This window comes from Phodopus roborovskii, unplaced genomic scaffold, assembly GCF_943737965.1.
Source record: "Phodopus roborovskii unplaced genomic scaffold, PHOROB, whole genome shotgun sequence".
Classification (NCBI taxonomy): Eukaryota; Metazoa; Chordata; class Mammalia; order Rodentia; family Cricetidae; genus Phodopus; species Phodopus roborovskii.
Window position 1 is genome coordinate 31,034,601 of NW_026126434.1, and position 70,694 is coordinate 31,105,294.

General features: G+C 44.8%; 4 protein-coding genes across 6 annotated transcripts; 1 reads left to right on the top strand and 3 right to left on the bottom strand.

Annotated features, from left to right (window-relative positions):
• The first annotated feature begins 12,892 nt into the window (after positions 1-12,892).
• Positions 12,893-40,797, top strand: Gabbr1 (gamma-aminobutyric acid type B receptor subunit 1). 3 transcript variants are annotated; one of them, XM_051187406.1, is made up of 23 exons: positions 12,893-13,146; positions 13,400-13,640; positions 14,299-14,502; positions 15,259-15,444; positions 16,766-16,786; positions 17,982-18,142; positions 20,898-21,032; positions 21,450-21,620; positions 22,518-22,619; positions 22,893-22,958; positions 23,411-23,602; positions 29,281-29,523; positions 30,164-30,227; positions 31,401-31,478; positions 34,022-34,172; positions 34,514-34,646; positions 35,758-35,874; positions 35,957-36,064; positions 36,631-36,724; positions 37,281-37,408; positions 38,845-38,973; positions 39,139-39,282; positions 39,854-40,797. In XM_051187406.1, exons 2-23 carry the CDS (start codon positions 13,559-13,561, stop codon positions 40,025-40,027), a joined length of 2,883 nt encoding a protein of 960 aa, XP_051043363.1. In that variant the 5' UTR covers positions 12,893-13,146; positions 13,400-13,558; the 3' UTR covers positions 40,028-40,797. The 3 variants fall into 3 exon arrangements, with proteins under 3 accessions (XP_051043363.1, XP_051043364.1, XP_051043365.1); XM_051187407.1 differs by lacking the exon at positions 15,259-15,444 and having other exon boundaries at positions 12,896-13,146; XM_051187408.1 differs by lacking the exons at positions 15,259-15,444; positions 16,766-16,786 and having other exon boundaries at positions 12,896-13,146.
• A 7,515-nt stretch (positions 40,798-48,312) lies between these two features.
• On the bottom strand, positions 48,313-49,302 carry LOC127224395 (olfactory receptor 2H2). Its single transcript, XM_051187436.1, has one exon. The coding sequence runs from the start codon at positions 49,243-49,245 to the stop codon at positions 48,313-48,315; it is 933 nt and encodes a 310-aa protein (XP_051043393.1). The 5' UTR covers positions 49,246-49,302.
• Positions 49,303-57,253: 7,951 nt separating this feature from the next.
• LOC127224393 (olfactory receptor 2H1) lies at positions 57,254-58,301 on the bottom strand. The gene has a single exon (XM_051187434.1). It carries the CDS (start codon positions 58,190-58,192, stop codon positions 57,254-57,256), a length of 939 nt encoding a protein of 312 aa, XP_051043391.1. The 5' UTR covers positions 58,193-58,301.
• A 7,531-nt stretch (positions 58,302-65,832) lies between these two features.
• On the bottom strand, positions 65,833-66,815 carry LOC127224392 (olfactory receptor 2H2). Its single transcript, XM_051187433.1, has one exon. It carries the CDS (start codon positions 66,769-66,771, stop codon positions 65,833-65,835), a length of 939 nt encoding a protein of 312 aa, XP_051043390.1. The 5' UTR covers positions 66,772-66,815.
• Between the last annotated feature and the right edge of the window lie 3,879 nt (positions 66,816-70,694).

Genomic DNA, 70,694 nt, shown 5'->3' on the forward strand with positions numbered 1-70,694 from the left:
AGTCCTGTACCCCACGTGGAGTATGGCTGCGGACCCCAGTGCACTGGAATATAAAAAAACCTCATGCTTTTGCATCAAGACCCTTCTCGTGAGTGATTTGGGGGGGGGGGGTCCTTTCCTGAGTCGGGGCGTGAGGGTCCATGCCCTCCGCGGGTCTTACACCTTAGAGTGTACATGAATAAAAAAGCTCACTTTAACTAATTGCTTGCTTTAATTTAGGCATGATGATTTGGATCACTGATCTTTCTCCTTTCATCTTTGGGGTTAACACTATACCATGCACTTCATGAGACAGAGGGGTCTGTGCATGCATAAAGTGTTAAGCTGGTTCTCAGAGAAACAAAGTTATGCTACTATTCAGAACCTGTGCAACAGAATGCTAGCCTACCAGGAAAAGATTTTCCCCTGGATACTAACCCCACCCCATTCTCTCTTTCTGGGCATATAATAGTGAGAGACATGTAACAGAATAAGTTTTTGAAAAGAATGAACAGAACACCCCACACTTTCTTTACATACTCAACCTTAATAAACTTGAAAAAAGAATGAGTGAGGAGTGTAGAAAGTGGATCTGGGAGGAGTCTGGGTATGAACATGATCAAAATACATTGTATGTATGTATGAGATTCTCAACGAATTAATAAAAATATATTTAAAAGAATGATTGACAGGAAGCTGGAGCTGTAGTTCACTGGGGGCTGGGACGTCTAGTAGCTCACTTGGTAGCGTGCAGAAAGTCCTAGTTCTGCTTATCAATGCAAGGTCAGCCTTAGAGGGTTGAGGCCAGCCTGGGCTAAGTAAGTTTATTTCTCAAGTAGATAAACAAACAAACTGATAGATAAACCAAGGGCAAAATTTCTATCATCTCATCTCCAATTTCCACATTCAATTCTTTTCAGTCAGTGATGTAACAGCCATGAACATAGTTATTGGCAGATGTTCAGGGTAGAAGAGCTCGTAGTACATACCAGTGAAAATTTCATCAATAACTGTGGGGGTCCAGATTTAGCAACACTGCCCTGTGCATATGCTTGCAATACACACACACACACACACACACACACACACACTGCACTCATCCATGGTAGCTACAGGTTAGGAGGTTGAGGGTGACAGAAGCAAATACAGTCCCAGTTACTGTTCCCAACTAGCTAATACTCCAGTTAAGTAAGATTCTTAATATACTTCACGACACTGGTGACTTAGTTATGAACTTATACCACAAAAGTTAAGCCAGCTTAGTCTGCTGACTGAAGGAAGCAGGGGAGCAATAAAGAGTCTAGAACTTTAACTCCAGTTGATAGAGCTGAATGATAATATAGTAGGGAATAGGGTTGATGTGGCCACAGTGATTTTTGAATTACTGTTTACCCTGTTAGTAACATTCTGAACAAAATAGGCATTTCAAATATCCTAGTATACCCCCCAAACTTCTCTGTAGGGTCTAATGTAGCCTAGGTGGCCTTAAACTAGGTATAGAGCTGAAGCTCACTATGAACTTTGATCTTCCTGCCTTTGCTTCTCATATATTGGGATTACATGTATTTGTCATCATGCCCAATTTTCAGAGCTCCGCTAAAATGATCTAACTAGGAGTTTATACCTATAAAATTTAAATCAGAGCCAGAAGCTGTCTTGAAGCTTACCAGAAATGAGAAATTTATTTTTTTATTTCATTTAATGTTTTTTGATATATTTTCACAGTGAACATATGGACTTTATAATAATGATTTTTGAAAAAAGATGTTAGACAACAAACAAAACTGAAAAAGCACTTGCTCTTTAGACTTGCTCCATTTCATTCAGAGTTGCCTTGTAACTAATGCCATCTAATGGGCTAATTAAGTAATTGAGCTGTGCGTGGAGGGTATGTACTTGTAATTTCAGCATTCTGGTGGTTGAGGCAGAAGGGTTGCCTACAGTTTGCAACTTGTTTGTTCTATATAGTAAGAACTTATCTTAAAGGCACACACACACACACACACACACACACACACACACACACACACACTTCTTGCTTTTAGTTGTACAAGAGCACTGTGAAGATGCAGGATACAAAGGAGACACTAAAGCAGTCACTAAAGTTGTACAGAGTTCATACTTAATGAGATATTAGGCCATCAAATAACAGTAAAATATACTAACATCTGCATACCGCTCAGTAGAGGAACTATTAATCGCTAACATATGTCAGATTTTTAGAGCCTTAGACCATTTTTAATGTTTATTTTTCACAACAGTATATATAATGACAGGTAAGCTAATTTATTCTAAAATAGAGGCCAGAGGGATTGGGAGGAATCGTACATCAGATTATTCTTGTCCTTATAAGATCTAGGATCCTAGACTTTAGGTCACCAAATGCAAAGTGTTTCTCTACAGAATCATCCCTTCCATATTCACTGTGAATATTTGAACTGAGACCCGGGAAAGAGGGCTTAAAATGTTCTCTATCACATAATGTGACAAACATGGAGGAATACTGCTGGTTCCCAACTTGTTTTACCCCTACTGACTAGCATTCATGGTGCTAGAAGGGACTCTGCATGCTTGCTGTCAGAGGAGAAAAGTAATCATCACTGTCACCCAGCTATAAATTTCATGACCTACAACAGCAACCTGTCTGCAAAACAGACTAGTGCAATAGTGGTCCTGAATGTTATGAGAGTAACTGTGTTGGTCTGAATGAGAATGAGCTCATAGGCTCATATATTTGAATGCTTGGTCACTAGTTAGAGGAAATGTTTGGAAAGGATCAGGAAGTGTGCCTTGTTGGAGTAGTTATGACCTTGTTGGGGTGAGCTTTGAGGTTTCAAAAGCCCACTCTAAGCCTAGTCTTGCTTTCTCCACCTGCTTCGTGCAAACCAGGATGGAAAGCTCTCAGCTACTGTCCCAGTGCCATGCTTATCTGCCTCCTTCCATGATGATTATACGGGATTTGTTTTGTGTGTCAAGTTGACACAAGCTAGAGTCAGAGAGGAAGGAGCCTCCATTGAGGAAACATCTCTGTGAGATCCAGCTGTAAGCCATTTTCTCAGTTAGTGATCAATAGAAGAGGGCCCAGCCCATGGTGGGTGGTGCTATTCCTGTGTTGCTGGTCTTGGGGTCTGTAAGTAAGCAGGGGAGCAAGCCAGGGGGAGCAAGTCAATAAGTAGCTCCCCTCCATGGCCTCTGCATCAATCAGCCCCTGCCTCCAGATTCCAGACCTGCTTGAGTTTCTGTTCTGACTTCCTCCAATGATGGACTATGAACTGGAAGTGTAAGTCAAATAAATCCTTTCCTCCCCAGATTGCTTCTTGGTTCATGGTGTTTGGCACAGCAATAGAAACTATAACACAATGACCATGGACTAAATCTTAAAAACTGTATGTAAGCCCCTAGTGTCTCTTTACAGCACTAGAATAGTAACTAAGACAGTAATAAACCACTTTTTTTTTTCTTGGATTTAAGGTACACTCCATAAGATGGAACCCATACCTGACTGAAAAAGTGGCCCAGAACCTGAAATACATGGATCACAGGCCCTTGGAGAAAATCTACAATTATTAATTCTGCTAAAAGAATGGAGCAGTAAAATGAATTAACACAGAGACAAAACAAAACAAAACAAAAAAACAAAAACTGGACTGTGTGTGGAGAATGAGAGACTTTGGAGCACTTAGCCCTAAATAAGATCTCATTATCAAAATCCTGTCCTTAAGGATAAGGTATTTACACAGAAGAGGAGGCAGAGAAACTGTAACAGCCAGAGGTGGTGGACAACTCCAAAGAAACAGTGTCTTCTAGACACAACAGGTCCGATTCGAATATGAACTTACAGAGATTGTGATTGTACACACAGACCTCAGGAGCAGACCAGACAAAATCCCAGTACTAAGAAGGGGATATGGACACAAAGTCCCAAACCTAACCAAAAAGCTATTTGCAATCCATGTCTGCTGTGAAAGGGAAAGCCAGTTTTCCCCAATGGAGTGTCCTTGGGTATATCAGCCACACTCCAGGGCAGTCTCTTGCCCAGAAGTAGTTGGTGAACACAAAACAGACTCCATTTTGTGTGTGTGTGTGTGTGTGTGTGTGTGTGCGTGCACTTTTTGTTTTGTTTTTGTTATTTTTATCTTATTGGGTTTGTTGTTTTGATTTTTTTTATCTAGAGAGAGGCTGAAACACAGAGAGAGAAAAAAGAAAATGAAATTCTGTGGGTAGTGAGGTAGAAAGGACCTGGGAAGAATCGGGGGAGGGTAAACAATATGATCAAAATATATTGTATGAAAAAGTAATGAAAAGGTTTATATATAAAGAAAGAAAATATATATGTGTATATGAGATTTGTGCACTTACATGTAATGCTAGAAGAGCATATTGGATCCCGTAGAGCTGGAATTCCAAGGGGAGTGTGAGCTTCCCACGTAACTTCTGGGAAACAAACCCTGGTCCTCCCTAAAAGCAGTATGTCTAGCTCATCTTCTCATCTCTCTCTCACACATTAACCAGCACTGACTCTGTGCGGTTGGCTTCTAGACTTCTAGAGTTAGGGACAACAATAGCCCTAACTTCTTTAGGAAAATGGGAAGACGATGACACAGGGTCACTTGGGTAGTACATACCTCCTGCCATTTTGGCAGGCTGCTCATCTAGGGTCTGTCAGCCAAGGTCTTCCTCTTTTCCAGCAATCCCTTATCCTCTGGAAATGCTTATCCACAGAGAATGAAAGTTGGACCCTGGCACAGGTGAAAGTTCACCACCATGTTTCTGATTTTGGAGCAGGAGTTGGGATAGACTCAAGGACCATGACTCTTTGACAGACATTTCCAGAGAGCAAGCAGAGTGATGATAGCCAGACACAGTGGTGGACACCTATAATCCTGGCACACAGGAAGCTGAGGAAGGAGGATCTATAGTGGGAGGTCATTCTGGGCCACATTAGACCCTCAAAACCAAAACAAAAGTGGAGGGAGAGGAGAGAACAGGAGAAGGAAGTGGGAGGAGGAAAAACAGGGCCCAGAACAGGAGGAAGATTGTTTAGGCCCTCTTCTTGGTAAGTGATGTCTCACTGGACTAGTAATCTGACTTGGGCCACAGTTAGCAGAGCTGTGTGGAGTAGAGCTTGTGTATGTACCATAGATCACACCATGTGGTCAGGGGACACATAGGTGGTTCTGGATCCAGAGATTCTGCCATTTCCAATGCTGGGAAGAAGCTTAAGTTTCCTAAAAGCAAGAGCTGCTGAGCAGGAAGTCAGGTATCTGATGGGACAGCACCCTGGATAATAGCATCTACAAACAAGGCAAATAAAAAAGGCATGCAAGTAAACAGGAAAGGAATCTGCTGGAGAAGGACTCTGCCTAGAGCCCAGATTCACTGCTGGCAGCTCTACAGAAAGATGCATCTACTCCCAGAAGAACTGTTATCCAGGTAACCATGACCCCAGTGGATTTATATACAGCAGCACTACAGGTACACAGAGAAGTCTCAGGAAGACAGATAGGAGCCTTGGTGATGTTTCCTAGGCTGCACCTCAGGTCAAGTAGGGTCTTTGGAGCAGTGTTTTCATTTCCTTATGACACATGCATCTCAGTTTTAGTTTCTTATGAACAGAAATAGTATCTACATCAGTTTTTTTTTCCTGTGTCAGGTATGGGGCTACACTTAGATTGGAGTAGTTCTCACAATTACCTTCTGTAGTCAGTCTCTCTAGTATATTTAATTAATCCATTCATTTGTTCATTTTCACATATTTATTTGTGTGTGTGTGTGTGTGTGTGTGTGTGTGTGTGTGTGTACAAGCATGTAGTGGTCAGAAGAAAACGTGCTGGTGTTGCTTCTCTACTACAAACACGTGCATCCTTGTTATCAGGTCTTCAGGCTGGTGACAGGTGACTTAGCCTGCTAAACTGTCTCACAGGCCCTATTTAAAATTTCTGAGCTCCAGTTTTCTCATCTGACATGTGGAGGTATTATTACAAAGAAACAAAAGAACAGGTTAGAAGGGGTTGTGGAATGTGGCTCATTGCCAGAGTTCTTGGCTATAATTACAAAGCCCTGGGTTCTGTTTCCAGGAAAACACACATTCACATGAACACACACACACACACACACACACACACACACACACACACACACACACGAGAGAGAGAGAGAGAGAGGGTGAGAGAGAGAGAGAGAGAGAGAGAGAGAGAGAGAGAGAGAGAGAGGGGAGAGACTAAGGATGATCTAGAAGAGAACATAATGTAAATTATGCACCATTAAGGTATTCTGTTTTCTGCACAGATTCAAGTGCAACAAATACCGAGAGCATCTGAAGGTGTGTATGAGTCATACTGTTGTTCCAGAGTGATGGTTTGGAAAGACAGGCAAGGAGAGTAAACCCAACAGGTGTTTGTTTACTCTCAATTGCTAAAGCAGAGCTAGTGGCACACCTGTTCCTGGCTTTCTCCGCCACCAAGATCCCGATGCTTATGTGGTTCTTCGGATCTGGGTAGTACCTGTCTTCTTTGCTAATGACAGGCTGGATCGCCAGTGTGGACTTAGTTAACTTCAAAGACAAGGCCTGTGTGGGATCCCTGCTAGAAGTTTTATGCTGTTTCCATGAATAGAATTTTTAGTTTCTTGCCTCAGCTTTCTTCATTTGACTCCTAAAATATCCATTTTCAAACAACTTCTCATATTTATAAGCTTAGTTTCACATGTAGTTTTCTGCATTTACAAACTTGCCAATACCCTAAAAACTGAAGTTTTGTTTCTCACTTACTTGGTGGTAAAATCTAGCCAGAATTACACTTATTTTGTGTTAAAATCAGGTATGAAGCTATTTACTGACTCTACCCAAAGTGAAGAGTCTTATATTCGATACAGAAATATAATTGTACATGTTATTGGCTTCAGATTTGGACATATGTGCTTGTTTGTTTAGTTATTATTTTATTTTTTGGAGACAGTGAGTACTATGTAGACCAGGCTGAACTCACAGAGATAAGCCTACCTCTAGCTTAAGGAGTGCTGTGATTAGAGGTGTGTGCCACCATGTCCAGCTGTTTTAATTATGTACATGAGTGTATGTATGTGTGTAGGTACATGTATGTGTATGCAGTTGTCCTTGAAGACTAAGAAAGTGCCTCATATCTCCTAGAACTAGAGTTACATGCAGTTGTGAGCTGCCTGCCTGACATGGGTTCTAGAAACCAATTCAGGTCCTCTACAAATGCTCTTAATCATCGAGTCTCTCTCTCTCTCTCTCTCTCTCTCTCTCTCTCTCTCTCTCTCTCTCTCTCTCTCTAGCCTCCTTAAAAGAGGATTCCTCCACCACCATTCTGTAAGTTTTTAATAGAAAATTCTAATAGGGGGCAGATAAAGCACTTCTATACATAATATGAGAGCATACTTTATACTGTAGTACAAACTTTTTAAGTTGGAAGGGTTACCTAAGGACAATGCAAGGCTCAGTGGCTCTGGGAGTATGCAGATGCACTGCACAGAGTGGCAAGATAATGAGCAGAGAGTATATGAATTTCAGAGACAGGCCAACCACCTGACCATATGGACCAGACTCAATTTTGGGATAATCGGTTTGTCTTTGTTCCTATTATCTATCAAGTCTGCTATCTGGAGAGGAGGTCTAAGATGGCACTTTAGCACACCAGTCTTCAGTTTTCCCATACTATCTACTCCCTGGATAGAGCTCAGCTTAAAGATTCAGTGCCTGTCTCTGTCCATTGGCGTTGGTGGTAACAAGTATTGGGAACTTTCGTATATCTCAGTTATACACTGAGGTGGACGATGGTCTCTCTAGCCAGGTACATTCTCGGAGACCCATGAGAGAGTGCATTGTTGTACAGTGGAGCTTTTGGACATTTTCTAGCCTCATCCTTTGAGACCCACTTCACACTAATAAACTGTTCATCTTCCACAATTAGAAAAAAAGAAATAGGGATCAATAGAGTACTTTTTTTTTTTTTTACTCTTACCCCAAGTACTCTAAGTATTATTAGTCTGGTGTGTTTTTTGTTTGATTTTATTTACATTTTAATTATATATTTAATTTCTCCCCCTGCACCTTCCCCCGTGTGTGTGTGTGCATGTGTGCATATGTGCTTGCTTGCCTGCCTGCCTGCTCAGAGGACAACTTTTGAGATTCATTTCTCTCCTACTATATAGAATCTGGGAACTGAACTCAAGTTGTCAAGTTTGGCAGCAAATACCTTTACTCATGGAACTATATCTTCTGGCCTTAACTATGTAGTGTGTGTGTGTGTGTGTGTGTGTGTGTGTGTGTGTGTAATTCTTAGTTTATTTTGAAATTTAAAAAAACTTGATAATTTCACAGTTCTGGGAGTATAAATGCTCACTAAATTTGAATTTGTATTGGTAAAAACTGAGCCTGGTTTAGGCCAGTTATCCTACACTAGTCTATAAAGATGAACTTCACAGATTTATTATTGCTTTGGTTACTCTAACATTTAATTACATTGTGCTCATTCACTTATTACATAAGAGCTTATTTGTGGAGACATTTACATTTATAGAGACAATTCACACTGGCAACCTGTTAACCTGGTTATTGGCTCTAAGTGCCCCAGAGACAGGGAGATATGAGCTAGAGAAAGGGTTTCATGGTGTGGTTCTCTTATTTCACTGAAGTTTTGTGAATTCTAGACTAGGCTCACTTGTGTATGGCTGCGAAGGCACAACATCAGTAGCTAATCTTCCTATGTCCTATAGTGGAGCAAAGCAAAGGCTAGAAGTTCCAAGGACACACACTTGCTGTGGTCTGAATGTTTGCATCCCCTGCTTCCCCAGGTTACATGTTGAGACTAATGCACACAGTGTGGTAGTATTCAGAGGTGGGCCATTTTGCAAAGTGATTAGTGTTTTCATAGAGAAAGCCCACGTGGGCTGGGGATTTGGCTCAGTGAGAGACTGACTGCCTTGCACACACAAGGCCTGGGCTGGATTCCTCAGTATGGGGGGAGGTGTAGGTGAGGAGCTTGTGTGTCTCTCACAAGCACACTGTAGGGTGTAACTAGAAAGGTATCATCTGTGAGGAAGCAGTGGGGGCCTCAATTTTATGCTTTCAGCTTCTACATTCAACAGCAATACATTTCTGGATTTTTTTTGTGTGTGTGTGGGGGTAGGGGTGAGAGACAGTGTTTCACACTAAAGTCCAGCAACCTGGCCTGGACTCACTATGTAGCCCAGGCTGGCCTCAAACTCATACCATCTCTCTGGCCTCAAGCCTCCCAAGTTCTGAGATATAGGCACTACTCACCACAAACCTCTCTGCAAGTGTTTAATACACACATGCAGGAGGCAGTGATGCCCAGGGTGTAAAAAAGACCAATGTCTAATTTTAAAGTCTTACTCTCTACATATTTCTAAACAGCACAAGTTGTATGGGACAGAAAACTCCCTGAAGACAGGTCCTTCACCTTATAGTTGTGGCCAGCTTGTCCTTTATATGCTTCCTATTCTTCATCAGGCAAGGAAACAGAACAGAAGGACTGCATTTTAGCCCTTGAAGAATGCTGTGGCAGTGAGCTTTGGAGGACAGGAGTACACCAAGACCAAATCAGGGTTTCAGTGTCAGGAGTACATGCCCACAATCCCAGCACTCATGATGTGGTGAAGACTGAGGTTATTCTGAGAGTTTGAGACCAGCCTTGGCTACATACTTAAGTCCTTCTCTGTAAAACAAAAACAAAAAAACAATACTCCAGACAGAGCAACTCAACTATAACCTACCTTCCCTTCTTTCTTCTCTCTCTCTCTCTCTCTCTCTCTCTCTCTCTCTCTCTCTCTTCCTTTCTTTCCCAGCTTGTCCTCAAACTATGTGACAGACTGGCTTTGAACTAGTAGTAATCCTCCAGACTCAACCTCCTAAGTGTTAGGCTTATTGGTATGTACTATGATGCTTGGCAAAACTAAACTTTGAGCTGGGCGGTGGTGGTGCACACCTTTAGTCCCAGCACTCAGGAGGCAGAGGCAGGTGGATCCCTGTGGGTTCAAGGCCAGCCTGGTCTACAAAGCTACACAGAGAAGCTCTGTCTTGAAAAACCAAAAGCCAAAAACAAAACAAAACAAAACAAAAAAACAAAACAAAACAAAACAAAACAAAACAAAAAAAAAAAAACTACATGAAGAATTTAAATCTAGGCATGGTGGTACATGAGTGTAACCTCAGCACTAAAGCAGTTGGAGGATCACCACAACTCAAAAGCTATTCTGTTCTATACAACAAGTTCCAAGTTTCAAGTCAGCAAAGACTAAATTTAATTTGCATGTAGACTAATGAGTTAGAGTTCAAATACTGGCTATGCTGACTTCTAGCTGTGGTAGTCTTGGTTTGCTTTTTACTTCTCTAAAGCAGTTCAATATAAGTGCATAAACATCTACTTTGTGTGGTGGTATGAAGATTAGATGGCTTCTATGGGAAGAGCCCAGCATTTTATAGGTCATCAAATCAGGCTACTTTTGTTACTGTGTTTTCAGGGCTCCTGATACTTTTAAGCTTTATGCTCACTGGGGTGGGCAGGAGAAAGGAAACGATGGAGAAAAGGAACTGGAAGGGGAATATGGGAAATAAAATGAGCAAGAAGATTGGCCATTCTCAGAGAATCAAAGTAGAAACTCCTCAGTTTCCATGGAAAATGGTGAAGGACTGCAAAAGGAGAGTTTTGGGACTGATGCGGCTCTGAGAACAGGCATGGCTTGTAACAGAAGATAGCATTGCCAAGGCACACCTTGTGTAGAAGAGATTGTGCCTGAGGACCTTTCCAGAATTCATATTTGTTGTAGAAGGAAAAGAGGAAGTGGAGGGCTAGAGGTGTAATGGAGCACTTAGCATGTGTGCAGCCTTAAGTTCATCCCCAGAACTGTATCTCCCACTAACCACGTTATCTGTGAGAAGAACAGATCTAAACAGATGTCCTGAGGAATATGTATTGGAGAATAAAAAGGTCTGAAAGGAGAAAATGACAGCTAGAGTATTCTAGAGGTGAGCATATCAGAGTGCCCACACAAGGATTTTGAGAGTAGTATGTGGTCCCTGCAAACAAGTTTGCTCAAATGTTTTTTCAGGGTTCTGCTGTGTCTGAGGAGGGCTCTTGTGGGCTCAGTTTTGCCAGGATCACATGGTAACACCCAAGATAGGTATATGGCCAGACAGATGGACACTGAGTCAGGAAGCTCTTCTTTCTGATAGCCTGAACCTCGCTTGCTAGTGTCTGAAACTTTATTTGGCTAATTTTCTTTGGTTTTGTCCTAGTGGGAGGGCAGGCCACTCAGAGGAGGGTGGTTGTCATTTCGGTGGTCCTCAAGTCTCCCTGTAGGCAATATTTAAAATTTTTGTGGAGTTTCTCTTCTTTCTTTCTTTTTCTTTTTGTATTTAGTGGTGCATATGTGTGGGTGTACTTACTTATGGGCAGAGCAGGTGTAAAAGCTATCCTCCTGCCAGATAAAGAGTTCTCTCTTATCTAGACTTTCAGAAGTCCCCTAGGACATTCTTGTAGGTGAAAACTTGGAATTAATTATCTGAGCCTAGAACTTAATAGTTTCTTTTTTTAATGGTCTGAATATGCAGTGCACTTTCTAGGAATACAATTACAGTTCTGTGTGAGTTTAGGGAAGCTTGACTTTGCTACCAAGAGTTGCTCAACATTTCCTGAAGTGACTTCATTGATGGCAACATGCTAGAGGTAGCTGAGTCACTGGCTGTGCACCTGTATCAGCATGTGTTGGTAGAAGTTCCATCTCTGTGATCCTATGGAGAGGTGTAAGCATCTTCCTGCTTCGATTGAGTAGGCACTCATGCATTAAAATGCTGTTTATGATATTTTATTACAAATCACTATGCTTTTATTTCCTCCTTAGAGATGGGGGAAATATTTTGATCTTTTTAGTCACGTGCACAGGGAACTGATGTAATCAATCTATGAATAGTGGTTCGTAGTTTAGGAGTCATTACAAGTATTTGTCCTAATATAGGTTTGAAGGTTGAGACTCAGTTTTCCTGGATCTCACAAGACCTGGTTTCCTTTCACCTTTCTGGAAGAATTAGCCACAAAGGAGTGTCCCTCCTTTCTTTTTTCTTAGCAGGACTCCCTTTCTCATCTTTCCATCCATCATTGTTATTAAGGACAATTTCAATGCAGGCACCTTGCCTGTCTGCCTTAGAGAACTCCTGGTATTTGGTCTGGTGCTAGTGTGGATGATAATACTGGTTCCTGCTCACCTGAAGGTTCTCTTTCTTTATGTCCCCTCCTTTCTCCACCTACCTCAGTTTCTTTCATTGATATTCGGGTCTCTAGCTTCCTGCCATAAACCCGCAAGAAGCTTACTGCTGGACCACAGAGCCACCCTGGGCTCCCAGTTTCGGCTTTCGTGCCCCATTTTTCTCCAGCTTAACAGGCTCATGACATCCCCTCCACCCTCAAATGCCCTTCTGACCCTGGCTTCTCCCTTCTCCTACAAGGTCTGCTCTCCAGGTCCACAGCATCTGCTTCCCTCCTTTTAGCAGGATTCAGATCTATCTTCCTTCTCGTTGTACAAACATCCTTTTCTCCACCTTCATCCAGGCTTCTGTCTCCGTGCCAGCTCCCCTCCCTTAGGCTCCGGTCGCCTCACCGCCACCCCCTCCTCCCGCCCCAGTCGCCAGCAGTCTAGCTCTCAGGTCTCTCGGCAGCAATCAGTACCCGCCCGTGTGCGTGAGCACCCTTGTCCCCTCCATCCTACCTCTACTCCCTCCCGAGCCGTGGGCAGTCTAGGGAGGGGCCGGGATCCAGGGCGGCTCCTGGGGCTCGGGTTGTGGGAGGCGCCCTCTCCCGGTCTCCCCCCTCCCTTCCCCCCGCCCCGTCTTCCCCTGCACCCTCCTCCCTCCCTCCGCCCGAGAGCTTCCCCGGTTCCCGGCGCCGCCTCCTTCCCTCCCGGCTCCGCGCTCTCGCGGCCCGCCGTCGCCCCGGGGAAGGAGAGACGGGGGTGGGGTTTGCGGGTAGTGAGAGAGGAGGGGCGAGACCCCGGCCGGCTGGAGCCCGGATTCCTAGGGAAGAAGGACAGGGGGAGGGGAAGCTGGAGGACCGGGAGGGAGAACGAAGAGCAGCGGCCGGGCCTGGGGCCTTGAGGCCCGGGGAGAGCCGGGGAGCGGGACCGGGAGCCGAGGTAAGATCAGGGCCCCAGGAGCCGGGCTTGGAGAGGGGCGCTCAGTGAGGCCGGTGGACGCAGGGCAGAGCCGGGGGCTTGGGGGTCGGGTGCAAGTGGCAAGCGATGGGGCAGCGGGACCCCGAAGCGTGGGTAAATCTGGGCTCGCGCTAGCCACCGGGGCGGCGGAGAGGAGGTGGAGTCCCGGGAGGGTGGGGGGCCGAGGGAGGCCGGAGGAGGGTGGGGACAGGCGCTCTCTCCTCCTCTCCCCCAGCCCGTGCGGCTCCGCCCCCGCCTCCTCCGCGGGGCGCCCTCCGCGTCCCGAACCGCGCGGTCGGAGCCTGTGAGGCGCGCAGAGCGAGGTCTGTCCGTCGGCTGGTCCAGGCCGCTGCCGGCGGGCTCCGCCGTGCTCTCACGGCCGCCTTTTCCTCAGATGCTGCTGCTGCTGCTGCTGCCTCTCTTCCTCCGCCCCCTGGGCGCAGGCGGGGCGCAGACCCCCAACGCCACCTCGGAAGGTGCACCCTCCTCCGGCGCCCCGGACCTCTTCCACCCTCTAGCCCCTTTCCCTGCACGTCTCCTTTCCTCATCACTCTCGCGTCAGAACCCCACCCCCACCGCCCGGCCGCCACTTCACTACTCCTGACCTCTTTTCTGTCACCCCGCATCACCACCAGCACCCATTTCCTCTGCCTCACGTTGCTACACTACACCGCTTTTCTGTGACCCCGAATTATCTTCTCAGCTCCACCTCCCTTTCCGGGCCCCACATTACTACAGCGCCCCCCTTCCATGGTCCGTCCACTTCGTTGCTCAGATGGGCTGTGTTCGATCCTCTTCTTATTCAGCTCCCATATCCTCCTTTAGCCCTGTTTCCCCCATTTTAGCCACCGAACACTATAGCCCTTAGGATTTCTTAGCTATTTTTCTCCATTACACTTGTCTACCAGTGGACTATCTCATCAGCTTTTGCCCTAACCCATGACTCTGGGTTCTGCAGCTTGGGTTTCTTAACTGTCCCTCCCCACTCCTACCTTTCGGACCTCCCCCACCCCACCCACCGTTTTTGTTCCCATCCCGGGCCCTACCAATGACCACGCCCTGCTCTTCCTCCTTCCACTGCGGTGCTGCCTTCCCGCTCCCACGGTTCCCCTGTGCCTCCCCACTCCTTCTCAGGTTGCCAGATCATACACCCGCCCTGGGAAGGGGGCATCAGGTACCGCGGCCTGACTCGCGACCAGGTGAAGGCCATCAACTTCCTGCCGGTGGACTATGAGATTGAATATGTGTGCCGGGGGGAGCGCGAGGTGGTGGGGCCCAAGGTGCGCAAGTGCCTGGCCAACGGCTCCTGGACGGATATGGACACACCCAGCCGCTGTGGTGAGTAGCCTGGGAAGCCCCCTGCCCCCCTTCAGGCCATTGCTTTCCCACGTTACAAACGAACCGTCGTTATTTTTGCAACTCAGCAATTTAAATGCAGTGGAAACAAATTCACAAATGCGTTTAATGAATGAGTACTATGTAGGAGGAGGGGCGTTGCTGTGAGCTGTTAGTGGGAGGAAGCAAGCTAGCAGCCAGCATATCCACTTCATCCTCTTCATTAGGGTACTGATCATTGGATGAAATAACTGATTTTTCATCTGAGTTCTTTGAGGATCATTAGTGAGGGATTTTTTTTTAAGTTACAAAATAATTTCATTACCTTTTTTGACAGCTTTGTCTCCAACTCAATGACCACATAAGCCGGTTTAGTAGTATTATAGACCAGCCATAATAAGAAAAGCAAGCCCGATCATGCATCCAAATTTACATACATCTACACATTTCAGAGGCAGAGAACTACCCACTTTACTGTGAGCAATTCCTATTTTGTGTGCTTACAGCTCCATCTTGGGTTCCTACAATAGAATTACTGTTTTTTTTTTTTTTTTTTTTTTTTTTTTTTTCCCTGATAGGAATATGGATGGATACTGGGGCTGGGGAGAAAGGGAGAGGTAGAGAGGCATAGCCATTGCATACCTGGTTTCCTGTGGAGCAGGATGCTTGTGAACCCAGACCCAAGCCTGAGTTCCCTGTACTCCCAAGGGGAAAACCTCTACAACTCGCCTTTCTCCTTATTTTCATGTCTCTCTACAGTCCGAATCTGCTCCAAGTCTTATTTGACCCTGGAAAATGGGAAGGTTTTCCTGACGGGTGGGGACCTCCCAGCTCTGGATGGAGCCCGGGTGGATTTCCGATGTGACCCCGACTTCCATCTGGTGGGCAGCTCCCGGAGCATCTGTAGTCAGGGCCAGTGGAGCACCCCCAAGCCCCACTGCCAGGGTGAGGGGAACAGCTGCCTGCCTGCGGCTGATGAGATTGCTTGCACTAGGATGGGAGTGGGGAGTGGACAGAGGGAAATGATGGGTGTTATGAAGAATGTTGGGGAGGACTTCGGAATGACAGAGGTGAAAGCCCAATTCTTTCCACCATCCATCTGCCTCAGACTTGGTCCCACAATCTCTGTGTTCACTTTGCTGGGCTTCCCTCCATTCCATTTTCCTTTAGTGTGTTCTTCCTGCTTTCCAATCTTGGGCCTTTTGTTTTCTCTTTTTCTTCATTAATGTCACCCTCCCTCACCTTCTTAAAGTTTAAAGCCTGAGATTTTCTCCTGGAAAAACCATCCCCTTTCCGTAGACTTAGAACATCACCCCCCCTCACCTTCTTAAAGTTTAAAGCCTGAGATTTTCTCCTGGAAAAACCATCCCCTTTCTATAGACTTAGAACATCCTATGTATCACTCTTCTAGAATTGATCCATTTTTATTCATTCTATAATGGAATTGCTGTAATATTCACAATTAAACCATACCTTATATTTAGAAAAATAATAGGCGAGATCTGGGATTGGAAACATGTGGAAGAGGAAAAATTGGGGCAGAATGATCAGACAATAAGAACACTTCAAAGGCAGATGGGAAGACTGGGCCTTGTCTCTACCTTTTACAACCTTGATCATTCCTTGAGGGAACAATTGCTTTTGTTTGCCACCTCTTTGCCCTACTCTTTGTTTTTGCAAACATCTCCCCTTTCTGGGACTGAAACTCTTGTGTATCCTCTTCTTTCCTGGAATGAAAATTAAGCTTCAGGGTTCCTCAGTTTTGACTAAGCCCTTGTTTTGAACTTTTAAGAAGGTGTTCATATGCTAGCCAACTTTTGGAGAATTTACTAAATTAAGGTATTTAAACAGCAATCATTTAAAACTAATTGTATTTGTAGTTTTTTTTCCTTAAAAAGACTACAGATTATATATATATATATATACATATATATACATATATATACATATATATACATATATATACATATATATACATATATATATATATATATATATATATATATATATTTCAAGCTCCGCAGAAATAAGCTATGCCCCGACTCCCTTTACTTGCTGGCACAAGTTCTGTTGTCATTTGAAAAATAAAGAAAACACCAAGTCCTGACCACCAGCCCCGCCTTGCTCTTATCCCCAGGCACCCTAACCCTCAGCGCAGTCTCCGCTCGCTCCGCATGAACAGGTGTGGGAGGGGGCTAGGGATCAGGCCTGGGAAGCTGGGCGCCACTGGTAACTCTTCTCTGATCCCCGTCTTTCCTGCTGCCAGTGAATCGAACGCCACACTCAGGTGAGATCAGAAACCCTTCCCGCGTGCACTGCCGCCCCCACCCCCTCACTCTTCACCCTCCGCCACCACGATTTCTTTTGTAGGTTGTGGGTGCCCTGTTACTCATCTCCCCCAACCCATTTAGTTTGTGGCCTGAACATCCTCTCCCTAACCTGTTTCTTGCCACGAAATCGTGGTTTTCCGCGGTTCGAGCTCCCTCCCATCTCCCTGCTTGGCCGCACTCTTCGGGCTTGCGAAGCCCGGTAGGGGGCAGCCGTGCGCCGGGGGATCCCAGGCCTCTCCTGCGTGGGGTTCCTTCAGACCTCAGGGAACTATTCCTGCCACCCCATACCTAGGTTTTACCGGCGAGGTTCCATGGCCCTGCTCACCGGTCCCACTCACGCGGGGCCTCGCATCCTAGACCCCCCTTCTCGCATCACCCTTCCTCAAGCCTTCCCTCAGCCACGCTATTCTTCCGCCAATGCTCACTTCTACCAGTCCTTACTTTCTCAACCCGTATCTTTGTTCTGCAAAACCTTTTTCATCACTCTCCGTCTTCCCACCCTTAGTCCTTTGCTCCATCTCCCCATAACCCCCCTTAAAAACTATCACCAGCCCCCACCCCACCCAACCCACCCTCACTTCTCATCTCTGCTCTGTGCTTAGCCTCTCACCTTCCTAATCCTCTTGGAATCCTCTCCTCCAGAATCCCTAGGCTGAGACCCCTCCCTTCCTTGCTCTCTCCCTCCTCTCCCCTCCCCTCCGGGCCTTGGAGCTGGCTCCTATCCCCGCCCCCATCCCGTGACGTCAAAGCCCCCCTCCTAGCTCCTCTTCTCCCTCCTCCCTTCTGTCGGTCGGTCAGTCGGCGAGGAGAGTCCGCGGTGGCGGGAGCGAGCGCCGCTTGGCCCTAGGAAGCCCACGTCTCTGCCTTTCCGGGGCTCCGGCCCCCTCCTCCCCATGAGACCTGGGATGGAGGCGCCTCCCCGACGCCCTCCCTGCAGCCTTTCCCAGAAGAAGTGTCCCCCCTGAGCTGCCCCTACCCCAAGGAGGCCGCCCCCGCCCCTCCCCGCCATGGGCCTGGGGGGCCCCTGCATCCCGGTGGGGTGGCCGCTGCCGCTTCTGCTGGTGATGGCGGCTGGGGTGGCCTCGGTGTGGGCCTCTCACTCTCCCCATCTCCCGCGGCCTCACCCGAGGGTCCCCCCGCACCCCTCCTCAGAACGGCGTGCAGTGTACATCGGGGCGCTGTTTCCCATGAGCGGGGGCTGGCCGGGGGGCCAGGCCTGCCAGCCCGCGGTGGAGATGGCGCTGGAGGACGTTAACAGCCGCAGGGATATCTTGCCGGACTACGAGCTCAAGCTTATCCACCACGACAGCAAGGTAGTCGGGGTGAGGGACAGAGTGGCTGGGGTGGTGGGAGGCCAGGGCCTCTTTGGGATTGCGAAGCAGACCCCTCCCGAGTGTGACTGGCTGGAGACGCGCAGGAGGTTCAGGAGCTTAGGGATGTGTCAGTGGCTCTCAAGGCCGACTCTTGCAGGCAGTAGAAGACTCGCAGAAATGGTGGTGGTGGGGGTCTTAGGTGCTGATTCTACAGAGTAAACTATCCCTGGCCAGGTTTGGGGGCTGGAAGGAACGTCAGGGTAGCTGGCTCAGGGGTTTACATTTACCATGGTAACAAGGTAAATCTTGGCGTAGGTTGGGGCTGAAAGGAATAGGGAGAGAAGGGGGAGGATTTAGAGGGACAAGAGGGTTCTACTTTATCTATCAAACAAACAGCAAGGTAGGGCTGTCTGACTCTTCATCTCTCTTGTCGGGGATTCCTGTGAGAATGTGTGGCCTATGGCTCTGGGAAAGACTAATTATAATCAAGAGATGAGCTTGGGCACTGGGAGAGAGTATTGGGGTCCACAAGGAGCCCCTACAGAAGCATTGGGGGTGGAGAGTCAGTGGACAAGGAGATCAGAAAAGAATTGAGAAGGGAGGGGGTGGGGAGGAGGGTTAGGACAGTGGAGAATCTTGGGCATCCTGGGGAACTTGGGGTCCTAGTTTTAGCTTCTGGTTTTATTACCATGGCCTGGTGAATCTGAAAAGAGAAACAGCATGTAGGGTTGGAAAACAGATAGAGGGGAGAGGGCCATGGTGAAGAAATATTGGTACTAGAGGATGGTCTCCAGTAAGATTTCTTTACCAGGTCTCTCCCTGAGTGGGAACTGACATGACAGAAAGAAGGTTTAGGTCCTTTCTGACTTGTGGCTCCAGAGGCGAGGTTAGGGAAACAGTACAGGTGGGAGATTTGGCCATTTTATATTTGGGGGTGTGTGGGACATGGGTATGCATCTAAAAATAGGCCTGTGCCATCAAAAGGGGCAGAGGTGAGCCTGCAGGAAGGGTAAGGGTTGTCAGGGGCTTGGAGAGAAAACTTAAAATTCTTTGGATTGTTGCCTTCTCTGTGGGTCTCAAACATCACCGAACAAGGATCACCATTTGTTTAAAACACTATTTCCAATTCCTTAGTCAGGAAGGAATCCCAGGTAGTTTCTTCATTTCCATCCACAGAAATACTGCCTAGAAACTGCCTGCCTGAAGCTTACTCCAGGATGCCCATGGGGAGAATGGCGGGCACAGGGGGGAAAATTACATGTGAGGGAGGGTAGGGAGGCAGGGAGAGGATCTTGATCTGTTCAGAGAGCAAAATAGATAACTGGTTGTGAGGGGGAGCTAGTGAGAGACAAAGATGGGGCCAGCTTTGGGATGGGGTACTGCAGGAAGTTGGGAAGCCTGGCAGGAGCTTAAACTCATCCCCCATGACAAGTGATTCCATAGAGATGTTGGAAAGCAAATGGGGTGGGGGACTAGAAGATGGTAGAAGTGAAGGAGGGGGTGTGGCAGAGGTCTAGATCCTTGGCAATCGGTAAGAAGGGCCACTTTGCAGTGGTGAGTGGGGTGTGAATGAAGCAGAAGATGGCACACGCATCAGGCCACACATTCCCTGTTTTATGTAACTGTAGGTTTCTGAGTATCATTGTTCATTAAATAATTTCTTCAGACAAACAGTGGAGGGACAGTGTGGGGCTGCAGAGAAGAAACTGGGAGCAGTATGTGCTCTAATGTAAATGGGAAGGACCCTATAATGGTTACAAAATTTTGGAAAGATGCTAAGTGGGAGGCATGGAAGTATTCCAAACCTATAGGTGAGCCCTGCCCTTGACAGAGTGGAGCAGGTAGCTGAGTTCAAAGTACAATTTTGGGTGCTCAGATTTGCCAGCTCCCCCTGGCTCCCTGGGCTTCATGTCTCCAACTTCCTACAGCAGCTCAAATGTCAGACCTCAGTGGGGAGCAAGCAGACTCCAGGTGCCTTCTTTATTCCCCTTCTAAGCCCCTCCACCGAATTCACTCTCTCCAGTCCCCTGTGCCCCTCTGCTTTGACTCCCCACTGGTTGCCATTTCTTCTCCACTTCTTTTGGGTGCTCCAGCAGCTTCTGAAATGTCATACTTCAGCAGGAGGGGAACAGACAGCAGGGGACCCATGGCTGCCTCCTCCTCCCCCCAATTATCTGTCCCTCCTACCTTTCTTTTCCTCTCTGGCTTTCCTGTAGCTATCTCTTTCAGGCACCTCTAATATCATCGGGTTTGTGGAGAGTTCCATTCTATTTGTTTTCCTCATTTTAGAGTCTTCCTCGCTCCCCCACCACCTTTAATCTAATGGACTTGTCAAATGTCAGGGCCCAGCAGGAAAGGATGGGTGCTGAGCCGACCCCCTACTGATCTTGTTCCTGTTCTCTCAAACTGAAGGTGGAAATTTCATTGAGGGAGCTGTCTGGGTATCTGGAGAGAATGTGTTTGTGTTTAGGAATGATTGAGGATGAGCATAAATGGGGCTGAGGTAGAAGATTCATTAATATGGAAGGAAGAGCATGCAGTGGTGGGTAGGGCTGAGATCCCAGATGGAAGACAAGAGAAAGGAGCTTAATGAAAGAGGAGAAATGAGAAACTTGACAGGAAGAAGAATATGGTGAAAATGATGGAAATGAGTAATTGAGGAAGGCGCTAGGTTGCCCAAGACAGTTGGCATTGCAAGGTATGTGTGTGGGGGCATGGTGGGGAGCCAGCCTTCATTTCCTCTTTCCTCCCTCAGTGTGACCCGGGGCAAGCCACCAAGTACTTGTATGAACTACTCTACAATGACCCCATCAAGATCATCCTCATGCCTGGCTGCAGTTCTGTCTCCACACTTGTAGCTGAGGCTGCCCGGATGTGGAACCTTATTGTGGTATGCAAGGTGGTGGGAGGGAGGGTCATCTCCTTTTGGACTGTGCTAAGTAGAGGGATTGTGGTTATGTTTAAGAGGACTAGAGCGAGGGACCCACTGCCAGGAATCATCCAGCTGGAAACCTGAGCTGGCTGGACTTCTAGTAGCATTGCCTGAAGGAGCTATCTGGGATCCATGGATGAGGACTCTCTCTCTCTCTCTCTCTCTCTCTCTCTCTCTCTCTCTCTCTCTCTCTCTCTCTCTCTCTCTCTGTGTGTGTGTGTGTGTGTGTGTGTGTGTGTTATTGAAAGTCGATTTTCCTAGGACAAAGATGGGGAAATTTGGAGAGTTGGGGGGGGGGAATCAGAGCCAAGAAAGGGCTAGAGTCACTGGTAGCATCCTCAGTTTGCACGGACGCCTCTCATCCCTCTGCCTCAGCTCTCATATGGCTCCAGCTCACCAGCCCTGTCAAACCGACAGCGTTTTCCAACATTCTTCCGAACACATCCATCCGCCACACTCCACAATCCCACCCGGGTGAAACTCTTTGAAAAGTGGGGCTGGAAGAAGATTGCCACCATCCAGCAGACCACAGAGGTCTTCACCTCAGTGAGTACGGACAGGGGATGGGATGTGAGGTCCCAGGGGCATCTGCTCTGTTGTGGGAGATCTTGATGGTTTATCAAAAGAGAACACATTCCAAGTGGGCGAAATGCTTGTTCTTTCTGTAGCCTGGGGAACACATGAGCTGGATTTTTGGAATCCTCTCCATTGTTTTGTTTTGTTCCCCAGACAGATAGGATTGCTTTGTGAAAGTAGGTTTAATTCTAAGTTGAGATGAGAGGGAATATGAAAAGGGTCTTAGGGAAGCAGTGGACTCCAGTGCCTTCAGGGGTGGATTGGGTGGGAAAGAAGATGGTGAAGGGGCAGACAGACAAATAAGAGACAGATGACAAAGGTGTTGTCATTTGGTATTGACACAGAGAGATGCTTACAGATTGAAGAGGGACAGGGAGTTTGCAGAGGCAGAGAGGAAGTGCGGGGCTCCACATTCGAGGGAAGTAGCCTGATTATTCTTTGGGTCTCCTATGAACTCATGTCCAGTGGCCCTTTAATTCTCCCTTCCCACTTTTTCTCAGTGACTCAGTCCATTTTTCTGTGATCCTTTTGTCTGTCTGCCCACTTGCCTCTTGAGTTGGCATCATCCTGTCTATTCTGGACCCTGCTCTGCTTTTTTCTGTTTCCTCTGATTTCTTCTCAGTGTCAGAAGTGGGGTGGATGGGGCAGTGTCCCTGGGTACAGATGCCAAGGAGGGGCTTATCATGGTTCTTGGAAGCTGCCTCCTAAGACTGGGGGGGGTGCTTTCTTTTATCCTTTCCTCGTGGGGTCCAGGGGCAGTTGGAACAAGGTTCAGACACTACTTTGCTGTGAGTTTACAGTCAGTTCTCATGTGCTCTGCTTTATCTTATATGGACCCCATCTTCCTCCTTCTTGTTCCTACCTAAGACGCTGGATGACTTAGAGGAGCGAGTGAAAGAGGCTGGGATTGAGATCACTTTCCGTCAGAGTTTCTTCTCAGATCCAGCTGTGCCTGTTAAAAACTTGAAGGTGGGTGAGCAGGACTGGTGGGCTCAGCCTGCTCAGGGGTCACTGTGGGAGGTGGTCATCTGGAGAGTCTAGAAGAGACAGTTCATTCTTTGAGGCAGTGAGTCTCCTGGGAAGGTTTAGTTGCCTCTTCAGTTGACATTTATCCACTGCCCATTGAACATTTCTTTGCACTAAGCAGTTGGAGCTGGGAAATCAACGCTTCAAAAGCGCTGGCTTAACCTGCAGGCGCTTTCAGTATCCCTCAGGAGCTCTGTTTCTGTTTCTGTTTTATAGCGTCAAGATGCTCGAATCATCGTGGGACTTTTTTATGAGACTGAAGCCCGGAAAGTTTTTTGTGAGGTGGAGATGGAATCTGGAGCTGGGAGGGGCTGGATGAGCTCTCTATGGTGGTTTTCTCATGGGTCTTCCTTATGGCATTTCTGGTCAAATTGATAGCCAATGACCTGAGATGATAATTAATACCAAGCCTGTCTGTAGACTCTGACTCCATCCATCACTTGTCTACACTCAAAATGCACATACACGTTCTCATTTTCCTCTTTTGTGCCTTAACACCATCTCTTCTGAGTGGCTGATGGAGGCATCTTGTTGAGCCTTTCCTATGGTTTGAAGAATTTAAAAAAAAAAAAAATGTATTATTAAAGTTTTAGATTAGCATAGAAAGTAATGGGTTTTTAGTGAAGATTAAAAAAGGAAATCATGTTATTTGATTCTCAAGAGGCTAAACGGTGTCTAGAGAGATAATATCACCTCCCTCAGAATAAATGCTCCCTTCCCTACTTTGAATGCAGGTTTATAAGGAACGGCTCTTTGGGAAGAAGTATGTCTGGTTCCTCATCGGGTGGTATGCTGACAATTGGTTCAAGACCTATGACCCGTCAATCAATTGCACAGTGGACGAGATGACTGAGGCGGTGGAGGGTCATATCACTACTGAGATTGTCATGCTGAATCCTGCCAACACCCGAAGCATTTCCAACATGGTGAGGGTGGGGACTTGGAAACTGGCACTGGGGTGGAAGGGACTGTGGGAGCATCGGAGGGGAGGGGAAGGGGAGAGAAGGGAAGGGAGGATGGCGGTGGAGTCCAGTGGCAGAAAGAGGCCTATGCCCATACTGTGCTTGTTTACATCATGTTTCCTGGGTTCTACCAGCGCTGTGATTTCTTTGGGCAAGAGAGAAAAATAGTGGCACATACAGTAGGCTTCTGACAAGTGGAAGGACTGTTACCATGGAAACAAGGAGCAGTTGGTGAGAAGTCAAGTGAGGGAGAGGCATTAATAGTGATATAGAAGCTTGTGTGCAATGCACACCTTTCCCAGAGAGTTTCTCTTGGGCACAGATGTGTTTTTATTTATTATTGTTATTATTTGTGTGTGTAACTTACATAATACCTCAGAGAGTTGCTTAATATTTATTTTTCTTGTTTTTTTTTTTTTTTTTTTTTTTGAGAGAGAGAGTCTTTCTTTATACCTCTGGATGTCCTAGAACTCACTATGTAGACAAGGCTTGCCTCAAACAGAGATTCCCCTGCCTCTGGCTGCTTCCCAAGTACTTGGAGTTAAGACATGTGCTAGCATGGCTGGCTTTAATATTCACTATTTATTTATTTTATTTATTTTGGTTTTTCAAGACAAGAGTTTCTCTATGTAGCCTTTGCTGTCCTGGAATTCGCTCTGTAACCGATGCTGGCCTCGAACTCAGAGATCCTCTTGCCTCTGCCTTCCCAGTGCTGGGGTTAAAGGCGTGTACCACCACGTCTACCATGAATACTCACTTTGATTGATGTGAAGTTATTTTTAATGTTTCTCTCCCTCACTTTTTTTTTTTTTTTTAAGACTTCAGAAATCGGTTAGCCCCAGATTAGTTTCCTGGTGATAGCACTTGAACTGGAAGGCACACTGTCTTGATTTGGGAGGACAGGCTAGCCCTGTGTGGGGCCATGAATGGGTGTGGGTATGTGGGGAAGAGGCCCTTGATGTATAGCACCATACTCCACAGCACTGGGATCTTGATAGGTCAGTGGGGTAACCTATGTATCTGTTTATTAAATACTTTCAGAGAGGTGAGCTCATGACGCTTTTAATAATAGTTGATTTTATGAGAAAAATTAAGATTGGTGATATATAATTGATCGTAACAGCAATATTCTAAACTAGATTTGTTATTTACATCTTTTGAGCTAGAAAATTAGAATCAGGGAGCTTTAGTGACTTGTCCTGTGTCATGCATCTCCTGGTACCCTATTGAGTTGAACTCTAACCTTTTCTGCCCCATCATTTCCCATGGAAAAGTTCAAAGCCTGTCCAAAAATCTTTACACTATTATGTGCAAATACTGTTCAGATAATGGTAGTGTTTTAGTAAAGGAGAAATGAGGTTGAGAAATCTGCTTCTGGCAATAGATTGTGATAAAGGGTGGGCTGCAACATGGATTCTGGTTATAAATTGTGCTCTGGAATGTTCTAAGGGGATGCTATGTTTAATTTGTATTAATTAAAAACATTGGACAACCACTTCCCTGAACAGGACAAGAGAGCTGAGTCATTTTCTGGAATGCAGATAGTGGCGCAGGTTACCAAAGTCAGTAAGGCTTATTTGTATCCTGAGTCCACAACCTGCCACTTCAGGACTCTGTCTGACACTGGGGGAGAGAAGGAACTGACAGAGAGCTTTGAGGTGGGTGGGGATGTCGGTCCTTAGGGTAGGATGCTGGGGGCAGAAATCTTTTCTGGCCTTTGGTTTCCAGAGAAAGTGCCTTTTCTCAAAGGCACACAGAGCCTTCTTGAATCCCCAGCTAAAAATGTCTCATGGAAAAGCCTAGATTTTTCAGTGGAGGAGAGAATCAGCATTTTCAAGTGACTGTGAGGATTATAGGCAAGTCCAAACAGGATCAAAAGACGTGGACCAGGGAAGGGTTGGACTGAAGCGTGGAGTGAGCAGAATCTTAGAGATTTAGTAAAAGGGCAGAGGTGTATTAATTCCATAAGGTTTGCCTCGGGTGTGTTTGGATCATTCCCCAAATTTCCATGATAACCACCTGGAAAATTAGGTCAGTGCACAGGTTACTGAACCTTTCCCTGGAGTTCCCTTATGGAGGTTCTGATGCTGTTGATTTGGTCAACCATAAAAACTACAGGTTGCAATGTCTGGAGGGCAAAGGCAGGGCACCTCTAAATATCCTATGATGCATAGTTCAGCCTCCAGCAACATGATTCTTCTGCTAAAGGCTGGCAATAGCATGAGAGTTGAGAAACCCTGGTTTAGAGAAAGAATTTTAAGCACCATGTCTGGGAAATGGAGAATTTGAGGCCAGCCTGGGCTACAGGTGTGAGACCATATACATGCAACCAACCCCACAACCGAGAGAGAGAGAGAGAGAGAGAGAGAGAGAGAGAGAGGAGAAAGGGGGGGAGAAGTATAACCGTAATCTTTGCCAACTCAAGGGGAAGATTGTTTTTCCATGGTTTCTGATAGTGCTCTTCTTGACTAGCTGTGCTGTCCTGAGTGAGCTGAGATTCTGGGGATAATATCATGCTGAGCAGATTAATCCTTTCCCAGTATGGTGATTTTCTGATGTAATCTTTATTTTGAACTGAGGATTGGCTAGACCTGAAAGCTGAAGGACTGACTGCTCAGAAGTGTTAGCTTGATGCTGCTGTCTGTGAGCACTGGTACCTGCAGAGGCTTTCAGCACAGAAGTAGCTCAGGATAGTGCACAATAAACACAACAGTTGGTGCCTGGGCCGGAATCCCAGCATCGTCACTTGCTACAGTGTGCCTTCAGGCAAGTTGCAGGACCCTGTGTCTTTGTTTTCTCATCTCTAAGACAGAGATAATAATAGAGTCCATTCATTAAAATGTTTGAGAATTAAATACATTGACCTATGTGCCTGGAACACAAGAAGGACTATACAAATGTTAGCTGTCACCATCACCCCTTCCATCATCAACATCTTCGTCAACACCATCATCAGCCTCTTTTTCTTCCTGTATATAGGATGGTGTTAATGAGACATGGGAGCAAGCAGGTTAAATAAGCAAATTGCTGATTTGGAAATATGTAGTTTACTTTTCTGTCATATGCTTTGGACAGTGAGGGAGGATGAGGGACAAGTAAGCTTAATTCTGTATCCTTTTTTTTTTCTTCTGTCTTTATGTTATTATTTTTAAGTATATTTGAGTATGTGTGTGGAGATGCCACTGGATGCCAGAGGTATCAGATCCCCTGGAGCTAGAGTTATCTGGATCTTCTGCACTCTTGACTCCTGAACCATTTCTCCAGCCCATCCCCCCTTTCGTTTTGAGATTAGAGTCTTAATATGCTGTAGCTCAGGTTAGCTTTGAACTTAGCTGTGCACACTAGAATCACCTCTAATTTGAGATCCTACTGTTTTTGTCTGCCTCATGAATTTGAGATTACAGGTGTTTAGCATTGTAGACTGTCTGTCTTGTCTGTCTGTCTGTTTCTGAGGTGGGTCCTACTGTGTTGCCCAGGTTGATCTTGAATTTACAATTTCAGACTCATGAGTCCGTACCCCACCCCTGCCTGTCTCTTTAGCCTTATAAGAGGCTTGGACTGCAGATTCTGCCACTGTTGTTTCTTTGAATTTGAGATCAGTGGTCATACGTAACTACAATGTGTTAGAGTAAATGAGGCCTATTAAGACGTAAGGTGTTAGGCCAGAATTATAGGCCTGAGCATTGGGAACAAAGATGAGGGTGCAACCAGGGAAACTCACAGGGAGAAGTGTAATATATTTCATACCCAGCACTTTATGTGTTCTTACTTAATCCTTACAGGGGCTCTTTAACACAGTATTATTCCCATTTTAAAGCTGAATAGCCAGTTTAGTGAGATTTAATAACTTTCTTGAGATTTGTTAGTAGGTAAGTGGTTTAATTAGAATTAGAACCCATTCATCTGCTTATCCATCCAACGGACTTTCTTTTTACTTAAAGATGTTACTGTTTTAGATTCACAGCAAAATTGAAAGGTCCACGCTTCACCTATTTTCTATATACACCCTTTCTGTTGTGTAACCTCTCCTTTATCAGAGTCTATTACCACATGAGTATATTGGTTACAGTTGGTGATCTTCATCAACTCAACTGGCTGTTGTCACCCAAAGCCCATGGCTTATATTAGGATCAGCTTTTTTTCTTTTTTTGCATTTTGTGGGTACCTGTAACATGTGTCTCCCTTTACAGTGTCATATGAAGTGCACAGAGTTCCAGGGGTGTTTTTAATATGTCCACTGAAAACTGTGTGCAATGCTAGGTACTAATGTTTATGAGTGGAATGGAGCCTATTCCTGTCCTAAGGTAGTTGAGCCTAGACCTTTGTGTTTCAAGGTCCAGGCTATTTCTAAAAAAGGAAATACACACACAAAAACATGTTCTGGGGTCATGGGAACAAGGTTTAAAAAAATCTCCCCCCAAGACAGTTTTTTCCTGCATAGCCCTGCTGTCCTGGAGCTTGCTCTGTAGAGCAAGCTGACCTCAAACTCAGAGATACACCTGCTTCACCTTCTTAGTGCTGGGATTAAAGGCATGTGCCACCACCACCTGGCAATATTTTTTTAAATTGCATTTTATCCAGGTACACATCTGAAGGTCAGAGGATAACCTTTGGATATTGGTTTTCTTTCTCTACCGTGTGTGTCCCAGGACTCCAAATCAGGCTTGGCAGCCGGCCCTTTTATGTATGTCCAGGAGCTAAGATTGTTCATTCATGTGTCATTCCTTCATGAGAGCATACCTGTGAGTGTTCTAAATCCAAGCAGTTACCTGTAGTGATTCTGTGTCTTACATGTGCAAGAAGAAGTTAAACGTTTTCCTATGTGTTTCTGGGTGGTAAGGAAGGGAGGGTCTGAGTGTTCTCTGTTATGTGGAAGGCAGTGCTAAGAGGTTCAGGAAATCACTCACCTAGAAGCAGAAAGCCAAGCATGGTCATTGTAATATAGGTGGCCAGGTCTCTTCATCCAGGAGAGTTTAAGGAATTTCCATTCTTTTTAGATTTCTTGGGGAAAGGTTGCGTGCCAAGAGGGGTATGAGTAGGAATGAATATGGACCTCTACAGAGTGAAGCATATTTCTGATGGCTGTCAACAGTCTAAGGAGTCAGCAAACAGAAGTCATATCAGGATAGTAAGAAGTTAACACCCTGAAGAACAATCCTCCTGGTTGGCAGGCAGACCGAGAAAGGCTTTGGCATCGCCTTTTCTGGATATTTCAAAATTGGAGGAGCTGTTAGCTCCTGGGTCAACTCTGCTGTGAAAGTCTGAAGGTTGGGAGAATGCCAGCTCTGCCACTCTTCATTGCAACATTCATCTCTTCCTTGACTCTGTCTTTGCTTCCTCCTTTGCCATTCATTTCACCAGAGTGTTTATTCATCAGATCTCTCTGTTGTTTGTAGTTCTGAGCTAGCAGCTGTACACTCTCAAGACCATTGGGCCCAGCTAATCCCTGCCTTAGTCTTGTAGCTTCCAACCCAAGATAGACACATGGGTATAGCTAACGATTTTTGTCTGTACATATGGTCTACCCGACAACACGAACACAAACCATCCGCTCGAGTCACAGTGTCTGAGCCAGAACTGAGGCCCCTCCCCGCCATGCCCACACACATTCCAATGCTTTCCTCTTGTTCTTTCCTCATCAGACATCTCAGGAATTTGTGGAGAAATTAACCAAGAGGCTGAAAAGACACCCCGAGGAGACTGGAGGCTTCCAGGAGGCACCACTGGCCTATGATGCCATCTGGGCTTTGGCTTTGGCCCTGAACAAGACCTCTGGTGGAGGTGGCCGTTCGGGTGTGCGCTTGGAGGACTTTAACTACAACAACCAGACCATTACAGACCAAATCTACCGGGCCATGAACTCCTCGTCCTTTGAGGGTGTTTCTGTGAGTTATGGCAGCTTCTGTCATGTTCCCTATGGAAAGGGACACCTTGGAGGGTCCCTAGATGCACTCCATCTACTTTTACAGTTGGTTTTCTGTCATGGACCCCATGGAAAGGGACACCTTGGAATGGCCCCTAGATGCACGCTTTCTCTGGCTTTTCTGTAAAATTCAGCCATAGACTTTGGAAAAACAGATCCCCAATCAGAAAACCATAAAAAAGATGACAATGAAGAGAATCACCATATTCTAGTGCTTTCAACCTGGTCCAGGTGTTTACAGGTCAGATGAGAGGTATAGGGTTTTGTTTTGTTTTTAAGAGATTTAACAACTTGAGAATTAATCTCCTCATCCCTTTTAAAGTAAGGAAATTAGAGTTCAGTAAGGTTTTGTGATTGCTCCTGGCCCCCTCTCTGGGGACTCTCTCACTAAGATCTCAAGGGTGAAGCTTCTTCTCAAAAGAAAGCTGTTTCCAGAATCTAGGGTATGTGCATCTGGGGTGTGTCCTATATGCAGCAGATGCCATAAATAGCCTTCATTCAGAAGCTCAATTACATCAAAAACAGAAGGTTTCAGAGTCCCTGATGTTCTCTTTTCCTCCTGCTTTTATCCGCTCTGCCTTTCTCCACACGTTTCTCCTCAGGGCCATGTGGTCTTTGATGCCAGTGGCTCCCGGATGGCATGGACACTTATCGAGCAGCTACAGGGTGAGCTCAGACCCCAGAGGCTGGGGAAGGGGCGGGCAGGGGTGAACCGAGTTCTTACTTGGGAGGAGATCAATGATTCATCTTAACAAGACTAGCACTTTTTGCCTACCTTGAATCAGGCCTTAAACAATGATAAAGAGAACAGTCCTGGGTAGGTCTTTTGCAGTGATTCTGTTCTTTCAAAGGGGCATGCAGATTAAAAAGAACCTATATATTTCTTCCCAGTGGCTTTAGTTTTAGTCCCAGAAGTTGTCTGCCTCAGGCTAGATTGAGGGGTTAGGAGTGTCCTGAAAGATCAAGGAAAGCTGAGCCTAGGAAGCTGGCTCTTTTTAAAGGGAATCCTCTCAGTTCCTTGCTATGTGAGAACAGTGTTCCCGTCATACATATAGCTGGTCTTTTCTAGATGGCATTTCCCTATAGCTTAGCACTGAGGCGAGTACAGAGCTTTTGTGGGTTAATCATTCAGTTCCACCTGACTCATCCTCTTGTGGTGTGGCCAAGAGACCCACTTCTTAGCCTCCTGTGAAAAGTTTCTTTCTACCCCCACCTCTGCCACCAAATCCTCTCAGCTCGCTTTGTATATGGGACAAGTGGGGCTGGACTTCAGCCAGGGTGCAGTGGGTGTGAATTGGTGTTTAGAAGGAAGGTTGTGTTAACTGTGGCCATTCTGGAAGAGAAACCTTAGGAGTGACTGCATTTCCCTTAGTGGTATTTTAAGAGGCAGATGTATCTTATCCAAAGCATTAGAACCCAAGCCAAAGGGAGAGAGGCTTCTAAAATTAAAGCCACTGGGGAAGAAAGATCCTGTAATTCTGTCCGTCACAAGAGGGAGACTAGTCAGAAACTGTTTAAAGCTTTGGAAGCCAGACTCAAAGTGAGAGACATGTTGCTGGAGAGGTGTGAGGCAAAGAATAGGTGGTAGACGTGCAAGGCGCCTTCCTCTAAGAGCCTTAAATACCTTAAGGGTTATACTATGTATTCAGATTGCCTTGGGAACCACCTTGTTGTGTTGCTGTGAAGTTGAGTTGCCCATCCAGATGACCTTGGGTCCTTGAGTTGCTTAGGTCAGTGGCATTACATACAAACGTGGAGGGCAACTCTGAGGGAAATGGAAGTTTGAAAATGCCTAGGGTGGCTTCTCCCTACCCATGACAACTGTAGTCCTTTGCTCAGGTGGCAGCTACAAGAAGATTGGCTACTATGACAGCACCAAGGATGACCTTTCCTGGTCCAAAACAGATAAGTGGATTGGTAAGTTCTTCTTTGGTCCTTCTGAATAATCATTGTCAGACTTTTGGGTGAGGGAGTGAGGTACTGTTAGGTTGGCATGGCAGAGGGGTCATGGCAGGGATTGGGAGTGAACATGGTCTCCGAGAAGAGAGGAGGGTGAGTTGATGTAAAGATGGAACAGGCCCAGGGTCACCCTGTTTTTAATGGTGCTCTGCTGCAGTGAGTGGGAATTAAAAGCAACATTAGAGGCGATAAGAAATAGAAGCTCTCCTCCAGCCTTGATACATTAAGAACTGTGGCTTCAGGTCCCTATCAGGAAAATAGCTGCTTAAAACTTAATAGAGGAAGCAAAATTCCATGCCATTCTTATTGGCTTTTTTGTGCTTTGCTTTTTTGACTTGTTTTGTTTGCTTTCCCTTGCATTTTACATATTTATTTTGTGTGCATGTGGAGGTTAGAGGACAACTCATGCAAGGACTCCTACCACCGTGTGGGGCCTGGGAATTGAATTCATCAGGCTGGAACATCAGATCATCAAGGCCTTTTTGCCTGAGCCATCTCACCAGTTTTTGTTTCTGTATTTTGTCTTCTTGTTGTTTATTTCCAAGTCAGGGTTTCATCCTATAGCTCAGGCTAGGCTTGGGCTCATTATGTAGCTGAGACTCATCTTGAACTCAAGATGACTTTCCTGCCGCAGCATCTCAAGAGTGCTGGAATTTCAGGTGTATACCACCATGCTTACCTTACTGCTTCCTTCCATCCTTCCTTCCTTCCTTCCTTCCTTCCTTCCTTCCTTCCTTCCTTCCTTCCTTCCTTCCTTTCTCTCAAGAAAGAGTCTCACTACATAGCCCTAGGTGTCCTGGAATTCACTTTGTAGATCAGGCTGGCCCTCTGCCTCTGACTCACACAGATCCATTTACCTCTTCCTTCTGAGTGCTGGATTAAAGGTGTGTGCTAGCACACCTGGCCTACTATGCACTTTTTTTTTTTTTTTTTTAATAGGGAAAGAACAAAGTTAATTTTGGTATGCTAAATGACAGGAAATGGGAAAGATACTAGAGGTAAGCAAAAGGGAAGTTCCTACTGATGAGGAAGGATCTTAAGGCCATTGAAGGCAGCTGCCACCCGCCTTGCCTAGTGAAGTCACATCGTTCCCAGCACTGCTGGGAAGTATGTGTGTGTACGTGTGCATGCTGTGTGGCCAGTATGCCATGGTGTTCTTGTGCAGGTTAGAGAGCAACTTTGTGAAGCTGGTCCTCTTCCATCTTTGTGGGGACTGAACTTAATGTGGCCAGGTTTAACAATTACTTTTACCCAATGAGTCATCTTTCTGGCCCAGCTTTATTATCTTTAATTATTAATTATTTTTAATGTGTTATAGGCATTTTGCGTGCGTGCGTGCGTGTGTGTGTGTGTGTGTGTGTGTGTGTGTGTGTGTGTGTGGTGCGTGCGCACCATTTGTGCTCCTGAGGCCAGAAATGGGCATCAGTGTAGTGTCCCTGGAACTGAAATCACGAATGATTGTGACCCACCACGTGGGTGCTGGGAACTGAACCTGGGTCCTTTGGAAGAGCAGCATACTCTTAATCCCTGGACCATCTCCGCAGACCCCCATTTTACCCCCATTTTATTTTGTTATTTATTTGAGACAGTCTTTCACTTTGCAGGCCAGATTGACCTCAAACTTGTGTCAGTACTCCTGCCTCAGTCCCCCAAGCATTGCTTCAATTACTGAGTGAGCTAACATGCTTTGCTTCGTTTTTATTATTTATTTATTTTTTGTAGTTTGAATTTAGGGCAGTGTTCTGTACAGTTATAGATGCTGCCTGGCCTAAATTGGATTTTTATTTTTCATTTTTTAAGCTAAGCAAATTGAAATTAAGTAGGTGTTTTGCATGTTGTCACCCCCCACCACCACCACAAGTTTGAGCTTTCCCTTAATAGTACCTGGAAACACTTTTGGGGAATACTATACTGCTAGGGTTGTTATGTATCTTTTTCTGGAGTTTAGAAGACTACACTGGATACTCCGAGGCTCTTTTGGCTTTCCGTTTCTGTAATTGTTATTTGCACCTTTAATGGGGCAACAGGGGATGTTATGCACGGTTATTTCGGCTGTTCCCTTTTGTAGCTGTGTCTGCTGCCCCCCCCCCCCAAGACAGGGAAATAAAAAACCAAAAAAGAACAAGCAATCAAAGCCTGGAGTGGTAGCATACACCTTTAATCACAGTGGAGGCAGAGGCATGAAGATAGGTCTCTAACTTCCAGGCCAGTCTATCTGCAAAGGAAGTTCCAGGACAGCCAGGGTATACAGAGAATCCCTGTCTTGAAAAACAAAATCAAATGAAAAGAACATGCAGCCAAAGAGACCTTCAGCACAGACTCCATCTTCTCATTTTCTGGTTGTGTCTCAAGGTTCCAAGTGTCCTCCAGCATTCTGCCTACCATAGCCCCTCAGTGCATTTGAGGTTCCTGCAGCTTGCCTTTTACCCTTTCTCCTATCCTGCCTTCATGCCACTGTCCTCCCTTCTTTTTCTTTTCCCCTCCTCCCCTGTGCCATGCAGGAGGGTCTCCCCCAGCTGACCAGACCTTGGTCATCAAGACATTCCGTTTCCTGTCACAGAAACTCTTTATCTCCGTCTCAGTTCTCTCCAGCCTGGGCATTGTTCTTGCTGTTGTCTGTCTGTCCTTTAACATCTACAACTCCCACGTTCGGTAAGTTTCTCTTCTGACTTGATCCTTGGCCTGGCTGCCCTCTCTGAGGTACTGACCATACTTCCTGAAGAGTAAGAAAAATGAGAACTCTCAAGGCCGTGTGTCCTAGAGAGTAGCATGATGACTCACCAAAAATGTAAGGGGGAACCAGGCATGACCCCTACCTACCCTGTGGCTCAGCAGCTTATCCAGAGTATTCTTTCTCTCTCTTCCCAGTCTGTCTTCTCCGTCCTCCCTGGGGGTAGGGTTATGCTGTTGATGACATTTTTGGAGAGCCAAGCCTCCCTGGAGGAGATGGGGTAATTCTGCTTTCTCTCCCACCCTCTCCGCCTCTGCCCTAGTTATATCCAGAACTCCCAGCCCAACCTGAACAATCTGACTGCTGTGGGCTGCTCACTGGCGCTAGCTGCTGTCTTCCCCCTTGGACTGGATGGTTACCACATAGGGAAAGGCCAGTTCCCGTTTGTCTGCCAGGTGAGTAGACAGGTGTACCAGCATATACCTTGTAGATTATGTCTTTCCCAGGCCTCTCAGGAGCACCTTCCCTTTCCCTGACTAGTGTCGCCTGCTCTGCCTTCCTCCAGGCATCACCCTTTTGGTCTCTCTCTCTGGCTCTGTCCCTTTTTTCTGGGTGCCAGACCTTTTCCATTCGGCAGTTCTCTGGCTGGTTGCTAAGCATGCCTCGGAGAGGAGAGGGGTGAAGTACTGAAGACAAAGGAAGGGGTCTGCACTCAGAACTTATGAACAATAGTGGCCTGTTTGTGGTGTGTGAGCTGAGAAACAAAACTGGGCTTTCCCGTGGGAGCCTTGGTTGGAGTTTGGAAGGATGGAGAGTTAGGGCAAAGGACTTATCATTAAAGTGGAAGAAGAGCCCTTGGGGACTCTTGGCTAGTGGAGTTTCTGGGACTATGGGGAAAGACTGGCTTCAACGACGTTTGAATAGTTCTCTCCTACTATGCAGCATCCACTCCTTCCCTGGTTTCTTCCACTGGCACTCTTTCTGTCCTCCACTGTGTCTCTGTCCTGATCGCACACTATGCACATAACATGTGCACACACACATGCACTCATGTCTTCAGGAAATGTCTGTTCCTAGTGGGATCAGCATGCAGCAGGAGAGAGACAACTAGGAGATGCATCTAGGGAGGGATCTGTAGAAAGTGCTGTGGACAGAGAGAAAGGAAGCAGCTCAAAGTCCATGGTTGAACGGCCCTCAGCAAGGGGGCAGTGTTTGTGCACTGAAAGATGATGCTTGAGATCAGAAAAAGGGTAGATAAGGGAGATTGAGTGGTTCAGCATAGGTGGGTGGGACACAGGGAAGACGAGGGCCTGGGAGATGAGCCAGACTAGTGGATGGACTCTACTGTGTCACATTCAGAGGTGTGCAGGTGGTAACTGTAGGCGCTAGATTAGATCAGTAGGGTTTAGCAAGAATACTCTGCTGCTACAGTCCCTTCCCTCCGAACTCTGCTTGCTATGTCCTGCCTGTTTTTTGTCAACTGGTCACTGTTCACATTGCTTCCTGCAGTTCCATCCAGCATGGGCCCAGTTCCACCTATTACTAGTGTCTTTTCTTCCTTTCTAGGCCCGCCTTTGGCTCTTAGGCTTGGGCTTTAGTCTGGGCTATGGCTCTATGTTCACCAAGATATGGTGGGTCCACACAGTCTTTACAAAAAAGGAGGAGAAGAAGGAATGGAGGAAGGTAAGCAACTTCCCAGACCCAGCCTTTCATCCCGGGCATAGAGAAGGCCTTTCTGACCTGTCTTCTCTGGATATCTACTCAGACCCTAGAGCCCTGGAAACTGTACGCCACAGTAGGCCTGCTTGTGGGCATGGATGTTCTGACTCTTGCCATCTGGCAGATTGTGGATCCCTTGCACCGAACCATTGAGGTATCTACTACTTGAGAGGAATTGCTGGGGTTGGGAAACTGGGCAGGGTCCATCAGTTTAGCATTTCCAAGGCTATGTGTGGTCTTGAAGGATATAGCTACTAAATGAAGGCTGGACTGATAGCACATACCTTTAATTCCAGCATGTCTTCAATCACAAAGCTCAGGAGGCAGAGGCAGGCAGATCTATGAGTCTGAGGCTAGCCTGGGCTACATAGATAGTTCTAGGATAGCCAGGTCTATATAGTGAGACCCTGACTTTAAAAATGAAAGGAAGCTACTCAGGGAGAGAGCTCTTCAGTCTTCTTTATACTTTGTACTTCTGTCTTTACCAGATGGTGCCTTATCAAAGAGGTTTATCGTGTCTGGGATCTGGGTGGATATGTAGGGTTCCCAAGCATCAAGGAAAGTGTTGGGGGGGAAGCCCTTCTAGTGTGTTCAGGGGAATGCCCCTAGGCTTGAAGTACAAGCGTGCAGTACTGAGTCTCAGGAAAACAGGCAGGGCTGGTGGTTGAGGAGCTGGAGAAGAGTTCAGTCACTCATCCTTTTGCTCCTTTTCTCCCTCAGACATTTGCCAAGGAGGAACCAAAGGAAGACATTGATGTTTCTATCCTGCCCCAGCTTGAGCACTGCAGCTCCAAGAAGATGAATACATGGCTTGGTGTGTGGGATGTGGGCTGGAGGGGGGAGGGGGAGGAAGCATAAGCAGGAGGCCAGGGGGAAAGGACCATTCAGAAAGCAGCCAGTTGCAATGCCTTTATCACTGCACTAAACTTTTCAAGAGTAAGAGAGCTTTGGGCTTTCACTGTGAATAGTGATGTTTAGCAGAAGGTCAGGGCAGGTTGGTGACCCACCCATCTGTGACTGGTCAGCTCCTGAGAGTAAGACCGAGGTTGTAAGGTCATGGGCTTAGCTCCTCTTCAGCATAGCTGACATTCCTCTATTCTACACACGGTGAACTAAAACGTGTTGCTGCTGGCAGGCTAAGGGTTGAGACACCGTGTAGCATCTATTGGATTATTCCTAGCTGCTCCATAGGAGGCTAAAGTGAGGTCTGAGCCAGGTAGGTGGGGCTGGAATGGAGAGGAAGTCTTCCTTTACACAGAGGAGATACAAAGAGCAGTAGTAAATGAAAGACAAGGAGAGGAAGAAGGAAGAGGGTTGAGTTGGGAGTGTGATGGTCCTATTGCCCAGGTGATGCTTTCCTGTTGTCCTAGGCATTTTCTATGGTTACAAGGGGCTCCTGCTGCTACTGGGAATCTTTCTTGCGTATGAGACCAAAAGTGTTTCCACTGAAAAGATCAACGACCACAGGGCTGTGGGCATGGCTATCTATAATGTTGCGGTAAGCTCCCTTGACACGTGGTGTTAGTCCTGGAAACTGTTAAGGTGTTAGGACGAGAAGAATCAGAAAACTAGATCTGAGATCATTTGTGTAGAAGTCATAAAACACTGGTTAACATTGATTTATAAAGTCACTGCTGTATGCTTTTTCTGAGGAGACAAATGTCGATTCACCCTAGATAGGGCACCCAACAGACAAAAGAAGTGACTCTACCAAAATCTAACTTGGCATCCTACTGTCATTTCTGTTGCTGTGATAAAATACCTTGACAAAAAGCAACTTTGAGCAAAAAGCAAATTTTAGCTCACAATTCCAAGGTATAGTCCATCAACAAGGAAAGTCAACACAGGACCTTGAAGGAGCTACCCATCCAGAGTCAAGAGCAAAAAGAAATAAATGCATGTGTGCTTACTCATGTTCAGTCCAGATCCTCCTGCCTAGAGTTTGGCACCCTCTCCAGTGACTGAGTCGTCCCACATCCCTTAGCAATAGAAATCAAAATAATCCTCCTAAAATATGCTCATATACCAAAGCAACATGATCTAGACAGTCCCTTGTTGATAATCACCTGAGTGATTTTAGAGTCTAGAATCTAAACTCTGTCAAGTTGGCAAAGCTAATCTTCACACTTGACAAATCTATACATTTGTGGAGGTCATTACAGGAGCATGAGGGAGTTAATGGCATTTATGCCATCTAAAAAGTCCACTATAGCATGGGTAACTGCATACCTGGAGTTCCCTGCCCAGCTTGCAGGCAGTCGACGGGAGAGCATTCTCTCACCAGGAATTAGTTACTGCTTATATAATGTTGGGGATGGGCCTCCTTAGTCTTTAGGGATGTTCCAATTCAAAGGATATAACCACATAGCAGTTTAGAAAGAACACTACATTTGGGTGATAGGTCCTGATGTTTACAAGACAACTTACTGAGCTGAGTTTGGTCCTTAGAACACAAATCAGAAAGTGCTGGGTGTAATGACTTGTGCTAGGTCCTTAGTTCTCAATGAGCAGGCAGCCTCTGGCCAATGGAGGATTCTGTATGAAAAACTGGAGTAGAGGAGGAATGACAGCTGAGGTTTTCCTCTAGCCTCCATATGCATATACATTCACATGCATGTGTACACATGTGATCCTGTACCACACATATATAATATACACAGATAAGAGAAAAGCTTTCACACAACATTATATCATTTTGCACCTATGTAATGAAGTGGTCTCAAGGACAGACTGAATGTAGAGAGCCCCAGGGAAACACTGATCTAGAGCTGAGAACTGGTTTGGTAGTTTATTCCTGATTTTTATCTATTTAAAGTTGAGGGTCCTCCTGAATCTGTGGAGCATTCAACAGGATTGTATGTATCTTCATGAGCTCTGTCTTTGGGGAAGGAAACTCTGCATTAGATCTGAGTCTCCCAAATGCTGTCTCTCCAGGTCCTGTGTCTCATCACTGCTCCTGTCACCATGATTCTTTCCAGCCAGCAGGATGCAGCCTTTGCCTTTGCCTCTCTGGCCATCGTGTTCTCTTCCTACATTACTCTGGTTGTGCTCTTTGTGCCCAAGGTGAGGTTCTGCTCTCCCCCTGCCTGCCCTAATAGAACCAGGACTTCCATTCTGTCATTATTTTGGCCCAGCTTGTCTTTCATTGTTTCCATTGCTCGTTACCAGCTGCTCACTCACACAGCTCCTGCTCAGCCACCCACCCAGTGCTCAAACCTTTGTTCCCAGATGCGCAGGTTGATCACCCGAGGGGAATGGCAGTCTGAAGCACAGGACACCATGAAGACAGGGTCATCCACCAACAACAACGAGGAAGAGAAGTCCCGGCTGTTGGAGAAAGAGAACCGTGAATTGGAAAAGATCATTGCTGAGGTGTGTGGTGAGCCTTAGATATGGGTTCACGTGTTGGTAACTTACAGAGGGTCTCATAAAACCTGCAAGGGATCAGGGACAGGAGAGGGAAAGGGTTGAGATTCAGTCTCAACTAAAATTTTGTGTTAGCCCCAGGGCAGGGAGAGGCTGTGGAGTGGGACCTGCAGATTCAGCCCTCCATTGGCAGTAGCTAGGGGGAGGCCACTGTGAGCTATTACTAGCCCACATTCACAGCTGCTATGTGAGGCAAGTAGCACAGCAGATTGGTTTTAGGCAGCCGCTCACAGTGTTCACTGTGCCCAGGCTGTAGTTAGGAACCAGTGCAGTACTGGGAGTGGAGGGTGGCATTCCAGCTTGGTTGATGCAATCTTCCTGTCATTTATTCTTTTGTTTTTAAATTCACTTATTTCCTCGGTGCCTTTATACTTCTGTGGCTTTCTTTGTTCTTTTCTTGATTCACATTTTAATTTATTCTCTCACCTGTGCATCTCATTTCAATGCTTCTCCTCCCTTACAACTCTTTCCACTTTACGCCCTCCTCCCACACTCCCAATTGTGTTTCTTCCTCCAGAAAGAGGAGCGTGTCTCCGAACTGCGCCATCAGCTCCAGTCTCGGCAGCAGCTTCGCTCACGGCGCCATCCCCCAACACCCCCGGACCCCTCTGGGGGCCTTCCCAGGGGACCCTCGGAGCCCCCTGACCGGCTTAGCTGTGATGGGAGTCGAGTGCATTTGCTTTACAAGTGAGGGGGTATCAAGAAGGATAAGGCCAGTAGGGGAGGGAAGGGTGTGGGAAGAGGGTGGGGGACTGGGAGGAGGGCAAGGACTCCTATCTCCCACTGGGAGAACATGCTCCCCCTCTTATAAATATATGTCACTCTGTGCATCTGGGGTTGTTTGGATCTCCAGTACTCTGGGAAACAGACTGTCTTCTCTCTTATTCATTCATATAATTTTGTATCACCACTTCACTGTTTAGTTCAAACCCTGATTGAAGCTATTCACTCATAACCCCAGAGGGGCAGCTTACCATATTTTTCTCCCACAGCCTGTCTTGCATAGTTATCACAGAAACTCCTGCAATTTTAGCAGCAGGGGTCTCCCCACAAGTGTTTTTCCCACACTTGCAGGTCCCTCTCCATTTCTCAGCATCAGAATCTCCTTCCATCATCCTTGTCCTACGCATCCATGTTTTCCTCTCCGTAAATGTTGCTTCTTCAGGGGATTCATTCTTACCCAGGCCCACGTGCTCTGTGTGCTCCTGATTCCTGACACACATACCCTAGCCTCTGAGTGCATTTTTCCTGAGCGCTTTCTCGCGCTGCCATTACTCATGTTCTCTGTGTACCCTGGACCTGTGAGTGCACAGTGGTTATGAATGTGTGCTGTGGTGTGCTTGGGTAGGTGTGTGTGGTGTGTTGAGCACACTAAGCTGTCTTCCTCATGTGCACATGTCATGTCTTCCTGTGTTTTACTCGTGTGACTATGCATTCTATATTATTTGTATCTCAATATCATTTTATGTTTTGTGTGTATGTTTCCCTGACTGGCTTCATGACAGTTTTCTGTCTCACTCACCCTTTTGAGTGTTTGGATTACAGTTGTTTGCCTACCTGATGCCATGTCTTTTTCCAACAAACAGAGCCATGTGCACCCAACACGCACAAAGTTAAGCACATTCTCCCCAGTTTGTGTGTTCTGGGCTATCCATAACCTCTCCTTGGCATTACGTTTCCTCTCAAATGTTCCCTGGATTCTTTGTACCATCCTCAGTCTGTACTCACAGTCATCTATCAAGACTGCATCTTAGTTTCGTTTTCTTTATTATCATTATTATTTTTCAGAATTAAGGGAAAAGAAACGGGTACAGATTGGAGGCTGTTTCCAGTGGATAGTAGGTTTACATCCTAACCAAACGAAAGCATGGGCAGATGGACTGATGGGGTGGGAGGCAATGTCCCTTTCACACTGTGGTGTCTCTTGGGGAAGGATCTCCCTGAATCTCAATAAACCAGTGAACAGTGTGACTCAGCACCTCATCCTCCATCCTGTGAACTGAGTGGGCTCCATGCCAGCAAGGGAAAAGCCCAGGCTCTCAGGCTTGGAGTTAATGAAAAGGCTTTGAAGTGGAGAGGTGCAAAGAGATCTGTGATTGATCGTACAGGATTTAGCAGGGCAAAGCTGTATAAGAGTAAAGCCCTGATTAGTGAGAGATGATGACATTGGTGGTTAAAACTGTGGGCTCTGCAGTCAGATTACCAGTGTGTCAGGCCTGCACCACACGCAGAAATGTCTCCTAATCTCTATTCTCCACTTTTGGGAATCTGATAATAACAGTAATGATAACGCATTTCTCAGTGGAGTGCATACAAGAACTAGGCTAATTATGCATTCCAGTGCCTGGATCTGCTTGGGCCATGGTAACCTTTGTTACAGCTGCTTCCTGGATTCCCTGACAGTGGTGGCCATGCTCTGGGAACCTGGAGCAGTTGGCTGAGCAGATGTGAGGAGTCTCCTCAGAAAGGAAGAATTACAAGTAAACGGTGACTTCTGGATAAGTGCCTACAAACTTAAAAATCATTATCTAAGGAACTCTGAGTATCTTGGGAAGGCTTTTCAAACAAGATGAAAGTTTGAAAAGCCAGGGGGGAAAAAACCCCTTGCATTTTTATAATTCTTTGTGTCCTTTTGGCTTCTTTGAAGCTTTTTCATGTTGTGCTTTTTTTGTTTGTTTGTTTGTTTGTTTGTTTTTTGTTTTGTTTTGTTTTAAGATGATGGTTCTTCCTCTTCGTCTCTGCATGAAAGCTACAGGGTGAGAAGGGCCCTGTCATTTTATTGTCCTGTTTATGGCAGGTTAAATCTTAGGCCCTCTTTGAAAACAATCCATAGTGATTATCCACCTTGAACTAAGTGGACTTAATTTGAGTTTCCCTTCTTCCTGCAGTGAAATTTTTTTCAGAGAAAAGAGAGGAGGCCTTTAGAGTAGAGAAACCTGCAGTGTAGAAATTAACAGTAGGCTTCAGAAACTGTAGCCCAAAACACAGACCGTCCCTTGGTAGACTGAAATTACCCCCTCTAAAACCTGTATTGCACATAGGTGGGGTGTGAATAGTAAGTAAATCAAGGGTCAGAAGTTCCACTATTGCCAAGGGTGAAGGTGGAGCAGACTCTAGCAAAGGGTGCAGGAGCCCAGCCAAATAGCAAGAGTTGACAGAAGTGCTTGGTGCAAAGGTCGAGGGATCTCAGGCAGCATCTGCTCCTGGGCTCAGTGGGGCTGACTGCATCTCCAGCTTTGCCTCAGTCAGGTGACTACCTGCTAGGTCTCGATGCCCTGTTACATACCTGTAGTCTTTACTCATCTCTACCCTAGCCCCAGTTACTAAAGCTTTCTGTGAGTACTTGCTGCTGTATGACTGTTTGTAATTCATTTAAGATAGGGTTTCATCTCTATAGATGTTGGGCCTCACCCTCACTATGTAGTTCATGCTATCCTTGAACTGTCCTCTTGCTGAAGCTTCCCAAGTGTTGGGATTACAGGTGTATACTACCATGCCTGTCAACAGGTGGTCATTTTTGTAGTTATTGTTGAAAGTTTCTACATTCCAATAAGCCTCTCCAACCAATGCCGAAATCCAAATTAGACCAAATCAAACCAAATTAGAAAAAGCACACGTTTAATGGATACAATGCTTCGGGATAGCCTTCAAGTCCCCCAGAGAGGAGACAGGAGAGAGAAACTGGAAAACCAGTCTATTTTCTGGGAGGCAGTTTAAATACCCCATGGGAGTGGTTTTGAGCATCTCTGGGGGGGGGTCATTTGTCAGGCTTTCTGAGATGCAGCAGGGTTTGGAGGGAGTTAGGGGAGGGGGGCTTGGATGGAACTTCCACCATAACATTCCAGACTCTTTAGGTGTATGGTTGCCAGTGGCTGGGGTGAAGTTTCTACCATAACATCTGTTGTTTGTTTGTTTGTTTTTTGATACAGGGTCTTGTCATATAGCACTACCAGGATCATGGTACTTACTATATAGCCCAGGCTGGCCTTGCCTCAGCCTTCCAAGTATCGGATTATAGGTGTTAGGCACTGTGCCTGGCAATTTATTTTATTTTTGAGACAGGGTCTTGCTTTTTTGGCTGAGTAGTCCAGGTTGAAATTTACAGAGCTTTCCTTGCAGCTTTCTGAGGAATTACAGTCATGAGCCACTGCACCTGGTTCCATTAAGAAGTACTGGTTGGGAAAGAGAATTGAGCAAGATGGCCTCGGAGAGGGGAGGAGGGAGACAGAGACAGATCCCTCGAAACAGTCTATGGAGTGGGGTTGTGTGCTTATTTCTTGGCTGGGAGACTGCAACTGGGGGGAGAACAACATTGTCAGCAATAGGAAATGGAGCCAACACCCAGACGATGCATTGACCACTGTGTAGCCTAGGACCCACAACAGCTCAAACAACAGCAGCATCATTGTTTATATGGGTTAAGCATTAAATAGGCTACAGCAAGGGAAGTCCACAGTACACAACTGCCTGCGGGGTTGAAGACTGGGAGTAAGGTTATAAGTCCTTTATAACCCCTAGAGGTGGGGGTTTTGTTTTGGTTTAGCAGGCTCCTTTGCTGGGATGTGGACTGAAAGCCCTACACAGGGCTTTTCCTTGTGATCTGATTCTCCTGATGTAGTAAACTGGATTCCAAAGGTAAGTGTCCTTGGAGGTAGGAGAGACATACATATTTTTCAGCAAAGCCTTGGAAGTCACACAGTACTGTTTATGCTGCATTCTACCATGCTAGCCAGGTTCAAGGGATAGAACTAGACTGCTACTCTGGAAAAAACACATGTAGAATAAATATATCATTGCAGATTTATCTGGGAACATGATCCACTGAGGCTTATGTGCCTTCTACAGAGACAGCGTTTAAAACCTCACCATACCATGTGTCTTCTCTTTTGATGATCACCAACTTTGTGTATCTATATCTCTGTCTCTCTCTTTTGAGAAAGGCCCTCATTAAGTAGCCTTGACTGGCCTGGAACTCACTGTGTAGTCCAGGCTGACCTCAAACTCATAAATTCATCTGCTTCTGCCTCTGGATTGCTGGGACTACATGTATGTACCATTGTACCCAGCCTAATCAGACCAGTCTTGTTCATTTGATATTCAGCATTTCACCAGGCTCTTCTTTCGGGAGATGTCAGGGCTATTTGCCACTCCAGACCTGCCCTTTCTGCCTGTCTTGTTTGAAGATGATTCTGCTAATTGCAGCTTCCCTCACAATACTCTATAACCTTCAGCTCCCTGAGACAGGCACATTTTGGCTTATTTGTTAAGGCTTTTAGAGCAGGAATTTATTTATTTATTTATTATTTTACATGTCAATACCAGTTCTTTCTCTCTCCCTCCTTCTCTCCCTCCCTTCCTCTTACCCTCTCTCTCCCCTCACATGCACCCTGATCACCCTCCCCTCCCATTACCCCCCCCCCCACACTCCACATGTAGGGCTATGCCATCCAGGTGGGGTCATGTAAATCTGACAAGTCATTTGAAGTAGGGATTAGGACTTCTCTCCTGTCTCTAGGTTAAGGGAGTATCCCTCCATGGGGGATGTGCATGCAAGGTTCTTTTGTGCACCAGGAATACATCCAGTTTCCACTGTCCGAGGTCCCCTAGACTGCTCAGTCCTTCTAGCTGAGACCTATGTTCAGGGGGTCTGAGTCTGTTTCATGCTGGATTCCCAGCTATCAATCTGGGAGCCCGTTAGTAGAGCAGGGAATTCTTTACTTTATCTTTTGCGTTCCATTAACCAAAAGGCAATAGTGGGCTCCACATCAAGCTGCTTCTCAAGCATGTGATTAAAAAAAAAAAATCAATAACCATTTGTATTTTATCCACTTCTATAGCTCCCCTGGAGCAAGAAGTAACACTAGACTCTAATGCAGTCTCCTTACTAGACTAGTGAGTCATGACCCCCTTTGGGGACCTTTTCACAGGGCTCACATATCAGATATAGTGCATATCAGATATTTGCATTACTGTTCATAACAGTAAAATTGCAGTTATGAAGTTGAAACGAATACTTTTATGGTTGGGAGGTCATCACAACATGAGGAACTGTATTAAAAGGTTGTAGCACCACCCTTTGTAGCAGGGTTGAGAACCACTGCTTTAGTGACTAGAAACTGATGGAAGGTGATTTCCAGTACAGGGGCAGCTGCACAGGGATGCAGGTGCATGGGCTTGGCAGGCTGTGGCACAGCAAAATGGTATGCACCTTCTGGTGTATGCAGAGGGAAGAGCCCTCTGCATAGGTTCTCTAACTAAAAGGTTAACAAGAGAGGTGGAATTATTAACATGTGTTTTGTGTGCATGGGTTTGCGTTTACTAGTGTTGAGCACATAGAGTGGTGGGAACTGCCTTATACAAGTTAGTCTACCCAAAGGAGAAGGGTTTTTCACTTCTGAGTGAGCTGGTGGAGAAGAGTTGTGTTACAGAAAGGAGATGGGGAAAGTGTGGTAAATACTGGTTTGTGAATAAAAAGTTGTTATGCAGATTTAAGCAAGTGCCCTCTTCACTGATAAGATAAGGCCTTCTCAAATGTAAATTTCCCTTAGAAAAGGAAAAATTGTTCCCTGCTGGACAGCATTCCCTGGGGGGGGGGTTTGATTTCCTGTAGCCTTTAGCTCAAAGTAATTGGCTTGTTAAAGAGACCTGTGTTAGTTGGACAGAGGTGGCATATACTTTTAATCACAGCACAGGTGCCAGCAGATATTAGAGTTCCAAGCCAGCCAGGTCTACAGCATGAGTTCCAGGACTGCCAGGGCTACATAGAGAAACCCTGTCTACAAACAAACAAAAACAAAAAAGAGACTCCTGTTGTGCTTGGTGTAGTGACATGCCTTTAACCCCACCATTTGGAAGTCAGAAGCTGTAGTTTCAGGCCAGCCAGGGCTAGCTACATAGTGAGACTCTGACTCAAAACTAAATATAGAAGATAAAGCTGTATGTTTTGCAGGCTCAATTTTAGTACAGATCTGGGGGGGAGTAGTCAACCGTGCAGTGTGAGACTTGGAAAGCTTACTTTGATGCAGGCTCGGAAGTAAACTGATGATCAGACCAGACACAACACACTGCAGATTTACAGTGACACCCCTTGATTCAAGCCATGGCCTTGCACATGCAGGGAAGCTCTGTCCCACTGAGACAAACTCCCAGGCTCAAATTTCTTGCCAAAGTTGTTTTCTGTTTCGAATGTTCTCACTCGGGAAACTTACAGGAGGCAAGTCTCAGTATGAACACATTGTTATGCCAAGTTCATGAGACCCCAAAAAGACCACCAAGGATCTGACTCACTGATGCAAACACACAAGGTTTATTGTTAAGCTGCAAGCCTTACAGTGACCCTGTCCAGCAAACTGGCACAGCCATTGCAGGCAAAGGGTGCCTGGCTTTAACTGTAAGGGTTTTTTAAGGGGGGGGGGGAAATCATAAGCCTTGGCTGTTCAGGATTGGGTAGGGCCTTTGGATTTATTGACTGGGGTCTAGGGGAATTTCAAAATTGTTAGTAACAGTTGTCCACAAGGACAGTTGTGGCGAGATGTTATTTACCAAAATTAGTCATTGCTTGACCACCCGGATGGGGTCACTTTGACCGGGGTGGACACAGTTTGGGTGCTTCTTGGAACTGTTTATGGCTCCTTGGCTGGAGCTGAATCAGCCTTGTGCCATGCAGGGAAGTGGCTTTTTCTGAGGGTGGAGTTAACTCCACCCTCCCCAATTTACCTTGCTCTTTGACAAGTGTCTAGTTAAGATGGGCTTCTGTTTAGTTTGGGGGCATATTGAAGCTTCTCACTTGGGCTAGGAAGGCTCTATGTATCAAAGCAGGACTTACTGGGGATCTGGATTCTGCCCTCCCGGGTGCCAGTCCTGGCTGAGAACTTTGAGAGATAGTAATTGCACTCTTAGTTTTTGCTTCTGAAAAAGCGTCCTAATGCTACAAGCATGAAAAGGGTCAAGAGTTGTAAAATACTTTTGATGGTACCTGGAACATCACAAAGGCATCTAAGTACATCACATTAACTACAACAATTAACCTGAGTAGCCCGGGTATGGAGGATTTAGGTGACTTGTCTGTCGGTATATCAATGAAGTTCCATATCTGGCCAGTAGATGGCACCAAAATACCAATGTTCCAATTGTTCTGCCCACCTTAAAAAGAAACCATTTCTTTTTGTGAGCTGACTAGCATTGATAAAGAGAACTCCAGGACTGTAGTTCAGGCTGCTCCCAAAGGCTTTGTTCTGGCCTCAAGGTAAGGATACTGGGGCATTTGATTATGGTGTGGGAACCACAGCATGCATTTGGAATGGTCTGACCAGAAGTCACAGGGCCTAAATTTTAGGCAAACATACTAACACTATTGGAGAGGGATGGTGTTCTGAACTAAGTTTCAGTTTCCCCTCAATCCTTGCTGATATTTGGAGGATAAAATAGGAAGAAGCATAAAGAAATACAAAGAAACTCAAAAGGAAAAACAGCAAAACTAGAGTGGGAAATAGTGAAAAAATAGTGGCAAGGGGCAAGAGAAATGGCTCAGCAGTTACGAGTATTTGTATCCTTTCAAAGGACCAGAGTTCAAAATACAGCACTCATATTGGGCAACCTTAACTATAACTCCAGCTCCAGGAAATCTCAAACCCTCTTCCTGCTTCTTGAGACATCCACACATACACTCACACAAAGACATAAAAGTAAAATCTTTAAAAGACAGTGACACTCTGGTGAGGGAAGAGAATTAAAAGCAAAATCAGTGAAACGAAACATGTGAGGATGGAGGTAAATTAACAAAAGTAAAGTGCAGATAGATTACATTTGATTCCTGTGGCTATGTGTGTATGTTGGGGGGTGGAATAACTATACTCCTTGTATTCTATACTGTGCATTGTGCCATCCATTGGCAGGGTAGGTCTAAAGGGGAGAAGGATAACAGCATAGCTTTTTAATAAAGGATACAGTCTTCCTTCAGCATACTGAAAGAGTATGTCAGTTGGGCTCTACTTCCTTCCCCAGCAGCCTCCTGAATGCCCTTTTCACCTCCTTGTTCCTTAGGGTGTATATGAGAGGGTTGAGTGTAGGAGTGCCCACTGCATAGAAGAGACCGAAGAACTTGCTCCTCTCTTGGGCATAGGGATTTTTGGGTTGCAGATAGACAGCAATGACTGAACTGTAGAAGAGGGTGACCACAATGAGGTGGGAGGAGCAGGTCCCAAAGGCTTTCCTGCGCCCTTTTGCAGATTTTATCCTCAGCACTGCCCTGGCAATAGCACCATAAGAAACAAGGATGAGGCTCAGAGGCACAACCAAAATGAAGACACTGGCAACTGCCATTTGTATCTCATTATAGGTGGTATCCCCACAGGAGAGTCGAATCAATGCAGGGACTTCACACACAAAATTGTCAACCTGATGGTGGGGACAGAAGGGCAGGCGAAGAGTGGATGGTGTCTGAACCACTGACTCCACCAGGCCAATGATCCAGGCCACAGCTGCCAGCTGCCAGCACAGGCGGGGGTGGATGATGGTGGCATAGTGCAGGGGCTGGCAGACAGCCACATAGCGGTCAAAGGCCATCACAGTCAGGAGGATGCACTCTGTTGTGCCCAGGGATAAGAAGATGAAGAGCTGGACAGAGCATCCCAGGAAGCTGATGGTCTTTGTGGGGCCCCAGAGGTTGACCAGCATCTGGGGGACACAGGTTGTGGTGAAGCAGAGGTCCAGGAAAGAGAGGTTAGAGAGGAAGAAGTACATTGGAGAGTGGAGCCTGGGATCCAGTGTGGAGAGCAGGAGGATGAGTGTGTTTCCTAGGAGGGTGATGAGGTAGGAACACAAGACGACCACAAAGAGAATCTTTTCCAGGCGTGGGTGTTCAGAGAAGCCCAGCAGGAGGAATCCCACTGGGGAGCTGTGGTTGACCATGGCCTTTTGTGTCTGGTTGGAGATGAAGCTGTTAGATTAGTATGAAATAAAGAGCCTAAAAAAAGACTCGCCCTGGGTACTTATCAGGACATACCAGCTAGATTGATGTTTCTCAGGCTCTCTTCTCCAGGCCCATCACAACAACTTGGCCTCTTCCCCTGTTCCTCCTGGTCAGGTGGTGCCTGGTAGCTGAGAGAAAAGTGGCAGTGGTGGAGAACAGGTGGATCCTCATTGGCTTCCTGGGTGAGAGCAAAGGAGGCTGATGTCAAATAGCAGCTGCAGCTTTCTTTGTATACAGTTTTTAGTGTGTTACCTTAATATCACCCAACTCACATTCATACATCAACTAATGCTCTTATCAACTTTCTGTTTCTAATTTGGTTATTCTCTTGGCAGTTTGTTCCCTCCTTTTCTCTGTCTTATTTCTGTTACCTTAGTGACTTCCCTTTACTCTTTTGATCTCTTCCATTTGCCATTGTTTCTCCTAGTCTGTGCCCTTCCCCTCCCCGCTCCTTCTTGGTTTTTCTAGACAGGGTTTCTCTATGTAGCCTTGGCTGTCCTGGAACTGGCTTTGTAGGTCAGGCTGGCCTGAAAGTTCGAGATCTGCCTGCCTCTGCCTCCTGAATGTTGGGATTAAAGCATGCACCACAACCCAGCTGTCTTCCTGACATCTATTAGTCTGTACATTTGCCTTTTCTTAAGCTTTAAGGTTTCAACATTGTGCTACAAGCCAGGGCAGGGGTTGATCATCTAAAAAGGCCAGTAAAGATCTGGTAACCATTTCCTCCTTTTTCTAATAGTAATTTACACCTGTGGACTGTTTCCCTTGGGCCAGTTGTGGTACACAGCTATGTGAACATCTGGTTTCCATAGTATCCTTGTAATGATCTTACCAATTTTATCGATGATTGAACTGTCAGGGTAAATAACATGTCTCAGGTCACCTACTCAATAGATATTAGGGCCAGGATTCTGGGGAATGTTTCCCAGAACTGATGTCCAGAGAAATGCAGAAAGAGGATTCTTGCTGGGGAACAGTGCTGACCATGGTCTTCTCCTATTCAGAGGTTGAAGGAATGAAACCACATGACCACCTGATTCAGTGCGGGTGATAATAATTCACCCTGTTTAGTTTAAGCATGGTGGCACATGCTTTTCATGCTAGCACCCAGCAGGCAGAGGAAAGAAGATAGTGAGCTTGAGGCCAGCTTGGCCCACAGAGTGTGCTGGAGAGTTGGCTCAGCAGTTGGCCAGCATTCTGTTCCCACCACCCCCCCGCCCCCTGTGTCAGGCAGTTCACAAGGTCCTACAGATCCAGCTCCAGGGAATCCATTGCCCTTTTCTGGCCTCTGCAAACACTGACAAACACATGAATACACACACAGACACACTAATTGAAATCTTTTTTTTTTTTTTTTAAGTAGCCTCCTCCAATAACAACACACAAAGGCAAAGGTACAAATTCCTGGATTAATTTGCCTTCCTGCCTAAGGCTTGGTTGTTGAGTACACATCTGATATCTCACAGAGAAGAAACATTTTACTTACCTTCAACCAGAGAATATCCTCTTTGGCTAGCAATTGTCTATCACAAAACTCAACTGGTGCCTAGTACCCTCATGGATATTAAGAAAATTGAATATAAGGAGGTTACTCACTTTGGAGTGGGTGGCTAGATCTTAGTATTAATAGGGGCTGCTAATGTTTATTGCTAGGCAGTTTTTCTAATTACATGAATATGCTGCAATGAATTAGAGCTAGCTCTTAGCGCCTCGTGATAATCCTCAGGCTTTGTAAGTTAGCTATTAAGCCACGTTTAGCTAGAATCTTCCTTTCCAGGAATATTTACACTGTGTAAATGGAGCAAATACTTCAAACTAAGGTTCTGCATACCTCTAGCCAAGCTGGTTGTTAAACATTTGTCTGCACCCTTAAGGTTATCCCTCACAACTCTACATATCTACATCTTCTTAATATGAGAAGTTGAAGCAAAGAAAGTTTAAATCAGACTTGTGTGAGCAACCACTGTCTTCTATTGCACAAATGAGGTCAAGAGAAGGCAGAGACATCCCTACCATCAAGGTTTTTACAAATGGCCTTCTCCCTCAGTGTATGGAGAAGTTAGCGCCTGTTTTAGTGGTTCTGGTGCTGGAACACTAGCCATGGTATTTGGTGGAAAGAGGGATCCCAGAACTGTCCTATGGAGAAACAGCTCATTAATTCAGCTGAGACCCAAGGGTTCCACAGTCCACAGACAATTAATTAGCTAGTAATTATGATAGAGGGGGCATGGGACTCTGGAGGAAACATGACAGCAAGTAGTTCCCACTGCAGTAGGTCAATAGTTCACCCACTGCCTCTCTCTCTCTCTCTCAATAGTATAGTGTTTGGACTAACAAAGCCTCATCTGCCCCCCCCCCCAGTATCTGCTTTTTTTAAAATGTAAGTTGTTCTATTACCAATAAAGACTCAGGAGTCAGATATTTGGGTGAAAACTTGTTAGATCAAAGAAGGAGAGGAGTGACCAGCTGACCTTCCCTTTCTTAATGGAGACCCAGCAAGCACCTCTCTCCACAAGTCTCAGATTGAAGAAGCAGGAAATCTCCAAGTCTTTCCCTACTCCTTCCTGTGTGTCTTCTCTATCCATATTCCTGGCTTCTCTATGGCTAAGTCTGTTTGGCTAGTTGCTGGCTCCAACCCTTGATTCTAAGTTAACTGCATTAACACAGTCTTGGGGTGTCAAGTGAGATCAAGTATCCTGAAACAAGCATCCAGACATTCTTCTTCATTCATTTATCCCATAGGACCATAACATCTCTCAAATACCCCCCTTTCTGCACAATTCTTCTGAAGCATTCCACACTGTAATAATACAGGATGATCAAATCCTAGGTTTGTAGAAGACTTAGGATATTTGTCTACCTCCCATCTAATGTAAACCAAGCATCATAATATGAATATATTCCATTATTCTAGTTCAAATGAAGGTGGATGTATCAGGGCCATGGTTATACCTGGATCTTAGTTTTTGAACACTGAATATGGAACTTGAGTGTGTATATTTAGTAGTTGGCAGGATCCACAGTGATTCTTTGGTGTGTTGAGTCACAGTTGTAGCAGTGGTAAAAACACGAATCTACATCCTCTCTACAGAGGTAAGAGAAGTATTATATGTTGGAACATATCTTTAATCCTAGCACTCAAGAGTCAGAGGCAGATGGATCTGTGAGTTCAAGGTCAGACTGATCTACATAACAAGTTCCAGGACAAACAAGATGACATAGTGAGACTTTGTGTCAAAAAAACCAAAAACCAAAACACCCCAGCAAAACAAGCAAACAAACAAAAAACCCCAAAACAAAATGAACAAAAACAACAACAAAAACCAGCTAACCAACCAACCAAACAAACAAACAAATAAACCTATTGATATATCACAGCCACATAGAATTAGAAAGAAATGCACAGTTACACACTGCTGTCAGTGAATGATATAATATTTTATCATCTAGAAGTCATGGATATAAATGGTCACAAAGCATAAATAAAACAACTAGGAAATCATGAATTTAAATTTAAATTTATCTTTGTTTTAATACAATGTACTTCAATTTGAGTTTGTATATATTAACATTTTAATGCTGTTTGGACAAATTTATTATGATAATTCTATTCTTTTGAATAATTAAAATAAGATTTTCTATTTATGTGTATGTTGTTTAAGAGGGATGCCTATAGAAGCCAGAAGAGGATTCCTGATCTCCTGGGGCTGGAGTTACATGTGTTTATGAGTTGCCTGTTGAGTGTGTTAGAAACAGAACTTGATCCTCTGGGAGAGGAACAAGTACTTTTAAATACCGAGCCATTTCCCCAGCCTCATAATATATTTTTCCTGCTCTGGGACAGAGGAATGATTGGGTGGTCTCTGGCAAACAGCGTGAAGAGTAAGCACAGATTATGACTGAAAAGAAAGTGTAACAGTGTAAATGTGACAAGACTCACACGAGGAAGAGATTATTAGTTGTAGGCACAGGATAGTAATGAGCATCTATGAAAGGGAAATTGGACAAATTTGTGAACTTATTATGATAGTTTTCTCATGAATATTTTAAACATATTTTCAGAATATGAAAAATGTAACATTTGCTAATGTAAATATTGTCTGAAATAGTTAAGAAAGTTCTAGAAATATGTTCAGAACTATTGATGATTCACATGATATGTTTAAAAATATGTCTCAGCAGTTAGGAGTGCTTATTGTTCTTATAGACCACCCAGATTCAGATCCTTGCATACACACCACTGATGGGAGATGTCATTCTGTAAATAGTTTCTCATACTGCTTAACTAATAAAGCACTGTTGGCCAATAGGAAAGCAAGATAGGTGGGAATAAGGGGACAAGGAGGAGAGAGGAAGTAGTGAGGAGGAGTCAAGATGGAGAGACTGGGGAGAGCATAACGCCAGCCCCTCTCCGGTAAGATGAGACCACGTGGAAATACTTAGATTAATAGAAATGGGTTAATACTCAAGACAGTGCTAGCTGGTAAGAAACAAGTAACTGGCCAACAGAATTATATCAAATACAGTGTCTCTGTGTGTTAATTGGGACTGGCACCGTGGTGGGTCCAAGCCGGCAGGAAAAAATACTCTCAACACACCACAGCTCACAATTGCCTATAATCCCCTAACCCTAACCCTAATCCTAACCTTAACCCTATCCAGCTTCAGGACATACAGTGCTTTCTTCTGGCCTCTGAGGACTCCTGCACACACATGGTTTGTATATATACCCTCAAGTATTCACACATATACATAAAATAAACTTTAAAATGTTAAAAATATAAATCCTCTTAAAATAGCATTTTCTAGAGATTCTCTACACACACACACACATGCATGCACAGGCACACACACACACACACACACACACACACACACACACACCTATATGACACAAACCTATCATATGAAACCAATAGCAAGTTTCCAAACTTTTCAAAAACTTATTTTCAATGATCCATTAATCAAAGTTTAATGCCACACAGATATTAGCCTCTCTAATATTCAAAGACATTTCAGTCCATGCATTAATTCACATGGTTTAAAATAAATGTAGCAGAACTCATTACCTAAAATTTATTTTAAATACATATTACCTGAAATATACACTATGGCTAAAAAAGACAAAATATTTTACTTCTGTTTTTTTAATTTAATTTTTTTATTTAATTTATTATTTACATGTCGATCCCAGTTCTCTCTCCCTCCCTTCCTCCCTCTCTCCCTCCCTCTTACCCTCTTTGCCTGCTCACATGAACCCTGGCCACCCTCCCCTCTTAGGTTTAATCATGGTGTCCCACATTTCCTGGATGTTTTGTGTTAAGGATTTGTTGGATTTATGATTTTCTTTTGTCGATGAATCTATTTCCTATAGTTTATCTTCCGCACCTGAGATTCTCTCTTCCATCTCTTGACTTCTGTTGGTTATGCTTGCATCTGTAGTTCTCGATTTTTTGCCCAGTTTTTCTATTTCCAGCATTCCTTCGGTTTGTGTTGCCTTTATTTTCTCTATTTTATTTTTCAAGTCTTGAACCATTTCCTTCACCTGCTTAATTGTTTTTTTTTTCCCTCCTTGGCTTTCTGTACTTTCTTTACTTTCCTTAAGAAATTTGTTCATTTCTTCCACTTTTTTGGTTGTTTTTTTCTTCCATTTCTTCAATGGATTTTCTCTCACATCTTCTTTGAGGGCCTCTATCATTTTTATGATGATAATTTTTAAGTCGTTCCCTTCTGCTTCCTCTGCTTTGTTGTTGTGTTCCGTTCTAGTTGGTGTAGATTCCCTAGATTCTGGTGGTGTCATGCCTGTCTTTCTGTTGTTAGGTGTTTTCTTATATTGCTGTCTTCCCATAGCTTCTTCCAGTAGGTGTTGGTGGGGTCTCTCCCTCTCTCTATGGTACTTCCCCGGTGGGCTTATGTGGGTCAGAGTTTCGATGTCTGTAGGTCTGGGTGGTCCAAGCTCTCTAGGAGGTCTCTCCACAGGCAGGGTCCCAGGGATGGGGGTCAGCAATCAGGCCTCAGCAGAAGACTGGCTACGGGGGTCAAAGATCCCAAAGGCTGGGACTCAGGATGCTCCTATGTTTATAGGCAGATCTATCCTGGGCCTGGTACTCTCCAGCTGAGGCCTCTTTAGCAAAGGCCCTGCTATAGGGGTCAAGGATCCTGCCTGCAGGAACTCAGAGTGGTCCCTCAGAGATAGGTGGATCTCTGGGAGGGGCCCTGGACTCTAGTAGAGGACCAGCGGTGGGGGTCAGAAACCAGGCAGGTGGAAATTATGGGTGGTCCTGTGTGGATAGGCAGGTCTCCTGTGTTCAGAGCTGCTCCCAGAAGTTCCCCCAAGTTGTCTGGACTGTTGGCTCCACCCTCTGTCCCAGTGCTCAACCAGAGCAGTGGGACAGTAGGCAGGGTAGGGCACAGGATAGGGGGAGTGCAGGTTTCTCGGTGGGGTGGATGGGGATGTATCAGAGCTCCAAGAGCACTCTCGATGGGGATTGGACACAGGAGCAGGGGGATCCAGGGCCAAACCAGGGAGTTCCCAGAGGAGGGTGTAGGGGAGAGGCCACCCCAATTGGTCCCAGACTCATCTCTAGCAAGGCCTGGCGGTAGAGGACAAAGGCTGGGCTGATACTCAAGATGTTTCTGCACCAATAGGCGGATCTCACTGGGCTTACTTCTGTTTTTAAGAGTGAAATTAGAAATAACACCCCAAGACTTATGCTAATAAGATTTGTTGATATACAGCTTATTTATATCTTTCAGGACACTTCTTCAGGATGTGAAATTTCTGAGAATATTATACAAAGGGTTTTTTTTATTTGTTTGTTTGTTTTGTTTTTCAAGACAGGGCTTCTCTGTGGCTTTGGAGGCTGTCCTGGAACTTTCTCTGTAGACCAGGCTGGCCTTGAACACATAGAGATCCATCCACCAAGTGCTGGGATTAAAGGCACATAGCACCAACACCTGGCTATACAAAATATTTTGTATGAGGATCTTCATTACTTGTTTGTAGAATTTACCACATGGAGTATTTTCACAGGAGTTTGAAAGTATTAGCTACTATTAACAATTGTCTAATATAATCTTTAATCATGATTAATTTTAACAACTGTTTTTTTTAGAATTCCAGAAAATGTACCATCAGCTTAATTGAAATGGTGTTGGTTAAGCAGGGTTAGTCAAGAGGGGAAGTGAACCGGGGACATTTATAATATCAGAGTGGGAAATAAAATCCATAAAGGGCTAGGGCTTCTCAACATTTGAAGTTGTTAGAGATCTGATAGTCTGGACTTTGGCATGACATCCCTTCAAAGTAAGAACAGATTCTTATGTTCACATTTAGCACCACTGGTAGTAAATCACTAATGCTTTGACTACAGGGGAAGCAAATTTCAGTGAGGGGCTTTCTTCACAAACCCACTTACTAGTGACTGACTAGACCACAGAGCAGGAAAGAGCTGTTGTACCATTGTTGCTTTGCACACCTGACCCACCAGACTCTAGAGTACTGGAGCATCAATGGTGGGAAAGAATTTTTGGCCTCTAGAGTTTTTGGTCACGGTTATCCTGCAGTTGCAAGAAAAGTATCCATTAGGAAATGTTTCAGGCCTGCTATTCACTGAACTCTGTTGAGACAAGGCTCCCAGCTGTGAGATATCTAATGTCAGCAAGGATAGAAATGCCCCATTAGTGGGGCTCTGTCAAACCAATGGTTACAACATCCTTCACTACAGCATATTAACCGCACATCTTAATGTAACATGAACAGAACTGAAGTTGAAGCAAGACTCGTAAATAGGTAACTCCGGTCCCCACTGTTGCCTTCGTAGCTCTCCTGTTGTATGCACCAGTCACTCATGCTCCAAAGACCAATTTCTCCCTAATTTTATTTAAAAGGTCTTAATGTGTCTACCACGCTGGACTAGCAATCCTCCTGCCATAAGTATTTCTTTGTTAGGTATTTTTGGAGTCCCCATTTTTCCCCAGCAGCCTCCAGAATGCCCTCTTGACCTCCTTGTTCCTTAGGGTATAAATAAGAGGGTTGAGTGTAGGAGTGCCCACTGCATAGAAGAGACTGAAGAACTTGGCCCTCTCTTGGGCATAGGGATTTTTGGGTTGCAGATAGACAGCAATGACTGAGCTATAGAAGAGGGTGACCACAATGAGGTGGGAGGAGCAGGTCCCAAAGGCCTTTTTCCATGCTTCAGCTGAGTTTATCCTCAGCACTGCCCTGGCAATGGCACCATACGAAACAAGGATAAGGCTCAGAGGCACAACCACAAGGATGATACTGGACACAGCCAACTGAATCTCATTAAAAGTAGTGTCCCCACAAGAGAGTCGAATGAGAGATGGAACTTCACATAAAAAGTCATCTATCTGCCTATGGGGACAGAAGGGCAGGCGAAGGGTGGGAGGTGTCTGAACTATGGATTGAAGCAACCCCATCATCCAGGCCACAGCTGCCAGCTGCCGACACAGGCGAGGATGGATGATGGTGGCATAGTGCAGGGGCTGGCAGACAGCCACATAGAGGTCAAAGGCCATCACAGTCAGGAGGATGCACTCGGTGGTTCCCAAGGACAGGAAGATGAAGAGCTGGACAGAGCATCCCAGGAAGCTGATGGTCTTTGTGGGGCCCCAGAGGTTGACCAGCATCTGGGGGACACAGGTTGTGGTGAAGCAGAGGTCCAGGAAAGAGAGGTTAGAGAGGAAGAAGTACATTGGAGAGTGGAGCCTGGGATCCAGTGTGGAGAGCAGGAGGATGAGTGTGTTTCCTAGGAGGGTGATGAGGTAGGAACACAAGACGACCACAAAGAGAATCTTTTCCAGGCGTGGGTGTTCAGAGAAGCCCAGCAGGAGGAATCCCACTGGGGAGCTGTGGTTGACCATGTCCTGTTTCTACACGAATCCAGTTGGAGTTGCTCTCCTGTGATTACGATTCAATGTCATGAAATTCTGTTATTTGGACATTTTTGCCTTTGCTTTCTTGGGCACATAACCCAGCAGCTCTGTATGTTCCACTGCTCCTTGGTCTTCTACTACTTTTAGTCGAATGTCTAGAGGTCTCAAGGAAACTAGGAACAGGTGGGTCCTCACACTGGAGCATCTGATTGTTTGCTTAAGAGCAAAAGTGGCTGATTAAAAACATGGATTCACTTATTAATTATCATTGTCACTACAAACATTTGCTAAGCATATTTTATGATGCGAACACTGGCCTATTGAAGTTGTTCCTTCTGTGTGGAATGGATGACAATGAATTGTGTGGTTTATTGATGATCTGATGATAAATATTAGCAAGATTTATCTTAATCTGGTAACATTTGTGTTCTATTTAGTGAATATTTGCAGAAGAGTATATCAGATGTATCTATGTATATGTATGTATGTATGTATATATATGCAAAATATCCATGCACATAAATTAAAATTAAATTAAAAAACAATCTTTATGGCTCATAAAATTGGACAAATATTTTCCCTTTAGGTGAAAAATGCTTACCTCAAATGTTCAATATATTTGTGGAAAAATTTAAGAAAAAAGTATTAGATCTACAATGACTGTCATCTGATACTACTCACCATAATTCCTTAAGAGCAGAATCATGACCCTGAAGAGATGACTAATGGTTTACCATAAACCACTCTCCCAGAAAGTTTGAATTGGGTCCCCAGTATCCATGTTGGCCCATTCACAACTACCCAGATTTCCTGTTCCAGGTGATCGGAGTCCTCTGGTTTCCTCAGTAACCTGTACACATGTATGCATACTCATACACAGACACACACAAATAAAAACAATAAGGATAACTTTTTTAAAAAATTGAAAAGGAAAAGAGAGAACACAAAATCCTGGCATTGGTCTGGCTTAGGTAGGAGGACCTGTAAGTCTGAGACAGCCTGGGTTCACAGAGTGAGGGTCTGCCACACAAAACAAAACAAAACAACATGACAATACACCCCATGTAGATTACTAATGAAAATCTGAAGGAGGTTCATTTGTCTTTCATATAAGGCAAACATTTTTTATCTTAAGTACAATGTACTCCTTCCTCCTTCCCTATCTCCTTCCCTTCTTTACTCCTGGTCTTCCTCCCTTTTCTCTCCCTCCTCCTCTCCCTCATTTACTCCTTTTCTCCTTTCTTTCTTTAAAGACAGGATATTGCTACATTGCATAGACTGATCTAAAACTCACTATGTAGTCCTTAATGGACTTGAACTTGAGATCCCCATGTCTGAGCACCATAATGTTGAAATATGGGACATCCAAAGTAGAGTTTGGTTTTGCATATTCTTGGTTAATATCATTCAGATACATTTTCAAGTATTTTATTTTAAAGTAAGCTTATGTATCCATAAAACTTATCAGAGTGGTTCTAAAGAATTCTTTATAACTTTAAAAGATTCACCATTTTAATTATTGTTTCACTTACTCAGTATTCTCAGAGTACTGTTTTTATTCTGAGTCACTGAGGGCAAGTTGCTGTCATCAAGTTCATTTCCTTGTCCGTATTTTGTTGTGCTTTGGCTACAACAATGTGGTCTCTGAAATAAACTTTGAATAGGAAGTGAATTCAAAGAATTTTAGGATTTTTAAAAATTTTACATATATGTTCTATCTGCATGTATGGTTTTATGCCAGGAGAGGTCATCAGAACCCACTAAAGACAGTTGTGAGCCACCATGTGGTTGCTGGGAATTGAACTCAGAACCTCTGGAAGAGTAGCTAGTGCTCTTAACTGTGGAGGCACCTCTCCAGCTCATAATTCAAAGACTTTGTAGTTGATATAGTACTGTTACCGCAGGAACACCCCATATTCCAAAGTTGTCCGTTGTTCCACTGCCTTCAGAGGTGTCTTAGTTAGGGTTTCTATTGCTGTGGTGAAACACCATGACCAAAAGCAACTTGGGAAGGAAAGGGTAATATGGCTTACAGATCTAGATCTCACATTATACCTCATCACTGAGAGAAGTCAGGGCAGGAACTGAAGAAGAGACCACGGACGAGTGCTGCTTGCTGACCTGCTTTCCATGGCTTGTTGTACCTGCTTCCTTATATAACCCAGAACCACCTCCCCACAGTAGGGTATATCATTCCACCATTGATCAAGAAAATGCCTTATAGACTTGACTACAGGCAACATGATAGTGGCATTTTCTCAATTGAGATTCCTCTTCCAATATATCTCCAGCTTGTGTTAACCAAAAAACAAAACAACAACAACAACAAAAATCAACCAGGTTGATAGGATTGCTTTTTGCATAGGATTAAGTCAGAATTCATATACTATTTTAAGCTTACTAGTTTACTGTAGCAGCCCACATTAAGTCACTAAGCTATGGAACCGCTTCAAATATTGGACAGTGAGAACAGACCATGTGTCAGAGCTCATAGGCTAGAAAGGTGAGTGGTCTCATGCCTTTGAAAAGTCCAGCAGGACATTGAGCATCCTCAGAAGAACCCATAACCAAAAGCCATGAATTAAGTTGCCCAGAGGGGGAGGGGCAGAGCTGTGGAGAACAGTGCTGCATCCTACATGAGGTGATGCTGCTGTTGTGGAAGAGGGGAGGGAGATCTGGGGCACTGAAGCCCACCTTAGAGGTGCAGGCAGTGACAGCCACTGTGGCAACTGAGGCAGAATCCCTGTAGGCTGATGGGTTGGACCTGCAGAGAGGATGGATGGCTGTGTCTCCTCACAGGTTCTTCCTTGTATGTTTAGAAGCTCTGGGCGAGCTGGATATGGTAGTGCAACCCTTACTCCTAGAACTCTAGAGGCTTAGGCAAGCATATCTCTGTGAATTCAAGGCCAGCCTGGTCTTTGTAGTGAGTTCAAGGACAGCTAGGTCTACAGAGAGAGAGATCTGTCTCAAAGACAATAAAAATTCTATGCCATCTTTCCTCCTCCAGCTTCACTGAGTCTCCTGCTTCACCCTTTTCCTCCCACTTTTTTTTGTCTGAGGGAAGAGCCCTCCACCTCAATTTCAAGTGCTTTATTGTTAATAATTTCTGCTGTTTAAGTCTTAAAAGCCCTTTGCATGCCCCATCCCAATCACACTCACTTCCTATCCCTTAAGAGGCAATTACTCTTATTTGGATTATTTATAATAAGTTCTCCTATGTTATTTTATAGTACTGCATTCTTTTGTTACTAAAAAGCAACTCATGGGCTTGTTACTCAGCTGTGCACTCTTCAATATTCTTTCTGCATCCCTGGCTTTCTTACTTTACTAGTCACTTCGTGTCTATCAGTTTGAGCTCTTAAATTTTCATCATCCTTTGCCTGTTTTTCTGATGTTTTCTGTTTTGTTTTTGTTTGTTTATTTTGGTTTTTTTTGCTATGTTTACATGATCTAATTCTGAGACACCACCAAAACTTAAATATTACTTGACAGTCTTCCAGTTATTTCCATTTTCATGGGTGTGTTCTTTTTCTTCCCGATGTCTAAAGACCTAGCCATGCACTATAAGGTACAGGGAATGGGTTGCCATATCTGCTTTTGATAGTATCTGCATCACGACTGTGTTACCATCTGCTAAGAGCTTTCTGCACATCTGGCCCCATGCTTCATTTGTAGAATAATCATTACCATTGTTCTCCCCTTACAGAGGAATAGTGTCAGAACATTGAAACAATTTTTCCAACACTATACAGCCAATAAGTCCAGGTTTGGATTCTGAACCCCGTTTGACTTCCTATCAGGTACTCAAGCACTCTGCATCAATTGTGTAACCCAGATACAATGGCTATTCTACCTTTGTTTACAGTGAAGAGAAACACAGAGAGGCTAAATAATTTGTTCAGGACAATACAATATGCACCAGACATGGCTCCATTCTTGAAGACATGGGAGGTTTTGATGGACTGTAGAAGAAAATTCCCAGTACTTACCATGGTCAGGTCAGAATCTTCTCACCCCTTGGCAGCCAGACTCTATACAATGAGGAACTTCTGGTCTGAATGGAGCCTCACTTGATCTTCATAGCATGAAAACTGAGGGCAAATTGATGGCTTGTGCACCTTTGAGAGCACTAGCATTAGGGCTCAGCAGTAGTGTGGTTGGGTATGCCATTCTGTACTTCCTAATGGCATTACCAGGAAGCAACTACCATGTTTTGTTTTGATTTCCAATGAAGAGATGGAAACACAGACAGGTTAAGTAATTTTGTTAGGGCAATATAATCTGAGCCGAGACTTGAACCAAAGGAGACTGATTCCAGATTCAGTCACTTACTTCAATTTACCACTATTGTTCTGCCCAAGTCAGGAAGTTACCTTCCCTTTCACTAGCATAGGAGATAGAAAGGAGGGATCCCTGGACTCCTATCTCATAGGAATACATGCTCATTATTTCTGCCAGGATTCTGGGGCCTCTGCCCACTGATAGTTAATTAGCCACTGTAGACTAATGATGGTTAAGAGTGGAGAGAATGGGGGTTGACATTCCCTTAGAATATTCCGTGTTGAACTGGTAACACTAACCCTACACCTCTCATGTGTGTCACCTAGGGGGCATAATGGCATCATTTTATCTATGGTTTCCCATTTATTTCTCTTAAGTCTTGCTTCAACCCTCTTAATACACAAGTGTTACATTTTATTTCTTATCTCTTTGTTAGAATTCAGGTACAGTTTACATAAATTAATTACTTAGATTAAAATATTATTATCTTGTATTAGTACATTGAGTTCTGTTATAACATGTTCACATATGTATGCAATGTAATTTGATTATATTCATCCTCTATTACTTTCTCTTGTTCCACTTCTCCCATTGTTCTCCTCTTCTCTCCTGCTATTTCCATGTCCCTTTTTGTGTGTAACCCAGTGAATTATATTAGGTTTGCTTTCAGTAATGTGGGTGAGGAGTTATTTACAGGAACATGGGCACCTCACCGGTTGCTGCACCATTGAAGACAATGTCTCCTTTTCTTTCTCGGTCTCATATGTGAATGAACCTTACCATCAGACAGTTTATTATTTATATATTTCAAAAAGGATGACACTGAATCAAAAGGAGATACCCCACTGTATTGTGAGGAGCCATGGGTTGTTGACCAGAGATGTAACTCTGTGGAGTTCTTTTCATAGACTTCTACATAAGTGAAGATGGGATGAGTTTGCTGAAGAAAAGTAATCTGTGTGGACCATTGTGAAGCAGAGTTTGATTTAATGAGGAAGAGACTGTTCATAAACTCAAGCATTGGCGACAGAGGTACTCAGAGCAGGGTAGAGAACACAAAAAGTGTGTATATGGACTTCACAAGACAGAGCTGCTCTTTGCTCTTTAGTTTCTCAGTAGCTGCCATTATTTTTGGTAGCCCTCAAATTATATCTCAAAATGTTGCTAAGAATATTTTCATTCTCTTTGTTGTTTTGCTTCTTGGGTGACCAGCCTTCAGCAGTGCAGTGCTCAAAGGGAATCCACAGAGTTGGTATAGAATGACTTTTTCATCTGATGGGGTAAAAGAAAAAGACACACACTCCCTTGATGTTTTTCTTCATTCTTCTTTTGCATTCTCTCTCTATTCTTATCTCTATCCAGAATTGTCCCCTTTGGCTCTTTTGATGTTTCCCTTTCTAATTGTCTCTATTTTTCCCTTACAACTTATATGCCCTAGCAAATCTTTCAAGCAATATAAAAATTACAATGTGGTTACATTCTGTTTTTTCAAGTAAATGATTACAATGAATACAAGTAAAAACAGCATGTTTTCCATATCCCTTGATATGATTAAACATTTTATATATCACAGGTAAAAAACAAGTTGTCCCAAGAACCCACATACATTAATATCCAAGCAGCTCATTATAGATTAACAGAGTGTAAGCAAGCAAGGTATTCTTCTCAGCCAGTTCTTTTACTGTCAGGCTGCATTTTGCAGTTACAAAGAAAGGATCAACAACTTTATTACTTATATTGAAAGGTAATCTTATAAGGAATCTTAAAGGAATCTCAACTTAGCTTCCGTGGAAAGGCTACCATAAATGCCCTTCCCAGATAGCGAGATCAACAACTAACTTATCCATGGAGCCCTCATCTAATACCTGTTGGAAACAGGAGCAAACACCCATACCTAAACACTGAGTCGAACTAGAACCCAGATGCAGATGGAGAGGACAAGACCAGGCTGCAGAAACACATAGAGACAGCTGACCTGAACAAGGAGGAGCTAATGGGCCCCCAGACTGATAGCTGGGAAGCCAGCATGGGACTGACTCAGGCCCCTCTGAATATGGGTCTCAGCCAGAAGGACTAAGCAGTCTAAGGGACCTCAGACAGTGGAGCCAGGATGTATCCCTGGTGCACAAAAGGACCTTGTGAACACATCCCCCATGGAGGGATAACTGCCTTAACCTAGAGACAGGAGAGAAGCCCTAGTCCCTACTTCACATGACCTGTCAGATCTACATGACCCCACCTGGATGGCATTGTCCTACATGTGGAATTGGGATGGGGGGATGGGATGGGAGGGTGGTTAGGGTGCATGTGAGAGGCAGAGAGGGTAAAAGTGAGGGAGTGAGGGAGGGAGGGAAAGGGAACTGGGATCGACATGTTAAATAATAAATTAAATAAAAAAAGGAATCTCAACTTTTATATATGAAAAATAATCAGTCATGTCTACTTTAAATCTTTAGGATATACACTTGCTTGTCAATGCATAATGAATTAATCATCACCTTTGGTCATCAACCAATCCTAGCAAGAAAGGCACATCAGCTAATGATGATTGAGATGCATTCTTCTTGCTCCCTGACCTTGAAGAGTTCCTCACTCAACTATGTGCCTTTCTAAAACTTGAGATTGTCTCCTTGGTTTTTCACCTCAAAGCTATTTAAGAAAAACATCTTAGTCTAACTTTAAGTCATTTTCGAAGCTTTGTTTCGCTATTATACACTCCCAAATCTGTGAACACATCCCCCAACATTAAGATAAAAAGAATTTAAGCTAGCTGGCTACTGGGACTCAATTGTTTTCCTTAATCATTAACCTAAGCCACAGGCTTTGTGGCTTCTCAACTCACGTGTTCTAGCTGTGTGGCACTTCTTTGCCTTATTTTTTTTTTTTTATCTTCAAAACTCTATTTAAACTAGCATTATTATTATCAGTTAGACAATGCAGTTTAGTAAGAAGTCATCTTCATAATAATCTTCAGGTGAAAACTCCCCATAGAACAGGATGTTTCCATGAGATAAACACGCTACCTTACAGGAAGGGGGGCTCTCCCCACACCACTCACACCATGAGAAAGATGGCAGCAGCAGACATGCAAAGGCACAGCAGAAGTAAAAGACACTCTGCATTCATGGTCTGGGGACCTTGCCTATCTGAGATTCACCCATCAGAGAGGCACCTCCTGGTGGGCTGACACCTTGAACTTCAGTTGCCACCTGCTGCTCCTCTGTCATGGCCATTTGGTTAGTCAGATTATAGGCTACCTCCTGAGGTGCCTTGGGTAGAATACAAACTGATAACATGAAACCACGGGTTCAAATTCATTTTAATTCAGAAAGCATTTTAATTCCCCCTCAGCTCTGGGTAGAGTTCCCATCCTTCCCCAGCAGCCTCCAGAATGCCCTCTTGACCTCTTTGTTCCTCAGGGTATACACAAGAGGGTTGAGTGTAGGAGTGCCCACTGCATAGAAGAGACCGAAGAACTTGCTCCTCTCTTGGGCATAGGGATTTTTGGGTTGCAGATAGACAGCAATGACTGAACTGTAGAAGAGGGTGACCACAATGAGGTGGGAGGAGCAGGTCCCAAAGGCTTTCCTGCGCCCTTTTGCAGATTTTATCCTCAGCACTGCCCTGGCGATAGCACCATAAGAAACAAGGATGAGACTCAGAGGCACAAGCAGGAAGATGACACCTGCAACCGCCAACTGAATCTCATTATAGGTGGTGTCCCCACAGGAGAGCCTAATTAGAGATGGGACTTCACATAAAAAGTCATCTATCTTTCTATGGGAACAAAAGGGCAGGCGAAGGGTGGGAGGTACTTGCACTATGGATTGAGCCAAACCTATAGCCCAGGCCACAGCTGCCAGCTGCCGACACAGGCGAGGATGGATGATGGTGGCATAGTGCAGGGGCTGGCAGACAGCCACATAGCGGTCAAAGGCCATCACAGTCAGAAGGATGCACTCTGTTGTGCCCATAAGCATGAAGATGAAGAGCTGGACAGAGCATCCCAGGAAGCTGATGGTCTTTGTGGGGCCCCAGAGGTTGACCAGCATCTGGGGGACACAGGTTGTGGTGAAGCAGAGGTCCAGGAAAGAGAGGTTAGAGAGGAAGAAGTACATTGGAGAGTGGAGCCTGGGGTCCAGTGTGGAGAGCAGGAGGATGAGTGTGTTTCCTAGGAGGGTGATGAGGTAGGAACACAAGACGACCACAAAGAGAATCTTTTCCAGGCGTGGGTGTTCAGAGAAGCCCAGCAGGAGGAATCCCACTGGGGAGCTGTGGTTGACCATGGCCTTTTGTGTCTGGTTGGAGATGAAGCTGTCAGATTAGTGTGATATAAGAGCCCTGATGAAAATTCACTTCATGAGCTTCTCAGGACATTGTCAAGACATGCCAGGTGAACATTTTTCTTCTTCCTCTGCTCTCCCAAGCTCCCTTTCCAGTCTCATCACCAAGCAGGTCTTTGCCCCCACCAGTTTCTCTTGGTCAAACATTGTCTAATGGCTGTGAGGAAACCAAGAATGTGGTGGGGGCTCACACTCTTCTTCTGACTTCCTGGGTGGAGAATGCTGATGTTAGATTGGTTAAACCATTCATTCATTCATTCGGTAGAAATGTGTTGGGTGCCCTATACTCTCAGTGTTTTTCTGTTTTGTCCTGTGCTGTCTCATGCCTGTCATCTGTTGGAGTAACTAGTTAAATACTGTGTTTTAGGGCTATGAATGTACCTCTGAGGCAGGAAAATGCCAAGCACAAACTGTGGTTTAAATCTGAAGTTTATAAATAAATAAATATTCAAACCAATTGCTTTGAATGAATTTTCAGTTTGCATCTCTGTAAATTTCAGTTTCTCCACTTCTGTGTTGACCTGGTGAATACTTATTGTCATAAATATAATATGTATTTTTTATTTATTTTATACTTCTTGTTTTTGTAAGACAGCTTATCAGAGACAGAATGAGCCTTTTGTTTGTTTGTTTGAAATACTGTTTGAAGTATAGCCTGGACACTGGCTCCAGGCAATCTTCCTCCATCAGCTTCTGGAATGCTGGGCCTATTAGTGTGAGCTACCAAATCTGACTTAGAATGTATTATGGATGTGAGATATTTTCTTTCATTTCAGGAGACTCCATTCATACATAGCTGATCATTTCAGTTGTCTTGGCTTCTTTACTATCTATTACTAAATGCTGCCTTGGCTAGGAAGTAGCTTTGTTTCAATCATTCATTCCTCATGACAATTTAACAGGCAGGAGGCTTGTTAACAAGAATGGCTTCTTAAAGTCACTGTGGCTCACAGTTGCAGTATCAAAAGACTTGGATATAAATGCCAATCATGCAGCTGTATGAGGTGAATGAAAGTACAGAATTCATAAAGTGGGGGGAATTTCATCTTGGAAATCTCTATCAGTGAAGTGACTGGAAATAGTGGAGCATATCAGGCCAGCTTAGTGACAGGTTAGGGGTTGCAGCTCCTCTGGAAGCTGAACTGAGGACACAGTGTTCTCTGGCCTGGCAGATGACAGGAAAGAAATGGGTGGGTGGGGCCCTGCCAAAAGTATTCTAAGATGGGAGAACTCCCAGTTACAGGGCTCTCACTCACTGCTCCATCATTCTTTCCTAAACCTTCTGATTTTGTTCCTTCCCTACTTGCTTTTGCTCCTACAGAATGTTTCTCATTATTATTATTGTCTATAGACAATAGCAAATCTCTACAGTATAAACAATAAAGAGTTCAGCTTCTTAGGTATCCAATAACCAGATTAAGATTGTAAATAGACATCCCAAGTATCTTAGAGGATCCTGTGTGCCCCTCCCTGGCTTCCCATTTTCCATTCTCAAAGATGGAACTATCATTCTTGACCTTATGTGACTTATTCCGTCTTCTCATTTCTTTTGTTTCTTAAAGAACAAAATACATTGCACAGCAGCTGGAGGGATAGCTCAGCTGTTAAGGGCACTTACTCTTTTGCAGAGGATTCTATGTCAGTTCCCAGCACCCACATAGTGGCTCACAACCATCCCTCACTCCAGCTCTAGAAAACATGATGTCTTCTTCTGGTCTCTGCCAGTACCAAGCCATGTAATGAACATATACACAATGCAGGAAAAATGCACATACACATGATATAAAATAAATAAATCTTATTAAGATGCATTGCATTTATTTATTTAGTGTGTGTGTGTGTGTGTGTGTGTGTGTGTGTGTGTGTGTGAGCGTATGTGTGGAAGTAAGAGGACAGCTTATGAGAACTGCTTTACTCTATCATAAGAATCCATGGGATCGAATTCAGGTCGTCAGGATTGCTGGATGCTGGTCACCTGAAGGGGTTGATGAATGCACTACCTGCTTTTGCTATTGGCACTTTCCAACCGTGGAGTGCACCACTTGTGCCAAATATGGTAAACAGCTCTCTGAACATCTGGTTTCCATAGCAGCCCTGCAAAGATCGTATCAAATTTACCATGAATTTTTACAGTGAACTATCTCAGGGCAAGTAAGGTTCCTCATATTCCCACTTTAAAAAAAAATGTTGGGACCAAGAGAATTCTAGGGAATTTCCCCCATGTCTGGGGGAGCACAGGAGGAAAATGCCAAGGGCAGAGCTATGAGAGTCTGGCATTTTCCTATCCAAACTATCGGTGTGATTTAATGTGGCTGATAAAACTAACCCTGTTTTGTAGTAACTAATGCCTATCATCTTGGAAATCTAGAGGCAGTAGTGGGTGGATTTTGTTTGGGACAAGCCTGGGATACACTAGCCTCAAAAGCTAAAATCAAACCCCAAAGTAATAGAACCCCAAAAGCTAGCAGATAAAAACCCTTCATTCCCTTGAACTTCCCATCTGGGGCTCTATTGTTAAGGATGCATGGAAGCCAGCATTTCATAAGAGAACAGCAAATATTCTACTTACCCTCATCTGAAGAAGATCTGCTTTGGTTGCCAGAAATTGCCCATAATGAAATTCTTAATTGGTGACTAGTCTCTGCATGGACATCAAGAAGAAAACTTGAAGTGAGAAACTAGATCTCTGGTTGTAATAAGAATCTCCAAGCTTTATAGCCAGACATTTTATTGAGCACACACTTATGTGATTTGTTTGAACTAACTTATTTGATTCTTAAATTCCCAAATTTTATGACATAGCTTTTAAATTATAATTATCTAAAATCCTCCATTACAGAAGTATTTGTACTGTGTAAACTGAGCAAACACTGTGCACGAAGGCTTAGCATTTCTCCAGCCAACTTGTTAAGCATTCATACACACACCAGTGATTGCCTCTTACAACTCTATGTATTAGTATCTTCCTTTTTACATAAGGAAGTTAACAAAGAAAGTTGAAACCTCTAGGAAAGCACAATATAGTGGAAAGCACCAGAGTTCATGTGTAAACACAAATGAACTGATCGTTCACCAACCATAGCCTGCTGCCTTTTCTGTGGGGTAAATGAGGCCAAGTGGGGCAGAGGCATCTCTTAACTAGCAAGGTTTTGGCAAAACAGTCTGTAAAGAACTTAGCATATGTTTGAGTGGTCCTGGTGGCAGAAAGCCTGACATGGTATGTTGTGGAGAGAGGGATCCCAGAACTCCTATCCTGTGGAGAGAAAGATCTCATTATTTTAGCTGAGACCCAAGGGTTCCAGAACCCACAGACAATTAACTAGTAATTATGATAGAGAGGGCAGAGGAATCTCTGGAGAAAGTATGCTAGCAATAGCCATTACTGGGATAAGTGACAAGGTCCCATTCTTTCTCTGTTAGAGATGACAAGGGTCACATCTGTTCCCTTCCACCCAGCATCTAAACATTCTGACTTACCCACACAAGTCCACAGTGTGTGTGTGTGTGTGTGTGTGTGTGTGTGTGTGTGTGTACTTGTGTATATGTAGACAGTTAAAGACACCTAGCTACCCTTCATTTGATGTAAAAAATTATCCTGCTTAGATTTAGGATTTGAGATCCACATCCTAGTGGATGGTTCAGATCAATGGTCATACCTGACACACATCTCAGCAGTCTCTGAATGTGTAATATGAGTGTTCATATTTTCTTAGATTGTAGATTCTATACATTGCTCTTTGGTGTGTTGAGGGACAGCAGCAGGGAAGCCCTGGATTTACACTCTCTTCTCCACTGTGGCAGGAAATCCAGAACAATGTTATAATCCAAAAGAATATTATAATGCAAGGCTAAGCAGGTGCCATCTG

Coding starts and splice junctions, on each gene's coding strand:
- LOC127224392 (XM_051187433.1), bottom strand. CDS start 66,771: ATGGTCAACCACAGCTCCCCAGTGGGATTCCTCCTGCTGGGCTTCTCT.
- LOC127224395 (XM_051187436.1), bottom strand. CDS start 49,245: ATGGTCAACCACAGCTCCCCAGTGGGATTCCTCCTGCTGGGCTTCTCT.
- Gabbr1 (XM_051187406.1), top strand. CDS start 13,559: ATGCTGCTGCTGCTGCTGCTGCCTCTCTTCCTCCGCCCCCTGGGCGCA. Junction 21,621..22,517: donor CCACAGAGGTCTTCACCTCA/GTGAGTACGGAC, acceptor TTCCTACCTAAG/ACGCTGGATGACTTAGAGGA. Junction 35,875..35,956: donor AGAAGAAGGAATGGAGGAAG/GTAAGCAACTTC, acceptor ATATCTACTCAG/ACCCTAGAGCCCTGGAAACT.
- LOC127224393 (XM_051187434.1), bottom strand. CDS start 58,192: ATGGTCAACCACAGCTCCCCAGTGGGATTCCTCCTGCTGGGCTTCTCT.